General features: G+C 31.3%; 3 protein-coding genes across 4 annotated transcripts; 1 reads left to right on the top strand and 2 right to left on the bottom strand.

Annotated features, from left to right (window-relative positions):
- The first annotated feature begins 23,773 nt into the window (after positions 1–23,773).
- Positions 23,774–30,540, top strand: LOC139502978 (cardioacceleratory peptide receptor-like). Of its 2 annotated transcripts, XM_071292650.1 has the most exons (7): positions 23,774–24,103; positions 25,440–25,539; positions 27,152–27,281; positions 27,575–27,900; positions 28,518–28,653; positions 29,053–29,139; positions 30,044–30,540. In XM_071292650.1, the coding sequence occupies exons 2-7, from the start codon at positions 25,459–25,461 to the stop codon at positions 30,232–30,234; spliced, it is 951 nt and encodes a 316-aa protein (XP_071148751.1). In that variant the 5' UTR covers positions 23,774–24,103; positions 25,440–25,458; the 3' UTR covers positions 30,235–30,540. The 2 variants fall into 2 exon arrangements, with proteins under 2 accessions (XP_071148751.1, XP_071148750.1); XM_071292649.1 differs by lacking the exon at positions 23,774–24,103 and having other exon boundaries at positions 25,369–25,539.
- A 9,956-nt stretch (positions 30,541–40,496) lies between these two features.
- LOC139503014 (uncharacterized) lies at positions 40,497–50,026 on the bottom strand. Its single transcript, XM_071292681.1, has 7 exons — positions 49,728–50,026; positions 48,126–48,310; positions 47,514–47,580; positions 45,407–45,956; positions 44,685–44,855; positions 43,268–43,352; positions 40,497–41,938 (listed from the first exon to the last, which is right to left on the bottom strand). Exons 1-7 carry the CDS (start codon positions 49,906–49,908, stop codon positions 40,889–40,891), a joined length of 2,289 nt encoding a protein of 762 aa, XP_071148782.1. The 5' UTR covers positions 49,909–50,026; the 3' UTR covers positions 40,497–40,888.
- Positions 50,027–50,360: 334 nt separating this feature from the next.
- On the bottom strand, positions 50,361–63,587 carry LOC139503009 (mesotocin receptor-like). The gene is made up of 6 exons (XM_071292678.1): positions 63,261–63,587; positions 61,366–61,495; positions 60,501–60,826; positions 58,100–58,229; positions 51,746–51,832; positions 50,361–50,740 (listed from the first exon to the last, which is right to left on the bottom strand). The coding sequence occupies exons 1-6, from the start codon at positions 63,339–63,341 to the stop codon at positions 50,508–50,510; spliced, it is 987 nt and encodes a 328-aa protein (XP_071148779.1). The 5' UTR covers positions 63,342–63,587; the 3' UTR covers positions 50,361–50,507.
- Between the last annotated feature and the right edge of the window lie 8,502 nt (positions 63,588–72,089).

Raw genomic sequence — 72,089 nt, 5'->3', positions numbered from 1 at the left:
CACATTAGTCATAAAGACAGTATAAATAGCAAAAAAAATATTATACTGACTTTAAAATGTTAAGTTTTATCATTTTAACTCCAGAACTAGCATGAAATTAGGGAAGACACATTGCCATTATTATATAATAGTTCGTTTCTGTGTGTGTTACATTTTAAAGTTGTGTTTCATTTGTGTCGTTTGTTTCCACTTATATTTAAGTGTGAATTCACATTATTATAAAACGTGTCACGGTACTTTTCTATCCCAAATTCATGTAATATTTAGTTTTGATGTTATATTTGTTATATTTGATATTGTCATAAGATTCCGTCTAATGCTTAGTGTGTTTCTGTGTTTGTTACATTTTAATGTTGCATCGTTGTTCTCCTCTTATATTTAATGTGTTTCCCTCAGTTTAAGTTTCTAACCCGGATTTTTTTCCTTCGATTTATGAGTTTTGAACAGCGGTATACAACTGTTACCTTTTGAACAATAATGCCGAAGGTACAAGCATAAAAGTAAAACCATAAAAGAAAAAAGAAAAAAAGAAAAACTACACCCAATGTGAATGAACAAGCACAGGACAATATATGACGAACCTTTATATTACTAGCCAGCATCAGAGGTATAACACCTGGTGAATTTCAAAAATCAATGTCCTGGTCCCCTTCAATTAACATTTTTGCAAGTTTAAGTTTCCCGGTAGAAAGATTATACATCAGTGAATTTTCCATTTGTATAGCGAAAAACAAAATATATAGTTTCCAAATAAAACCTTAGATATCAAGTAGGAACTTCTGTTCAGAAACATGTTTATACAGGCTAAAGTGTGTCAATAGGTCATACGTATTTGGCACAACTTTTTGGAATTTTGGATTCTCAATGCTCTTCGACTTTGTAATTGTTTGGCTTTATAAATATTTTGATATGAGCGTCACTGATGAGTCTTATGTAGACGAAACGCGCGTTTAAATAAAAACTAAGGATTTTCTTATCCCAGGCATAGATTTCTTAACCGTATTTGGCACAACTTTTTAGAATTTTGGATCCTCAATGCTCTTCAACTTTGTAATTGTTTGGCTTTTTAAATATTTTGATATGAGTGTCACTGATGAGTCTTATGTAGACGAAACGCCCGTCTTGCGTACTAAATTATAATGCTGGTACCTTTGATAACTATTTCCTATCGTTGTTTTATACATTAATCGTGACGTTAGTGTCCTTGTTTTAATAGAACCCTTTCGACTAATGTCTTTTACGGGAAATGTTTGTCAAATTTGTGCGCCTTTGTGACCTGGGACTTAATTTAAATAACTAGATGAAAAAAAAATCGGATCTGTGCCAATGAGACAATCCACCAGCCATGTCCCAATTTTAAAATAACTTAATGTTGTTTTGTTCAACTTGTTGAAGTCATTACCTTGATATATTATAGTTCTTAACTATGTCATTTGCATGTCATTTGGTCTCTGAATCAGGGTACTTTGCTAGAATCTATAGCTACACCAAAATATCAATATTTTGAAAAGACAATGCAAGAAAAATTTAGGAAAACAAACTGTAATTTAAATTCTTTTCGAATCTTTTCCAACCTAATATTGAAATATGAAATATTAACGGACGGATCACAACGAAAGTTTGACAACGGGTCCAGTTGATCCAACCCTGGGATTTCGTCATGTGACTCATATTGGACAATTGCGAATCACCAATTGTTCGGTTTGGACTTCTATGAGGTTGAAAGCATTGACTCTATGATCTCCGCTCTGCAATGTCTGCTGCTGGAAAACTATCCATTGACTGTAATAAAGCATACTTTAGTAGAAAACGATATCAATCGTTAATGGATACATAACGTCCAATGTTAAACAAAGAGCAATGTATGCACACATCGGTTTGCTATAACCAGATAGATATATTGAGCACATCTTCTAGTATATCAGTCTGGATGTGTAAACAAAATACTTACTCTTAGTTGACTGGGTCGGGCTTTTGCGGACAATACTAGCAAATGAAAACATAACATTGGAATTTTCATGCATATGTAGCGCTAGCTATACTTGAGTTACCATGTTAACTTCTCTCATAAATACTTCTGAAAGCAATATATTTGATAGCCAATGTTTTATGTAAACCAAAATAGTTGAGGAGCTACATATAAAATCCCTATAAGAACATTCGAATATAAGTAGATCCGTGTGAATCGATTAACTATCTAGGCAAACAAACTACCATAAAACAACTAATATATGATAGGATTATGTTAAAATGCAGTTATCTCTCTTCCGATGTAGAAACATTGTTGTAGCTGAAAACATTTAAAGATTCAAATATTTAAAGATAAGCATGCGTTAATTACAGATACTAGAGACTTTTATAAGTAAACTGACCTTGTATGGTATCTAGGCGAGTATCTAACTAGCGGGTTGGGCTCAAGTGTAGAATTGATGTCCTGTCAGTAGCATTAAGCCACGATTTTTACATCAGTTGACATATGGAGCAGGATCTTCTTGCCCCTCCTTGGCACCGGAGATCATCCTATGTTTTTGTTGTGGGATGCGTGTTGCTTAGTCCTCAGCTTTTTTAATGTTTGGTGTAATTTGTTTGAATGTAACTCTGGTAACAATTGCCCTTCTTTTTCAAATTCACTAGAGCTCGAAAAAATTCATCAGAAATAAAAATGTGTTCAACCATCATTAAAAGATAAAGTTGTCGAAAAAGCTTAAGTTGTGTAACAAAAATAAACTTGTTTCTGAAAAGAAAAAAATCAAAATGGTGAATTTTACTTAATATATAAATAATGCAAATTTTAAAGAAAGTGTATAGTTTAAAAATAACAGTTTGTAAAGCAAAACAATATATATGTTGTCTAAAAAAAATGTTTGCGAAGTGATTTCAGTTCATAAAAGAGGGACCATAGATACCAGAGGGATAGTCAAAGTCATAGATAATAAACAAGAAAATGACAACGGCAAAGCTCACAATAAGTAGCGCTTATTGTCCTTACATTTATTACTAATATGCAGAACAATTATTGTGTGTTTTTTTCATGTTGCTTTGGACTCTAATGCAAAGTATCATGTGTCATTAATTAATCATGGCTAATAAAACAGATACAACTACAATATACAGATCAAGTTTGAATTTAATAATGTATGATTTAGAACTGATGAGTTATGCCTCGTTGAATTTTATGTTGAACTTTCTGTGTTTTTTGTTGTGCTCTAACTTAAGTTATTTTTTTTTTTTTTTTTTTTTTTTTTTTTGTAATGTGTTTATTGGCAAAGAACTACATGTATATTAACAATAGTAAATAAGTTCATAGTACATCAGCAAAATCGAGACAAGTACATAAAGTTGATATTTTGAATCCTTCTATAAACATATAATATTATTAATAATAATTTGAAAAAAAATAGAAAATCTTAATCTGAGGTAGCATGGATTGGGTAGATATTTTTATACGTGAAAGTTAACTTATAAAATCATTCTATTAGTTGGAGCCAGGGGTTCCAGCAGGTGTACGCTCTTTGCAGTGGTTTATTTTTATAGAATATTATTTTTTCAATAAACAAATTTTCTTTAAGATATTTTTTTAAGGCTATACTATTTAATTGTCCACATTGCATTTTTGTTTTGTATATATAGTATTTAGTTAATAGTATTATGAGATTTCTTATGTAGTTTTTTTCTGTTTTTTCTAATATCCCAAATAAGACAATATCTAAATTAAGTGGTAGTTCAATTTGGACTTTTGAATATATCCATTTATTAAGTTCTTCCCAAACATCAAAAACTTTTGGACATGTCCAGAATATGTGTTCAATAGTTTCTATTGAGTCCGAACAGAAAGTGCATTTATTGTTCTGTGAGACTTTAATTTTGTAGAGTAATTTATTAGTCCCCAAAATTCTGTGATTAATCCTGTATTGGAGCCACTGTAATTTTGAGTTTTTAGTAATGTAAAACGGAAGTCTGTATATTTTATTCCAAATAATATTATGTCTATTTAAGATTAATGACCACTTTTCCTGTGATGTGATATTTGTTATTTTTTCATTTAAAACATTGTACATGTCTTTTGATCCTTTTGTAGATTTCATAAAAATAGAAATAGTAGTTGGTATAATTGGCCCATAAGGCTTGATAAGCTGATTACTTTTAATATTAAGACTTTTCATATAGGAATGAACAGCTGACATTACTCCTTGAAATATAGAAAGTTGGTATCAATATCATATGTTTTTTTTAAATTCCTGCCAATTCATTAAATGTCCATCATTATCAATTAAATCATTTATTAGCCAGACGCCCTTTTCAGACCATTTTTTATACAGAGGGATTTAATTCCCAATTTTAATTTCTTTATTATTCCAAAGATTAGATGTGATAAAATCGTATTCATTCTTAATAGCTATTTTGGTTTGTAGTTCAGTCCAAGCATTAAAAACCTCCTGCCAAAAAGGATTTCTTACTTGTGTTCTTGGACCTACCAAGAATAATTCATTTAATTCAATTTTTTCAGTACAAGTTAGTAACTTACAATAATTATTAGTTTGTTTGATTAATCTTCTTATCCAAGTTAGTTTTAAGCCTTTGATGTATTGTTTTAGATTCAACATGTTTAGTCCACCCTGTTCATATATTTGAGCAATTGTTTCTCTTTTAATTTTGTCTGGTTTACCATCCCAAATAAAATCAAATAATTTTTTTTATGAATTGATTTAGTAATCCATTATTAAGATTTGGTAAAGTTAGAAATAGGTGATTGAGCTTTGAAATTATAAGACTTTTAATTATAGTAATTTTTCCAATTGGGGATAAGTATTTGTTAGACCAGCTTTTCATTGTTCTTTCTATCTCTTTAAATTTGGGTTCAAAATTTAGCGTTTCCATTTCTTGTAAGTCTACTGAATATTTAATACCCAAGAGCGTAAATCTGTTGGAACCCCACTCCAATTCCCACTCTAAATTCATCTTGAGACCAGACCATTCAGCATATAGTTCTAAAACACAAAGAGATGCATCTAAGGACTCTGGTGAACCATCTAAAATAAGTGTGGTGTCATCAGCATATTGCGATATCAAAAATTCTGAGTCTTCAATAGTAATACCTTTTATATTTTCGTTTTTTCTAAGTAATATTCCTAAAATTTCTGCACATAACAAGAAAATGTAAGGGGATAAAGGATCCCCTTGTCTGCAACCTCTTTCAATTGTAAAAAAATCTGATAGAAAATTATTCTGCGTTATTGCTGATTTGGTTTTTGTAAAAAAAGTTTTCACCCAATGTTTTATGGAATATCCAAAGTTGAAAAAATCAAGAACTTGTTCTATGAAAATCCAGGATATTGTATCAAAAGCTTTTTCAAAGTCAATGAGGAGGAGAATGCCTGGGATATCATTTTCTTCAGTGTAGTGTAGTAAATCGTATATTAGTCTGGTGTTTTCACCAATAAATCTACCAGGTATAAATCCTGTCTGGTCATTATTAATTAATATTGTTAAAACTGACTTTATCCTTTCTGCAATACAACTTGATGCTAATTTATAAATATTATTTAAAAGACTAATTGGCCGCCAATTCTTCATGTATTGTTTTGGTTTGTCACCTTTTGGTATGCAAGTTATAATACCTTGTTTTTGGGTAATAGACATTTCCCCTTGATTATAGCCATATTTAATTGATCTATGTATAAATTTACCTAGTATATCAATCCAAAAAAATTTTAGGAATTCATTTGTGTATCCATCCGATCCAGGGCTTTTCTCATTTTTCATTCTTTTAATTGCATCAGTCAATTCTATAAATGATATTTCCCCTTCTAACGACTCTTTCATATTTTCAGATAATTTTGGTATATCTTTATGGGGTAAAGCATTGCTCAGATTAATAGATTTTATTGTCTCATTTTTGGAATATAGATTTTTGTAATAATTTTTCGCTTCATTTAGAATTCGTTTTTGGTTTTCAATTATATTTCCTGATTTATCAATTAATTTAAGAATTGTTTTATTTACATAATTTTTTGTCTCTAAATTTATGAAATATTTTGAAGGTTTCTCTCCTTCTTCTACCCATTGTGGTTTTGACCTTATGTATTGACCCCTCATTTTATTTTGTCTGAGAATTCTCAGATCTGTTTTCTTTTTTTCTATCTGTTCCAAAATTTCATCTGTTTGGGTTATTTCTTCCAACTTATTTATATCTTCAGATAGCAAATGTTCTAATTTATTTGTTTCTTTCTTTTTAAATGAAGCATACGATATTGTTTTCCCCCTTATTTCAGTTAGCAATGTTTCTAAAAATAATTGATCACTAATTGTGAACTCAATTTCACTAGAGTCTATTAAGTTTAGGTTTTCTCGATTATATACAAGAGAAGCATATTGCTCTTTAGTTTTATTTATTACCTCTTTAACAATATGGACATAATTTGGATCATATAGAAGAGAGTTGTTAAATTTCCATAAACCCCTCCCAATTCTAAAGTTATTAAGTTTTATTTGTAAAATAATAGGTGAGTGATCTGATCTATAACTATTTTGTATCTTTAAGTCATGTACATTTGGATAAAAGCTCTGTGAAACTAAAAAAAAATCTAGTCTGGCCTGCTTTATAGGGTTTGGTTTCCTCCAGGTATATCTTTTACTTTCTGGATATAGTTCTCTAAAGGGATCAGTTAGGTTGTAAATTTTCTTTTATATCTAAAACTTTTTCCTTGGTTTTTGGATTATTTATATTTAAGTAATTAAAAGTATCAAGGTCTTGATTTTGCACTAAGTTATAATCTCCTGTCACAATGACGGTATGATTATCAAATTCTTCAATTATTTCACTAACTTTATCATAAAAATCAGGGCTGTCACTGTTTGGACCATATAATGTAATTAAAGTAATATTGTTATCTTCAATTTTAATATTCAATCCTAATAGATTACCATTTTGATCTTTTTTACTTTGTGAAATCTTATATTCAAAATTATTATTAAATAAAATGGCCACTCCTCTTTGATTTGAAGAAAAGGAACTAAAGACACATTCTCCACCCCATTGATTCTTAACAAATTGTTCATCTTTTTTCAGAAAAGTGTGTATCTTGAAGACAATACATGCTACAATCTTTTGCTCTTAGATAGTCTAAAACATCTCTTCGCTTTTCAATTGAATAAAGTCCTTGGCAGTTGTATGAGACAATCTGAATAAGATTATTTTTCATTTAGAGTATAAATGACACAAATAGTTTGAAACATAATTTATATATAAAATGACAGAAAAAGTCCCACACAACTGGCAATAAGTAAAGAAAAGTTAACACACTGTGTGTTTATGTAGTAATGGTCTGGTCTCTGATTCAAACATGATGTTAATAGTAATACTTCTGCTATGATTTCTATATCTTCATGTAAATTTGCCAATAAAATAATAAACAAAATAAAAAAACATTGTAAAGAAAAGAAATAAAAAAAAGTTGAGTAAAAAATAAAGGAAAATAATAAATAAGAGCAAGTTAAAAAATACAAGATATATACCTGCAAATGGTATAGTCACCCAGCTTACTGAAATTACAATTTATAGTCTTCTGTATGGAGGGGGGGGGGGGGGTATTTGTTATACTTTGATCAAAGGTTAACATTATGAAATGATCATTCATTGAGTTGAAAATATAACTTGATTTATGAATAAATCAGCTGTACTCATCACATCATTCTTTTGCAGTTTTAATTATTTAATATTTTTTAAATATACTGAGTAGAGCTCTTGTTTCAAACTAAAAAAAAAATCCAAATGCAATGAATATCTTTTGAGTTATTTCCCTTTGATTGTGAAAAGTAGATTTGTGTTAAATCTTGAAATTATTTTTGTCTTTATTTTTCCTAAATTGTCACCTAAGAATGTTTTAGCTAAAGTTTTTTTTTTTATTATTTTCAAGTTTCACTGTCAAGGTTTCATTGCATGTTTATGAACATCTTTGGTATAAATGTTATCCATTAAGAAGTCTATACTATAGTTCCTGAACTTTAGTCCTAAAAGTGGAATATGTAAATGCAAACAATATATGTAACAACAAATATAACCTACTACCTGTGTTTAAGGAACAATGTAATGAGATATTGCAATGTATACCAAAGCTTCCTATAAGTCATAGCTTATTGGACAATCATGACAATTGTAAACTTTATGCTAATTCTGATCTCATCTACATTTATCCATGTGTACAGAAAACGAAAGGCCTGCTTTAAATTTCAATATAAGTTATGAGGAAACTAGTTATCACTGTTAATTAAGAAGCAACTTAAATTATTAAGTCTAAGTTATATGATTATGATAACATTGTTTTGTAGTAACATTAAAAATTGTATATATTATTTCTGTTTTTACACATGTGTGTGTCTGAGTGTTTCCATATATTATGTACATGTATCATATTTTATTATATGTAGCCGTCATTTTGAACCAATTAATTTTCTTTACCAGGATACATGTAAGTAAGTCATGGTAATATAGCGAGAGTTCTTGTACATCATTAAATGTGTACATAAGTAAATCTATTATCTATGGAACCTATATATATCAGATAAATCAATATGAAATTAATTCGCCATCTCAGAATCTAACGCAATGTGAGTAAAACGTACACCAAATTATTTTGATTGGTTTATGAATAATATAATGTAACTTAATTGGCTTAAAGTTTTGTAATTACATGTACATCTAAATTTCAAGAATAATCATTTTCAATTGATAATTGGCCTTTAGCTTCTGAAACGGTGAATTGTCAAGTTTGATAACCACATGCTAAACATGCTAAAGGCATATATCTTGGTTTAAATACAAAGCAAAAGCAGGAAATTTGCAAATCAAAAAAAGCTAATACAATGCAACTATTTTCTAAAGCAAAACATAAATAAAAAAAAATCAAAGCAAAATCACAACATAAATAGCAAAAGATAAGCACAGAACATAAAAAAAAAGATAAGCACACAACAACAAAAAATAGAATAAGAAAATGCAAAAACATCAAACAAGCGCACTTTTTACTTACTGTTCTTTTTTTTTTTTAAACCTGAAATATATATAATTAAAAACCAATTGTTCAGAGAACAATTGAAGGTCTTTCCATCAAAACAATGTATTTTGATATGAAAAGGTGTGAAACTAAGTTTAAAATGTCATTTTAATTGTCAAATGATAGCTCCTAGTAAGCTGATTCCAAAAATATATTGTTTCCATACATTTTTTTTAAATAAGGGAGATAATTTGTTACTTCCGGTTTGAAAAATGTTACTTCCGATTATATTTGAATATTTACTTGACACCGATTCCAAAAATATCTGGTTCTATATACTTTTATATTAATAAAGTACAAAAAATAGCTACTTCCGGTTTACAAAAGGTCACTTCCGGTTGTTTTTTTCAAGGTTAAATGGTTTGATACCTTTTTCTTAAAGTTGTATATCTTTATCATGTATACATATAGTATAAAAGCAAAGGTCAAAATCTAGAACGTCAAATTAAGCTATGACCTTGAGATCAATTTCAAGGTCATAAACCAAGGACCTCAAATCAAAAGACCATAGGTCTTAATTATATTAAGTTAATGAGTTATATCACCAAACACGTATTTTTTGATACGTGAGGGGAGAAAACTCCCTTTTACATTCAACGTACGCTTGCAATCAAAATTTACATCTTACGACATGTCGCAACTAACAATTTAGTAAAAATAATTTGTTGATATCTTATACAGTCTTTGGATATAAGTGAAAATAAGCCAAATTCAAATATTAGAATATGACCTTGACCTTTGACCTTGACCTAATTTTCATTTTTTGGGACCAAGGACCTCAAATCAAAAAATCCGAGGTCTCTATCACTTATGGTTTATAAGATAGAAATTCATATCACTTATATCAGATGCATAAGGGGAAATAACTCTCATATGGAGCGGTCATATCGCTTCGGTCAAAATAGGACAAATCATGCGAAGGATATAACGAGCAATTTTGTAAAATAAATTTGTCATAATCTTTTACGGTTGCGAAGGAGATGCGCTAACAAGGAAAACAGTGTTTGGGGAGATAACTCCTACAAAGAAAAGTATTTGTTTACGCAGGGTAAATTTCAAAAGCGCATAAACTGTTCGATATCATATACAAAATATCTAAGCGACATATTGCGAAACAAATGTTTATCGCAAGAACAAAATTAGGCGGAAGAAAAAAAAAAAATAATCAGAAGAAAAACAATAGGTCTTTCCACAGAAAAGTGGAAAGACCTAATAAGTACATGGTTTAAGAAACATGGATATATATATACATGTATATATTCATTTATAGATCTAAATAGCTGGCGGGAAAAACATGAAACATTTAAATAAATAACAAGCATGCTTGTTAAGAGAAGAAATTATATACATTGTATGCGCTTGTTATTTAAATACATTTCAATGACCGTCAATATATTTTCAAAAGTAAATTAAGTGTATCATGGTGGCAAAATCAAAACAAACAATCCTCATTTATAAGGTAAGCAACAGAGAGCCTCCCTCCTAAGAAACCACTTATCTTTTGAGTTTGTACGTGTTTGTAGGATAATACGGGTTCCGACAACCTTGATTCTTGTTTGCAGATGTTCCTCATTCCTAATTTTGTAAGCCAGCTTTGCAAGCTCATGCCTAGATTCTTTCATGACTGGGGGTAAATCATAAACAATGCGCATGTGTTTGTTTGACAAGTTATAACCTTTAGATATGGCGTACTGCTTGTCTCCATGATGGATAAAGCGGACAATTATAGGGGCAGGCCGTCTAATCTGGTCTGATGTTTGCCTAGATGGAATACGATGCGCATTGGCAATAGGGAAGCTTTCGGCCTTTTCTTTATCTGTTTTTAGATCTTGAATGAAAAATGTATTCAGAACCGCATGTATATCTTCATTATCACTTTCTGGCACTCCATAAACAAGGGCGTTGTATTTTATCTCATGTTTTTCTAACAAAACCTGTTGTTCATGCAGAATAGAAATTTTTTTTTCTAGACTTGTTCTAAAAATATTCAACTTCTTATCTGCTACCCTGTTAATTTCTAGTTCAATGTGGCCTACACCTTTTTCTAGCTAACTTAAGTTTGCCGATTATTTGAAACACTAAAATTATTCTTAAGTTTTGGTACTACATTTGTTGCCGTTTAAGAGTTATACCCGTTTAGAACATGTAACTGTGCGTATCTGTGTCCAAGGTATCCTGTCTTCAATTCTACCATCTTGTGAATACACAGAATACAATGAAGACATTAACAAAGTATAAAATAATAAATATATAGAGAAAATAATACTCGGACGACATTTATTACAACATTTGAGCGCTATGTTAATCGTCGATATCACGTAAAATGCTAAACGATTTGTTTATTATTGTTAATGCTTCGTGTTATGATGATCTGTTTCAATTTAGTAATTATGTACGTTTGATCGTAATTCATATCGCCATGACATTAAAAGCAGTTTTTCTTTTTTTTCGTCTTTCATCTTTCAAAATTATTAATTATGATAATTGATATGAACAGCTGTTACTATTCAGATTTCATAAACTAATTGACTGAAAAGAGTCTAGAACAAGTAAACAGAGAAGTTATTAAATATTTACCCTCTACATAACATTCTAGTACGTGTGTTATATATTTCGATCAATAAATCAACTTCCCGAGTTTGTGTGCCTGAACAAAGTCAAGCAATATTGACAATGTCAAAGTGATAAGGAAAACAATTTTAATATGAAATTAGATAAACCGTAAATATGTTAACAGATAAGTACAATACTCTACTACCAACTAAAGGGAGTGTAGGGTGTTCATATGTTACAGAAGGACGGTCACAATTGAATTCATTTCAGACTAACTGTGGATAGCTCGACGAGTTTCCCAAAACATAATTTAAAAAGTATTCAAATATAACATGTATAAGTAGCTTGTTACTTTTAGAACAGTTGGGAAAGTTTTGATAATATAAAGCAATGCAAAAACATGTACATTTTCATTTGTATATTCTATAAAAAGTCTATCAGACAAAATTTATTTATGAACGATATCCCTGCACGCTAGGGTTCTATTTCTGGTTTTATTTCATTCTAATCTCTCACAAAATCGTCTATATTTACTACCGAGTGGTTTTCTTCATTAATAGTAAGCTTTTTCTGTAATGGATATATCAGCATGTTTCAGCTTAATTTTTTGTTTTGTTTCATGTCATTTTAAGTAAAATAACGTTGATTATCTTCTACCACGTCGAGTTTCTATCGCTAAAAGAACAAATAAAAACACAAATTTTATCTTTAAAAAGATATAATACACCAGTTTCACATTTAACTGCGCATGTCTAATCTAATTAGCAAAACTATGAAATCACGCGATAATTCTGGAGAGTTTATCAACTTGGGGCTAACGGTTGTAAGCAGTAACAATTAAGAACCCAATTGAGTGTTTGCGTTTACATTTCTAACAACATGAGCATCATTTGAATCAAAATATAAAATTTATATTGACCAGACAACTTTAATTATTAACAATTGACACATAAAAAGATTTTAAAACGGGACTACTAGTTGCTGTGTTGTTGATTGCAGTAATATACGATCTGATATGCCGCCTTGCTTTATATTAATTGTACCTTTAAATGTCACGAATTCACGCTGAGATTGTTCCCCTAACGGGAAGAATAAATCAGATAAATAAGCGGGGCTCACTTCATATACATAGTATTAGGTCATAAATTAAGAAGGCAATTAACACCTTGGCCCTGTGGAATCCTCGTTTCACCTTGTATAATCTCACCAGGTGAACATTGATAAAACGTACCTTTTTCTATATATAGTTACTGAAAAAGGGCGACCATTTGATATTTTTTTCAATTTTTGTACACAATTATTCCCTGTACTTTGTGTTGCAGATCATTTTTTTCCATCCTAACTAGGTCATAATTATTTTTTAGGAAATTAGTCTAAGAATATTATTTTTCTACCCCCCCCCCCTTTTCCTCCTGAAAATCAAATGGTCATCCCCTAATACAGATGTTGAAAATCTTAACCCTGTTACCTTGTTAACACTGAGATATCATGGCAAGTGTGGTTAATGCCACTGGGAATATTTTAATGATTTAGGAGGGGGTCATTCAGCATTTGATCCTAATGTAAGGCATACATCGCTCGTTGTAAATACAGGATATTAAATTACTTTTAATGGCACGAAAAATGTTCAAGTTGAAAAAGTTGAAAATTACTCGCACCACTGGCACTGCACCTCTGCTTAGACGAAATCGATCATGAGCATAGCTTAGAAATTAAAATCATATTGAATGCATTGTATTATAGTCTGATCTTTGAAAATTGAAAATGAACCTGTATTTCTGATACGTATTTTAAACTGCCTTATATCTCACTTCATTTATATCATGGCCGTCTAAAACATCATTGACACCGAAACATTTGTAACAAATGTACATACAAATAAGCAGATGTGGTATGAGTGCCAATAATTCAACTGTCGATCAGTCAATGTCACAATGTATCAAAAGTTTAACAACTATAGGTCAATGTACGGTCTTCAACACGGTGTTAGGGCCCTGTCAGGCTACTACGTGTCTACTACAATCAATAGGAAAGTGTTCTATTGATGTTCCATGCCATGTACGCTAAACAGGATAAAACGCGTGGTGACCCCATTTTTTCTATTGTTTTCTGAACGCATTTTATAAGAGCAATTTTCTCACATTTTATTCTGGAATTCTAACATTCGTTTAACCTTCAAATATTCATATAATGCTACTTTTACCTTAAAAATGCCTCTGTTTAATCCATACAAAATGCTTCATATTTTCACAGCGTATAGCTTGAAAACAAACTCGGTGACCTATCATTGTCTTTTTTATATTGTTAGCATATCACAATAATTATGTACTACATCTTTGACAAGAGTATGTAAGGAAAAATTCTATCAATTTTCGTTGAACATTATATATTATACTTCCCTACTACAATTATTTGAAATTTCGATTATTTAGTAGTGCCGGTATCTGGTCCTTGTACCCATAAAATTTCATGCAAACGTCACCATAACAGTAACCTGTATTTTTTTTAAAGGAAATTAAAAGTTCGAGTCTATGATACTAAACCTATATGTAGGCCGTAACCCTTTACATGCATGTGAAGAAGATGTAAAAAGTATTTAAGAAAAACTGAAACAGAACTGAAATTAAATGAATTTCTGATGTTTAGACTGTTTTCTCTTTATCAATTTTTTTTTCTCTTTTCACGAAAAATCCAACTAACATAAAGCAATGTACATAGCGCAGTAAATATCAGCAAAAGAAAGCAATTACAAGATTATACTGTGTTAAACCCATTTTACTAATAAACACAACTGTTATGAACTCTTTACAGCAACACGATGACTAATTTTCTCGTTTGAATTGTTTTGTGTCGGGACCATTTAGAGAATACTATTTGGTATAGAGTTTCTAATTGTCGAGGGCTGTATGGTAACATATGGTTGCTTTCATCTGTCATTTGCTTCTGGTGAATAGTTGTCTCGTTTGCAATCATACTCGATCTTTTTATTTTAAATTGATGTTATTCTCTGTATAGACGGTAAACCTATTTATTCTAAATATATAAAATAAACGATTATTAATATCTTAAAAATAAATAATCTCCTACATACATCACGAGAGACAGATATGTTGTTCAACAATCGGTTGATTTATTATTGTGTTACTAAATAACAGTAGCCCCCTGTCACATATGATATCGTTAATTATCGCAAAATTTAAACTCAAACGCGCATAAGATTTCGAAATCAGCGTTGATTAGCAGCTTATGTGAAACTGGTCTATTGCACGCTTAAATTATTTTTGTGTTATCTTTTAATCTTACTGTTTATCTTAACACCATCTGTCTTTTCAACCCTGAGTGATTTTCTACAATAATATCAAAAAGACAATAGCTTCATTCCAGTGCACATCTGATCATTTTTCTTTAAAAGATTTACTTGAATTACCATAAGACTTGCGGTTTTTATCTTTCACAGATTGCTTACCACGCTTTGGTTTGATATATATAGTTCACTTTAATGCTATTGAGAAAATGTGTTGTTAGCAAACAGTTTGTTTAATCATATAAATAAATGCAAACAAAACAAATGGTTCAGGAGGTGCATTTGATTTTAATAATATTCGTTCCAATAATACTGTGAATTACATCGACCAAAGAGAAATAAAACTTGCAACTTCACCCTGTAGGCTACGTCATATTTTTTGTAACTTTCATTTATTTGTGAGTTGTTTATTCATTTGTATTATCAAGTCGGTATTCTGTGTTGATAATGAATATAGATAGATTTATCATCTGTTGAATACAGTTTGTTTACACAAAAAAGAATACCATATAGCGTCATTAGAAAGAAACGGTGAATTATCTGTATAATTTAATTCTGTTTTTGATTTATCTGAATCTTAACACCATTATTTTTCTCGATCTACAGTGAATTTGTATGTGTTGGCTGAAACATCGTCACGTATTGGTTGATTTTCTGAAACCGAAATTATCCTGTTAATTGAACAGCACTTACGTATTTATTCTGTACAACCTGATAACTATAGACGACACCACCGCCTTTTGTATTTTGTAGTAGGGAGCTTGTTGTTTGTGGACTTTTTTTTACCGAAACTTACATATGAAAAGCGTTCTTTAATCTATATTGGTATACATTTATAATTTGTGACTTGGATATGATGTGGTTTCTTTCATTTGTCTTTGGCTCATATACCACATCTTCTTTTATCTAGATACATTTGTCTTAGATGCATAATTTGTTACATTTGTTGTAATTGGCTTTGCACTAGACGGCAGTAATCTTTGATCTGAAGATAGTGTCCTTTTGTTTTGGAGATGCACAATTACACAGTGACGTCCAAGATAGTTTGGTTAGATGTATTTCTTTGTATCCATCTAATGAATTACGAATGTTCAAATTGATGTTCATGGTTTGTTATACTGCTGTACTGTGACAACATTGACAAAGGTTACAGGTATGATATGAATTCTGCTTACATGTTCACCCTCGTCACATGCTATATGTGCCTGTCGGAAGTCAGGAGGTTGTCATTGCATGCTTTTTTTTTATTTACTGTTGCTGCTGGTCAAATGTGTTGTTTTGTTGCACAAGTGTCTTAAAATAAAGGAAGGGTTGGTTGGCGAATACATACTAAGCTCCTTTTCTCTTTCTATGAGTCACTTCAGTGTCGTCTGTTTGATTGTTAGATATTTTTTTTTCGATATTCTCTATATAGATATCTCGTTAGAATTGTTTCATGTGTAGATTCAGGGCCTGGGTAAATGTTATGAGCTTTGCTTTTTTTAAAGGCCGTACGGTGATATATAGTTGTTTTATGTATATGTCATTTTGTATCTTGTGAGGAGTTTCAACAAATTGTCGGCATTCCTATGAGAACGAACTGTGTGCCTCTCCTTGCCGACCTCTTTTTATTTTCATATGAATCGGAGTTCCTTCAGACACTTGTCAAAAACAAGAAGATCAAAGAAGCCAGGTTATTTAATTTCACTCTCAGATATATTGATGATGTTCTTTCCATTAACAATCCGAACTTTTCTGATTGGGTTCCATTAATATACCCACCAGAACTAGAAATTATAGAGACTACAGACACGGCTTCTTCCGCCTCATTTTTAGACTTATACCTCGAATTTGACATACACAGTTATCTCAGTACCAGAATCTATGACAAACGAGACGATTTTAATTTTGAAATTATCAATTTCCCCAACCTTAGTAGTAATATACCAACTTCACCTGCATATGGATTATACATTTCCCAACTTATCAGGTATTCAAGAGCTTGCAGCTCCTATTCAGACTTTATAAAACGTCACCAGTGTCTGAGCAGAAAGTTGATGAACCAGGGGTATGTCAAAGAACGTCTCGTCCTTTTTCTAAAAAAGTTCATCGGAAGATATCCAGAACTTGTTGATAAATATTCCGTATCAAATTCACAAAGAATACAAGATGTCTTGAAGTATAGATTTTGCGTATTGACGTTGGTTATCATCTTAATAACGTGTTATAGTTTTTTTTTATTTGTCCTTATTAATATTACTTGTACTGTTAAGTCAGTGTTTTTTAGATATTCTTTTCAAGTGACTCTGTGGTTATGTAAAACATCATACTTTGAACGACAAAATTATTTCTTTTATTAATATTACTTTTACTTATGTTATTAACAGGAACTTATTACCTGCAAAGCAATAAGGTTGCATTTAACCAAAACTCAATAGATCCAACGTGTCTTCTCTGCACTGAAAATTCAGAAACTGTTGAACATTTTATTCTAGACTGTCAACCTCTGAATAACACTCGTATACCATACTTGCATGAATTAGACTGCTTTTTTCGTAGCATTAAAAACTGTGATAAATGCTTTAACCTAACCAGCTTAGTAATAAATAAACAGCTTATTTTAGATCCAAGTAGATTATTATCCGCATGTGGCTGTAGATGCAAATGTATGGGCATCTGCTTCAAAGTAGAGTATATAAATATAAAACTGTGCTATGCTTTACATATCAAAAGAAATGAACTTTTGAAAGCTTTACCGTCAAACAAACGACAGGGCCATTGAATGTAGCCAACATTCACCCCCACGGGCGTAGATTTTTGCTTTTCTTGAATACCGAAGACCCCTGTAAATATAATCCTGTAAATATATATTGTGAACTATTAAACCGATTCTGAAAAGAAGTGCTCCTTTAAAGGAGGGAATTCCTTACACAGATACAGATACAGATATGGATCTTGACATACTACGAATGACAAAACTATTTTATTCAATAACTTTTTTTGTTAAGTCTGTTTTTTATGATATACATTTGACGTGAAACTGTTCTTATGTATCCCGTCATACTTTGAACCACACAATTATTTTATTTATTATTATTACTTCTACTGTAAAGTCTGTTTTTGTTATATCTACTTTACGTGACACTGCATTTATGTATGTCGTCAATCGAACGACAAAATTATTTTTATGTCTACCTGTGCGAATTTCAAACGCGCAATTTTACACCAGTACAGAAAATCTTCTATCCATTACGGGTAGACTTTACATAGATAAATTAAGTCGTATAAGAAACGCAATATTAGTATGTTACATTTGATGTATGCCTTTTTGTGCTTCTTCGTTACATTTGTTGTTTTTATAGTTATATTAAGATGATAACACAATACTGACTGCTGTACCCCTATTTTTGACATTTTTACACTTTGAGTATGTTTGTTTTGTTCATGCATCGTTGACAATGTAATGGAATTTGATGTGACTGTCATACAAGTGTGAGGTTTAGCTAGCTATAAATCCCGGTTCAATCCACCATTTTCTACATTAGAAAATGTCTGTACCAAGTCCGGAATATGACAGTTGTTATCCATTCGTTTGATGTGTTTGGACTTTTGATTTTGCCTTTTGATTTTGGATTTTCCTTTTTGAATTTTACTCGGAGTTCAGTATTTTTGTGTGTACTTTTTTCTCATTTGCATCCATTACGCATCTTGTTTTTTCTAAAAAAAAAAAGATTACATCAGTTTGTATTTAAGATCGCATCACTCTTCGATTGCTGTAGCGTATATCAGCATGTTTACTGTTAACGTTACAAAAGAAGGCTTTGAAGTACATGTCCATTCAAATTTTCAATGACGTGAATCGAATAAATTAACGACTTGCAATTCTTTTCTTTAAAATATTGTGTTTTACCTGTTGGTTCTGTTTGTTTTATGTATTTCACTTTAATATTTATATTAACACTCATTTCAGTTACCCGTGTTTAGTCAATAAAAGTAGCTTCCCTGAAGTAGATTTTCTTGAGGTGCATTTTATATTTCATTCATGTTTGGGGAAAAGATAAACGTGAATTACTTCGATCGAAGTCAAACAACTTGCAAGTTCATCCTGCAGGCTGCGTTTTTATTTTTTGCTATTTTTTGCTATTTTGATCTTAATTTAAGATGTCTTTTTTATCTCATTTTACAGTTATGTTTTTTCTGATATGAAATCTAAATAACATAATTTGTAATCATTTAGCGAGTACAAATGTGTGTTGGAAGTTATACAATTATATAACGCCGTTCACAAGAGTTCTGAATGCTGTGAATCTATTTTCGTTTTATCTCATTGTATCTTTGATAAACTCGACAACTTCGGTTTCTTCATTACACAGTGAGTTTCTATCATTAATACTGGATATCGATACCATTTTTATTTGCCAACTGTTTGGGATTTTTTAATGAAGATTGAAGACTATTCATGTTTAAACACATGATGATAATGATGTGATCAAATATATACCAAACGGTATCATGAATCAATGAAAGAAAAAGTCACGCATTATTTTGATTTATTTATCTGATAATTTGTATACGCAAAGTTTTGTGTAAAAACTGTATTCTACCTTTAGCTGTATTGTTGATCGTTTAAATATTGTTAAATCTATTCGAACTATAAGTACAACTGGTGTATGCTTCGCATGGCTGAAGGCAACATCTGACATCTTTCAGCAAATACAAATAAAAGTACATATAATAGTAAGCCGCAGTTGATCTTATAACATCTTATCTTTGTTTTTAACAAATGTAATACAGACACATTGGGTTTAAAGCTTAATAGCATTATAACATGATAGAATGATAAATGGTATTGTGACACAGTAGAAAAGGATCGGATGTATATATAAGTATAAAAACAAAATACATCAAGATAACACATCACCAAAGGTAAGTGTAAGAATATATAGGTTCATGCTAATTAATGTATTAAATTGCTAAGTATTGTAATACGCAGAAATTACTCAAGATCATGATAATTAATATAATAAGTTAAAATAACTTAAGTTCAAGCTAATCAATGTATCAAGTTGAAATTACCTAAGTTCATGATGATTGATGCAAAATATTGAAAACACTTATATATCATGTATATATTTAAGTTCATGATAATAAACTTCATAATTTGAAACTACTTTTGAATAAGATACTTTAAACTGATTATTGTTGATTATAGATTATGTTCAACCATATTTACTTTTACACGTCGTGTGTCTTTGAAATAAATTACTATTATAAAAAACAATAACACATTAACTTTTAATAAGGAAAACCATTTAACTGTTGTTTATGTAAGGATAGGAGCTGTAAAAAAACTTTTATTATTTGTCCTCAAACATAGTTTGAACGTTTGTATGACAAAGAACACTGACATTCATGATCACTGTGACACACTTGATTTATCTTGCTAATCCAGCTTCAATCCAATAGTTTCCATAGTAAATGTCTGTGCAATATCAAGAATCTGACACTTAGTTTCTCGTTCCGTTCGTTAAAAACGTTAGATTGTTTTTTCGTTTTTTTATGTACTTGTTTACAAATTAACCTCAGAGTTTTGTGTTTGATTTACCTTCCATCATTACCGAACTGAACAAAGAAATAACTCGACGGATGCCGTATACGGTGTAGGAAATGCTTACCCTTCCGGAGCACCTGATTTCACTCCCGGTTTTTAGTGGAGTTCGTGTTGTTTCTTATTATTATTCATAACTGTTTATGTAAATGTCCTTTGGTTTTGTGAGTCTTTGTTTACTCCTTGGTTTTGATTGTTATTGTCTTATACATTTTAACTACATTACGTAAACTAACGAATCTTGAAAATCGATTCAAATGAATGTATTATTTATGCTAGTGAATCTTTTGCTAACATAATCATGTTGTAAGACAGTTGATTCTACTTTCGTTCCAGCAAATCGAATTACCGGTCATAGTCGCAAACTTTGAAAATATGGGATTAGGGTAGTGCTGCGGTTGTTAAACCGAAATGTTTTGATACCAAGCTGATTTGGCCGTTCCCATTGTCAATTTTTATGTTCTGATATTATATTAATTATATTTTTTTCATACATCAAACCATAAACGTAATCAGTCGTTCTGGTATAGGAAAGTTTTCATCGCATTACATTTTGACCAATAAAGGGATCCGTCTGCTGCTATCATTTTGATATTATACTTAATAATACAATGTGATAATTATGATAATGATTCAAATGTTAAATTGAAAAATACCATTGGCTAGAGGTATAGGGGAGGGGGAAATTTCATGAACATGTTTAACCCCGCCGCTATTTTGCCCCTGTCCCAAGTCAGGAGCCTCTGGCCTTTGTTAGTCTTGTATGATTTTTAATTTTGATTTCTTGTGTATAATTTGGATTTTAGTATGACGTCCATTATCACTGTACTAGTATATATTTTATAAGAGGCCAGCTGAAGGACGCCTTCCGGGTGCGAGAGTTTCTCTCGCTACATTGAAGACCCATTGGTGGCCTTATGCTGTTGTCTGCTTTGTCACATTCCTCATTTCATTTTTCAATTGTATCGTTCCTATTAGACACAGAGGCATGATGACAAAATGATGTCTTCCCGTTTAATAGTATAGATGTTCAACGCTTGACGGATTGTTCTACGGTTATGCATTTGTAAACGTTACTGCTCTTTAAAAGTGACGTATCACATAAAAACATACACAGCTGTAAACAACTGTCGCTGATGTAATATTGATTGAAATGCCGTTAACTACAGATATACAAAGATAATTGCATTTCAGTAGAATTGTGATGATAACATTTGTTACCGGAGTTAAACTACCATCGATTTATACACTTCAATACCATAGTACAATACAAGCAAACTTTGTTTTTAAGACGTGTCAAAACACATGCACTTGTCATTGGCAGCATGTTCCTTCAAATCTACCCGTCAGTTGAAATAAACTCTTGTACATGTTGATAGCTTGTTGATTAGATTCATTATAAATTTATTGTATCCTTCTCTTATTATGTGTTGAAGATTTATGTCTCATTTTGATATAACATAAAAGCAACAACTGTTCCTCCTAAAATTTGCAGATTTATTTTTTCAATACATCAAACATGTCAAAGCATTTTAGAAACTTGTAAAGTCTATCTGTAGTGATTTAACAGCATACCATAGTTTACAAACGTACTGATGTTCATGAATATTCTAACGCAATAAGTTAATTACAACACCTAGAAGGAGTAAAACTGGTTATAATCAAAAGAGTCAATATTGTTATCATTAAGTATATTGAAAAAAACAATATTCTGTTATTTATTCCTCATCCATTTATTAATTGGAATTTTGAATTAACATTCTTCTAAAATTATGTTAGTTATAACACGAAAACATTCTGCTCATTGATGGTCATTTATCAACATAACATATTTTTAGTTCAATATTAGATATTGTCATAAAAGTACATGAAATATGCCAGCAGCTACATGTATTCATGACCAAACAAACAAATAATCACTTAATTCAAAATAACTTTTAAAGCAGACGAAATTTAACGGTAATTTTAACTCTGTTTTGAAAAAAAAACAAACATGGAATGTGATGTGCGATTTTCAAGAACATGCTGCAAAAGTCTTTCAATTTATTCACATAATACGTGGCTTACATGTAATTTTCAATGCATTTATAATTATTTGAGTCTGCATGGATAAATCAAAACATATGACAAATGCAGGCCATGAAACAAAATTTTGAAAATATTTTTGTGACTTGTTTCATAATTTAAATAAAATTTACCCTCGTTCTCCGCCGCCCCGCAAAAAAAAACACACTGGTATTACCTTATCTAGATATTTGTTTTGACAAGTTGTCAGTTTGATTGATTTCTTGTTTGGTCGAGGAGTATTTTTCTATGTTTCTATATGATTTACTTTTTTTTTACTACATCAATACATTTTCCTTTACTACTCATAAGGTTAAATAGGACCGACTTGTTTGTATTTACGGCATAAACACGTTTAGCAGACACACCGGAAATAAAATAAAAATATTTATAATTTACTTTTGGATATGAATTTGATGCCTGTAAGTCACATCACAAATCTGATTGATCCCGAATCGTGTCGAAATAAAATAAAATATGTTCAAATGAGCAAATTGTAGAAACGACAGCATTTGCATGAATGTGCCTCTACATTAAAACTGTTCAAACAATGCTACGAGGAATTTACAATCGTATCCCATCCGCATAGTCTTATTTTAAACGAATTATGCTTTACGGTTGACTGATAGAATACGTATGTGTTTCCACTCACCAGTAACACATTTAAGGATGTAGTAATAGAATAATGATAATTCATATCAGATGATCGGACTTTTTTCATACGATACAACATGTACAAGATAAAGTAGTTTGCCCAATAACACCCATTTTTACTCAATAAAGACTTTTGATCTTTTGTATGTTTTTTTTTAATTTTTAGAGATAACAGTTCCTGATTGCACAAACACATGACCTCATCATTTCCATTGCAATATTAATCAGAAATAGCGAAGCAGGATTTCAATTTATATGCATTATTTTATGTATAATCATCTTGGAAAAAATCTGAAAACAAGGAATATACGTAAATTTGAGAACAATTACCACGGAAAAATTATTCTTATGATGAATTATAGTGTGTTTAGTTATGCTTTCGCATAGCATGTAAATGTATATACTTATTTATGATAAATCCAATATTGACATTGTGATTGAAGCATTATTAACCTATTATGTGTAATTCAAGGTAATTGTTTTACATTAACCATCTGATTCACTGCTTTACTCATCCAATTTCTTTCAATTTGGACATGTAAAGCTGACGGATTTTTATTATGGAATATAACTACGTTAAACAAAACGTTAATACTTACATTACGTTAAAGGACCTCTGTTGTTGTGTAATCTAATATGAACATCGTGTTAACACTTAATATGATATAGGTGAAATTCAAGATAATTAACTCTCTGATTCACTAGATAACTCACCCAGTGTATTTCAATTTAGATATGTTTATCTGACAGATTTTATATATGGCGTGGAACTAAGTTAAACATAGCGTTACAGTTTACAATAAACTAAAACTAAGTTGAAGGGCCTTTGTTGCTGGATCTACATTCTATACTTATAACGGAATTTAATAGTGATCCCTACTAATAAAAGTAAGTATGTTGTATGGGTTCTTCTTGTCTAAAGGCTTTGATCAAATCCAATACACTTACACATATTTATTTTTTTTAATATCAATAATTGATATCTGATTGAAAATTATGCAGAGTGCTTCTAAAATGTGTAAGTAATCACATTTATTAAATACAATCTCTATAACTGAAATTTAACGATACAATAAATTATAAAACACCTAGGAAGATCCAGTTTCATTCTATAATTAAAGTATTCATGTTAAGAGGTCTTTAGGGTCTTTGTTAAACGTAACAATTATCGCATTTGACCTTAAAAAAAATCTAGAAACAGTCGTTCCACAAAATAGTCTAAACTGTATGAAACTATCGGTCATGTCTGTACGTTGTTCGTTATTCAATCAACTGTGAAGTGATCTGCAACGATAATAAACAGTTTTACAGTAGGTGTTAGTAAGATCTATGCTTTAATAGTGTTGTGTTGTCAAATGGATTCATGTGGCACGAGAACGTGTTGTTTTCACAACTTTTACAAATTAAATACTAAAAAGTTTATACTTTACGGGCTTCATTGTCTTCAACACAGTTTTACTTTTTAACTATAACATTTGACAATGGGGAATGCGCGTTTCGTCTACATAAGACTCACCAGTGACGCTAAGATCAAAATAGTTGTAAAGTCAAACAAGTACAACATATACAAAGTTGAAGAGAATTGAGGACCCAAAATTCAAAAACAAATTATCCAAATACAGAAAGGTTAATTTATGCCGTGGATAAAAAAATCCTTAGCATTCGAAAAAATCCTTAGTATTCGAAAAAAATCCTTAGTATTCGAAAAAAATCATAGTTGTGTAAAAAGAGAAATTTATAAAAATGACCATATAATTAACATTTATGTCAACACCGAAGAGCAGACTACTAGGTTAAAGGTACACTCGGTGACGAAACGTCCAACCGCAGTGGCATCGACAAAAACATGCAAATAATGATAATCGTACAAAAATAACTAGTTAAACTCTAATAATATACATGTATTAAAGAACCCGGGTTTCACGTATCTACTGGTTCAATCTGAATGAGGAAAGGTCAAGACGAAAATTCATAATTATTTTGCTTCGGCGTAAAATTTGAGATATTAGATACAGAATTAATTGTGTATTAGATGATTAAACCGACATAACATAATTTCTCAAATTGTTGTTGTTATCTGTTGTAAATTAATCGTAATGTATTCACCTGTTTCTGTTTTATCAATTACGATTTAGAATCATTTCATTGTATACTTCATATCCAATCTCCCCTAAATGTGTTTTAAAACATCAATATTATCATTTCGTTTATTCGTTTATGCAAGTACATGTAGGGCTTTCAGCATGGATATAGTTCATAATATGACAAGTGGAAATGTTACCTATAATCAGACCACAGAGGACGTACCAACAAACAGTGATTTGGTAAGTTACGTAACTTATTTACCTTACGTTTTAGTCAATGTAATATGTTATTAAACAAAATAACTAATATCTGCTATTTTTTTTATTTTAAGCTCACCTGGCCCGAAGGACCAAGTGAGATTTTCTCATCACTTTGCGTCCGGCGTCCGTCTTCGTCCGTCGTTAACCTTTACAAAAATCTTCTACTCTGAAACTACTGGGCCAAATTCAACCAAACTTGGCCACAATCATTATTGGGTATTGGGGTATCTATTTTTTAAAACCAACCAAGATGGCCGCCATGGCTAAACATAAAACATAGGGGTAAAATGCAGTTTTTGGCTAATAACTCAAAAACCAAAGCATTTAGAGCAAATCTGACTAGGGTTAATTTGTTTATCAGGTCAAGATCTATCTGCTCAGATTTTCAGATTGATCGGACAACCCGTTGTTAGGTTGCTGCCCCTGAATTGGTAATTTTAAGGAAATTTTGCCGTTTTTTGTTATTATCTTGAATATTATTATAGATACAGATAATTTGTAAACATCAATAATGTACAGCAAAGTAAGATCTAAAAATATGTCAACATGACTAAAATGGTCAATTGACTCTTTAAGGAGTTATTGTCCTTTATAGTCAATTTTTAACAATTTTCATAAAATTTGAAAATTTTTTCTAACATTTTCCTCTGAAACTACTGGGTTAAGTTCATTATAGATAGTGATAGTTGTAAGCAGCAAGAATGTTCAGTAAAGTAAGATGTACAAACACATCACCATTACCAAAACACAATTTTGTCATGAATCCATCTGTGTCCTTTGTTTAATATTCACATAGACCAAGGTGAGCGACAGAGGCTCTTCAAAGCCTTTAGTTTTTTCTTTTACGTGGTTATCTATACAAATCAATTGCTTCTAAACACAACCCGCGTGATCTTAACTGGTTCCATACGCTTTAACGTCTCTACATGGCTTTACACAAAAATCTGAATCTAATTTTTTGAAATAATCAAAATTATTAATAAAATACAAAAAAAAATACACATTGATAATGTCACACATTATTTGCTATTCGTAATTACAATGAACATCCATTGGTAAGATCACTGAAAGCAAAATACTTTAAATCAAATACATATACATGTAATCTGCTATACAGTAGTTGTCGTTTGTTTATGTAATTTATGCTGTTTTTCGTTTCTCGTTTTATATATAGACTAGACCGTTGGTTTTCCCGTTTGAAAGTTTTTTTTGGGGCCTTTTATAGCTTGTTGTTCGGTGTGAGCCAAGGCTCCGTACATTGACCTATTATGGTTAAATTTTATTAATTGTTATTTGGATCGAAAGTTGTCTCATTGACACTCACACCACATCTCCTTATATCTATGTAAGTCCGGAACACGTAAGGAGCTCTATGACAAACACACAAAACTGCTAAAGATAAAGAAGATCGTATTTTAATGTCGTATCCTCGATCATTTTAATCCTGCATTTCATACAAATATGAATGAAAGTCCTTTATCTTGATGTAACCGATATTTTGAGCCCTGTAAGCATGCTTCAAGACATTATTATTATCATTAATGCTTGTTTGTTATTAAACAAATAATAAATCGATATCAATGATTCACAGGTTTTGAAATGGACGTCATTCCTCATTTTTCTTGGAATTATATGTTCTAACATTGTTGTCATTGTGTTATTACATATTGGAGATAGAAAGTCAAGAATGGGATTTTTTGTTGCTAATTTAGCGATAGCAGGTAAATTTTATTATTCGTTTGTTTAACTTAAAAAAAATGAATGTGAATCATTTAATGTATCAATGAAGAGTTTGAATTATGCGATACAACTGTTAATATAACATTTCAAACATGGCAATAACAATGAATAAGTTGTCTTTTAGTCTGAAATTTAAATTGTGTTTCTTTGCATCAACGTCTACTACAAGTACTGAGAATTTCCTTAAAATGGTTTAAAGCGATTTTAAATAAAAAAGAAAAATTGTGAAAGAAATATTTGATTTTTCTTAACGATGATGTGTTTATTTTTCCAGATTTTTCTTTAGGTCTTTTGTATGTGTTACCAGATACTTTGTTCAATCGGTTCAATGTGCCATGGAATCATCATTTGTGCTATATTTCTTACGTATATATTTCACAAGTTCCTTTTTATGTGTCAACTTATGCAATTGTGGTTATATCAATAGACCGTGCATATGTTATTGTTAAACCATTGGCAGCTGCATCCACAGGAAAACACTACCGTTATGGGCTTGCACTGTCAGCATGGGTTATTGGCTGCATTATAGCGATACCTTATGGAGTCCAAGGTAGATTTATTGAAAAAACAGGAGAGTGCATACATGAGTTGCCAAGTTTAGTAAGTACATTTGTCATTGTGTCTCAAACTCATTTATACGCTTAACCAACATATTTGAAGTCATAGATGTCCGAAATCCTGTTTTACATACATACGGCTAAGAATGATTTAAACACATATTTTACAGGACATTGAACCTAGTTTTAATTAAGATTCGTAAGAGAGGGTAAAAGAATACCACAGAAACAATGAGAAAACACATACATGTACCTGTACATGATGTTGAAAATAAAGAATTTAGAACACAAACAGCACAAAAAACAATGCATCATGTTATGTCTAATGTAAAAGGAACACAGTTAATGCCATTACCATTGCTCTGACTGCAACTCTAGAGATTGATTGTAACTAAATGACAAGGTCTTTTATGAATTTCACATGGTATTCGTTGACGAAAAGTCAGATTCATACAAATAATGAAACGTTATGATTTAAATGTATATGGTCCTTTTCATCCAATCAAAGGTTTGTCTTATTAAAATGTAAAGCAAGTGGTATCTTGATGCTATTCAACGTACCTTTTTACAGTTATCATACACACGAAGTATTTTATAAAAAGTTATTCTCCTTATTCCAGCTTTTAAACTATTTTTGATAATATTTTTCTTTTAATATAGGGATTTGTATATTTCGATTTATGCACCATAATCGTTATACCAGTTATAGTAATAAGTATTTGTTACATACTTATAATCATCAAAATACGAAGAAGAGAGACATATGGATTAATCAAAGTAAAAAACAACCAACCAGGTATAAAACAATAGTCATATTTTTGGTATATGTCGCAAAATGAAATCATAATTACGGGTGGTATTAAAATTTTCGAAGTTGATTTGAATCAAAGATAACAAATATTATCAATATGCCACGAAAAAAACAATTTTTGTCTTCTGGTCTAGACACCATAAAGCCAAAAAAACTGCAAGAAACTATTTGCTTCCTAAGTAAAAAAAAAAAATTGAACTCACAAAAATATTTGAAACTGCAGTATTATCTTTTTTTTTTATTTTGAATAATTGTTTAGCAAGGCATTTAAACTACATATATATCTTAGTGGAGAGTTCTAAGTAGAATCAAGATCCGTCCATGAATGCGTTATATTGAAAATATATGTTGTTATAATTAATATGTCGGTTTATATTTGATTAGGAGTGGATGTTAACAGAAGTATTCAAATGACAGCTATTTCAAAGGCAAAGATCAAAACCATCAAATTACTGCTGGTAGTTGTTTTTGGTAAGATTTAGCCTTTCTTAACTTTTATTGTATGGATTTTGTTGTTTCGATCTATACCGTGTTTGACACTACGTCTGATAAATGTTTGGTTATTCATTTTGAGTTATTTTTTATATGTCGTTTTAACCTTTAATTCGAATGCACTAGTCCGATGATTGTTGTGTAGTCGACACAGTTGGCGAATGGCTGTGGTCCCGAATCCAATAATGACGTACACCAATTGTTAAGTACTGCAGTTGATTAGACAATTAAGATGTACTACAGCTGTTGAGATAATTGAGATGTGCCATAGTTACTAAGACAAATAAACCTAAATACCACGATTAAACTTTGTATTTACGCTAGACGCGCGTTTCGTCTACAAAAGCTCATCAGTGACGCTCGAATCTAAAAAAGTGAAATGACAAAATAAAAAAACGAAGTTCAAGAGCATTGAGGACCAAAATTCATAAAATTTTTGGAAAATACAGCTAAAGTAATATATTCCTGAGGTAAAAAGCCTTAGTATTTCAAAATTGAAAAAGTTTTGTAAACAGTTAATTTATAAAGATGACCATAACAATGATAATCCATGTCAGCACAAACGTATTGACTACTGGGCTGGTGATACTCTCGAGGAAATGCAATGTACCGCATTGTTGAATCAATCAAGATGTACAGAAGTGAAAATAATTGAGATTTATGGCAGAAATTAAGACACCTACCGCAGTTGTTAAAACAATTAAAATATACATCAGCTGTTTTGACAAGTACGACATACTGCAGTCGTTAAACATTGTTAAAGGGGAATTGTAAAGATATAAAGACATACTGTATTATTCCATTGTGTTTACTTGTTACAAAGTACTTAACCTAGATTGAACTTAAATAATTAATTATGTGCTATTGTTCTTTTTCTTTTCAGTATATATAATTTGTTGGGCACCAATAACAATTGATTCGTTTTTGCTCAATATTAAATGCATTGAAAGCGGAACGTGGAGTGTAGTACTCTATGTCCTCGCTCCAATAAACAGCCTTGCAAATCCGTTGGTATTTCTGATTTTTAATCAGAAGATGTTCAGAAGGAAGAATATATGTTCTGAAAGAAGATAACAGTAAGGGATATCATATGAAGTGACCAATATACATGAAATAAGATTCAGACATGATAAAGAATTACTACAAAAAGAAAATAAATGTAAATATCAAGTAGCACGTTAGGATGAGTCATTATAGAAAAATTTAAAAGAAGAATATATGGTATAGCACGATATGAGAAGAGATTATAGAAGAATGTAAACAAGACTATATGAATTGGCACGATACGGCCAGCAATAAAAATGATCATTTGAATATATACCTTCTTCATTGTATTGTGACTTGAATAGCGAGTTGTCTCATTGGCATTTATACCACATCTTCATATATCTACATGTATATGCAAAAAGAAAGTGTAACGAGAATTGAAAGCTGATTATACTTTGTCAAAAATAGATATTTTTGTTTTAAATTGTTTTTATTCCGCATTTGATTTGATTTTCAACCTCTTTAGATTAATGTATTATCATTATATGACGACCTGTTATCGCCAACCTGTATTATCACAATAAATCTACTTTTAACGCAAACACAGTAATACACGAAAATAGCTGTTCCGAACTACGACTAAATTAATTGACTAGATACTACCAGATATTCTCATTTTTTGACACCAAAACCCTCAGTTTAAGTAGGTCAAGATTCATATACACTATATTTATCTCTATTTTACAGGAAATTAACAAATCAGTCCATTTCAAATTATTTTTCATAGTAAACTTTCATAAAACGAAAATTCTACGAAATAATGTTATTGTTTTTGGCATTACAACGAGACAAGGTAACGTCAAAAGTATGTTTCCATAACGAAAATAGAAAATGTAAATACCGGGCGTAGATGGTATGGTATTGATAGATTGTGGAGCCATGGAAAAGCATATGTATACAACAATAATATATAGTTGGCTTTGATTTACTGATGGCAAAATTATTTATTATACAGTTTGTGGATGGTGTAAACGTCCCATTAACACCTTATACAATTCACCAGAACCATCACACCATACACTCTGTGCCGTTACACCTTACACGTTGCACCTTTGTGCCATTATCTTTGAACACGTTTTATCTACACCATCCGAAATTACAAATAATGCAATTATATTAAAAAAAAAGAATTCTGGACACAATATTGTAGATTACTGTAAACAAATTATAATCAGGTCTTTTCAATATTTTGCATAGTTTTAAACTTTGATAACCACACTTATATACACGTTACATAATCACATCATTCATCATACACCGTTACACAATCCTCTTACACCCTACACAAAATCACCATAATATTGCACCATATACCATACACTATTACATCAAATGCGTTTTTTAATGTTTACACTATCCACATGCTGTACCAGTCGAACCGTGTTAAACTGGTAACCTTCTTGAAAAACATTATTCCAATGATTGACACGTTAACAAGAATCATTTATTAATGACCGAGCACGATAAACACCATTTCCGTTAAAAAAATATGCTTTCCGTTTGAGATAGGTGCACAACCAAATCTGTATATACATGAAAGAATCTAATAAAGACTTCAAATAAGTTGTGGTAACGAAATCTCCGACTTATCCATTGCCGGCAGTACATATATTACGTTCATTAATAGTTATCAAAGGTACCAGGATTATAACTTAGTACGCCAGACGCGCGTTTCGTCTACATAAGACTCATCAGTGACGCTCATATCAAAAAATTCATCAAGCCAAACAAGTACAAAGTTGAAGAGCATTGAGGATCCAAAAGTCCAAAAAGTTGTGCCAAATACGGCTAAGGTAATCTATGCCTGGGATAAGAAAATCCTTAGTTTTTGGAAAATTCAAAGTTTTGTAACAGAAAATTTATTAAAATGACCACATTATTAACATTCAAAACGTCACAACAGACACAGGAATAACAGACGAATTGTATTGAAACAATAAGATCGTCCCTTTGACGTAAATGTTTGTTTGTAGTTGCCATTGTACAACTAAAAAGTGTTTGTTTTCGATTTCGCTTTCGTTTTTGATTTATTATTGATGACTGTTTTCCTTCAAATGTATTTTTATTTCAGTGTTTGTTTCATTTCAACATTCAAATTTCGTTTCATTAAGCATGTTAGGTTGTTTATTAAAAAAATCGATTTAGTTATTGTTTTTCATTGTAGTGTAACACATGCGTAAAAATGGCTGATATTTGGGTTTTTTTTTCCATTTAAGCATATAGACTGATTTATTGCTTTTACATGACATGTAGGTTTTTATTACAACGTTAAATTGATACTATGGTTTACATAATGCACATGACATGCATTTAAGTTGAACAGGATTGTTTGATTTGATTTTCTTCAGCCTGTACGAAAGACCATCTTGGTTGTTTCCAGAAGCGAGATTGTTCGATTCGCAACTGGATTATGCTTAAGACTAATATACTATTATGTACACACCATTTCGGAGTAAGTGCAAATACTATTAACCAGTACGCATCGAAAACGTTTGTTGAATTTTAATGAACACCTTTTTTTTCTTTTACTTGCATTTACCCCATATAACTGTTTGTAATTTAACAATGAACAATATACGATACATAAATTATAATTGTTGTTTAAAGGATAAGATATATCATTAGTATACATTTGTTTTATTAAATACCTTTTAGTAAGCGTAAAATTTAAAACCAACGATTATTTTAGTAATTCAGGCTGTGTTATTATCGCCTTTATACTTTAGTAGACAGCATTATATTCATTGGTGAGTGCATGTTATGGGTTTACATAAAAAGAATAATAAAAAAAGTGTGTAGAATAATTGACCAACAATGTGTAGAAAAAAAACTCGTGCAATTTTTTTTTGTCCCTTTAATGTCATATTATAGGTAAAACGTTAATCATTGTTTGTTCTTGTGTAAGAATGCTATTATTGAACTAATCAGTTCATCACATGATTTATCTGTGTTTCACTAACAATTTTGACATTCATTGTTTATAATAACTGAACACGTTCACCCGTGTGTAATCAATAACTAGATAAAAAGCCAGATTTAAGCACACATTAGTACAGACTCGACGTGGTTAACATATTCACTTGCAAGTTGAAAAAGGAGGAACGAAATATACCATAGGGAAAGTCAAACTCATAAATCGAAAATAAAATGACAACGCCATGGCTAAAATTTAGTATCAATGTTTGTGAGCTTTTTCGTGACTTAAATTATAGATATTTTTGTTAATATGACATAACTGTATCTAGATATACTACATATATTACATATAGTATAATTAAAACAAGGTATACAATGTGCACTTTAAACACAGCTTAGTTATTTTTGTCTAAACTTCTAAAGAATCGACGCAATAGAAAACTTAGTTTTTAAAGTGATTATATTTACAATGTTATTTTTTATGGTTTATTTTTATCGACATTAGCCTTTTTTTTTATAGATGTGTAGAAAATCTTTCACGATGTAATTACAACCAGTCTGTGTTAACAAAATTGATATGAAGCTTGGATCAGCATTCAAAATCTTAAAACCAGTATAACAATATTGATAGTGATTTTTTCCAAATTACATTTTAACTATCACAGTGTTGAGAAGTTCAATTCCTAATTGTAATCGTTTGTTTTTATAATCATTGTGTTTTTTCATATTTAATAATCTACATTACTACGTAATTTGGCATTACATCGATATTTTTGTTATTGTTTAATTATAATTTAAAATGTAACTACATATATCATGTAGTTTTGTGTTTGTCTTGAGTACATTTTGTGAAACTTATTTGTCAGTATTGCGCTATGCCATGTTTCATACTGTTATTGTTTTTTTTTTAAGTTATTCAAAACAGGGTCAAGTTGAAAAAGTGAAGGTAAACGAAATGCTGAAAACAATTAGATAACATGGATGCCTATTTTGAATGATGAATGTTGAAAATATTTCGGTAAATGAAGAAAAAACAAACAAGGAAAGGGTACTTGTAATCCGTAATACATAACGGTTTGTCATATAGCATGTGTTTAAATTTGCATTCACTTTAAATTCGGAATGGCAGCAAAAATTTGTCGTTACTTGTTTATCCATACGCTACTTATATTGGAAAACCAAAGAAGTCACACAAGATGAGATAAGTATCACTTTCATTTCAGTTGTATTACAATAACTTTGTTTTCTGAAAACAAAAAGCCTGTTGTAAAGTACAAGTTGACAAAACCAACTATACTTGTTTAGTCATGTGACTATATATATTGGTTTTAGAGCCACTTCAGGTTTCCTTAAGTTTCACTTTTATGTTTCTTGTTTTGGTTTTGTAAAAGCGTTCTACAAATGTACGAAGTGTTGTCTAATATAAATACACACCAACAGCAGCAAAACAAGCAAAACATTGCTGCAACACATACCCTGTAATTAATTAAGATGCGCAAAATTTTCATCTAACTTATACTTAAAGAACAAAATACTTGAAGACGGCTTTCACAGTAAAATAAATTTTAATGTGTTCCATTCAATAAAGAGTGTTACCCATTCAATCATAAATATATGATAAATATATGGTATTGGTCTAACTCTATCATACATCGAAAATACGCTGCCAACTTTGTGGCCAAAAATTAGAAGAATAAAATACAAACAACATTACACAAAACACCAAACTTAAAACAAAAGACTGAGCAACACGAACCACTCGAAAACACCTGGTGTATATCATCGATGTGTTAATAGTTTTGCTTCGCAAAGAATATACAATCTTTTTCTGGTAAATTTAATTGACACAATGTTGCTACTTTAATGCCTCCATATAAAGGACATACTAAAGTTGTTATTCTTGTTTGACACCCATTGTAGACAAAAGCATTTAAATCGAAATAATTATGTCAAAAATCTCACAAAAAAGGCGATCGAAAAGGTGAGGAAATTTTAAACAGATCACATTTTCATATGCATGTAAGGGATTTGTCCGATATACCTGAGTATGAGGTACAGTGGGTTTGCATACTTGATTATAAACACATGTTTTTATAAATCTTCATTTTAAGGTAAGGTTTGCATGATATGTGGATTTTTTTCTTAGTGGTATTATACCAATATGATACATCATTTTGTTCAGGTAGGAGTACCGGATAATTTAATGAAAAAAAATCAAATATCGCCCGTCCCGTTTTTTTGTAAGAAAAGCTCAAAAGTTCGTTTTTTTGGCGTTTTCAGGGGAACATTTATTTGCACTCTACTGATTCAATAATGTATGCAAGTGACGATAAGCAAATAAAACTGAATAAAACATGTTTAAACAATTGTTGTCCCTTTATTAATAACAAATTTCAAATCAAAAGTTCATAAAAAAGTACTAAAAATCAAAAACTTTTTTTTTTTGGTAAAATTTAAACCGTTGCCATGGCAACAAAAAGCAGAAAAAAATCATATTTCCCGTTCCACCGTTTTTGAAAAAAATTGAGGAGGTAGAGATTTTAGTATTTTCAGTTTGATGATCTAATAAAATTGATATGTCACCGAACTCGTTTTCTCAGAAATGGGCGTTATATCTTCATCATGTCATCTCGGTAAAATGCAAAAGTAGCTTTTTTGTGGATCTTCAAAGAAGATTTCACTGTCAAAGACTTTAAGTCTTGTTAGATAGCTTTCGAAGAGGCGGATTAAGAGGGGCACCTAGCCCCTCTCCCCTTTCTCGGGGAAAAAAGGGTTGAATGTATAGGGAATCAATAAAGCATGACCAGAGCGAGTTCCCTCTAAGGCAGTCAGTAGGCCCCAGCTTATGAAAATTTCTGGACGTGCCACTGCATTCTTTTAAGAATCATTCTGCCTTGTAACCAATGAGAGCAAACCGTGATTAACTTACCTTTTATGCTCACATCTATCTGCCAGTAGGGGAGTTATTTAACTTTGGTCAAACTTTGTTTTACATGTACAAGTATCTGATTTCGAAGGAAACAAAAACACTTTCCGTGCTTCTAATGTTATATTTTAATTCATAGAATAATATTATGATTGACATTGAGAGTAACAAGTACTTCTTTATTATCCAATGGGGGCCTCCAATGTTTGGTGAATTGTTTGTGTGCAGCAATTGGATTAAAAGACATAAGTTGTGAATATGAAAGTCATGTACAGCAGCAGTGTTTATTCCATTCATTTCAATCTAGACATAAACAAATATTATACAAATATTTATGAATAAGCAGAAAAAAGCCCTGCATGAAAAAAGATAGATTTCTGGTATGATTTGTCCAATAGTTACACTTATAATGTTCAGATTTGGAGTCTTTTTTGTATGACAAATATGTACAGTGCTGTAGTTGTCGTTTGTTTATGTAATTTATACATGTTTCTCGTTTTTTATATAGATTAGACCGTTGGTTTTTCCTGTTTGAATGGTTTCGTTTACACTTGTAATTTTTGGGCCCTTGATAACTTGTTGTTCGGTGTGAATAAAGGCTCCGTGTTGAAGGCCGTACATTGACCTATAATGGTTTATTTTTATAATTTGTTATTTGGATAGAGAGTTGTCCAGATCCAGACATCCTGGCATTTAAAATTTTCAGGGGGTGATGCCAACAGGAATCCTCTAGATTTTTCATCTATTTGAAGGTGATACTTGATTATTTATATTGCATGGCCAATTATTTTGTAACCAGAGGATAAAGTATGTTAAAAATAAAATTCTAATGCAACAACGTTTGTAACGTTCATTTTGATTGGATAACGTCACTTATTTACATGGCATCAATTGACAATTGATGCTATGGGACGTACGCGCAAGCGCAGACGGCAAATGGCAGATTTTAAATTCATGTTTTAACGTTGTTTTCTGTCAGTTTCATTAGAATGGAGATAACAATATTGTATTTTAAGCTCCGACGGCATCAATTGGGGATTTGATGGTCGCAAATTAAGTTTACTGGCGACGCGGAGCTTAAAATACAATACAGTTATCTCCTAAATGGAGATATTATATAGTCTTTAACAATTATATTTAAAGAGTAAAATTATTATATTAAACAGGTATCGATAGATATCAATTGTATTGATTTGCATTGAAGTCTGGAAAATCCAGAGGATTCTCATTGGCATCACCTCTCAACATTGCTAACGTAACACACATGTTAATCATTGATTGGTCAGTTACATGGTGTGATGTCACTGCAAATCTGAAAATTGGCACTCACGCCACATCTTTCTATATCTATATTCTTGTTTATATACATGAAGATAGACGAAACAGAAGATTGACAGACAACACAAAGCAGCTGTATATGTATTGTTCTTATATAAAATAACTAATGTGGTTATGTAGACCTGTAATATGAAAATCTTACTTTTAATTTAATAAATTAAAATTAGTTCAATAAAGACCACTTCTGGATATCTGTTTTGTATACCCCATTATGTGATTTGTGGTGTGTTTGTGTGATTGGCATGAACATTTTATATATGTCTTTTTTCACATCTGCTCCCTGGTATAGTATGTTGGTTATTGTGTTGTTCAGTGATTACAGTATTTATGCAAGTTTAGATGAAATTTTATAAAGTGAAAAATTGTCCAACTTTCTGAAGTATAAAAGTGTTTTGGGGATCTTGTCACTTTTTTCAAACGTAGCACTATGACCTTCACCTTCAGTTGAGTGATCAATACAACACTTATATTCTCAAAGAAGAACAATGAAACTGAAGTATAATTATTTCTTTATCTTTTGAAAATAAATGTTCTTAACATGAACAATGTAAATTAAGAAAAATAACAATAGGATATATATATATATAAGCTGGTCCAAAACTACCAACATCTTCAATTACACCCAATCCATTACATAGCCAAAAATACAAATGGTCCTTTATCTGTCACCCTGTCATATCTGTTCTACTAAAGTACCTATAACTGTTCCAAACCCAAACTGACTATCACACCCTCAAAACATCATACTGAAGTTCCCATAACTGTCACACCCTCAAAACATCTTCCTGACGTTCGGATAACTGTCAGATCCTCAAAACATCATACGGCAGATTCCATGCAAGAAATGAAAATGTCTGTCAAAATGAATAAATAAATAAAAATAATAATTGCTGTTATTTTAAAGATAATCTGTGAATGTCTTGATGAATAATGATGTTAGAAGAAATTATAAAAATAATTTTTGGATATGATTGTTTCTGTTTAAAGTAGAAATGATTAAAACAAGTTGAGAAAATGCGAAAAATTTGACAGAATTAACTCCCATTTTTTTACACAATGTTTATGTGTTGCAATGCTTTATGTTGACACTTGTATACTGGTATTTACTAGTGTAGTCTGGTTGTTCAAACATCCCTGTTCCCAAATCCGTTACTTTTTTTAGTCAAAACATCTGTGATATATATTTTTTTTTACTTTCAAATATCTTGCTTTATAGAACAGTGTCTGTCAATAAATCTTATGCGAGGAACATCGCTGTAAAAACTTTCAAAATCATTTTTGGTTCCAATATATGCCACTTAAAACTGTAAATCATGCTGTGCATAAGAAAAAACACATGTTGATTCTTTCATTTGACTTTAATCAAGCAATAGTTTTAACTTATATGTTTCCTACATAAGATCTGTCAAATTTGTTTTCTTATGTCTGAAAAATTTGAATGTGCTAATAGTTAAATTTCTTTGATCTGAGGTGAAAACTTGTTGGATGTTAGGCTGCAGTATTTTCAAGGAGATTTAAAAATTACTTTCAACTAGGATTTGATTTCCAAAAAAAAACAAATATATATTGTCTGTCAAAAAATCTTATGTATGAAAAATCTTATGTCAGAATCATGTCTGTCAAAATCTTATGTCAGAAACTCAATTTGTCTATCAAATCTTATGTCAGACAAAATAAAGTCTGTCAAATCTTATGTATGAAAAATTAAAGTCTGTCAAATCTTATGTATGAAAAAATAAAGTCTGTCAAATCTTATGTCAGAAATAATAAAGTCTGTCAAATCTTATGTCAGAAAAAATAAAGTCTGTCAAATCTTATGTTAGAAATAATAAAGTCTGTCAAATCTTATGTCAGAAAAAGTAAAGTCTGTCAAATCTTATGTCAGAAACATAACATTTAAGGCTTCGTTTATTTAAAAAGGATGATGCTCATAATTTTTTTTGGGGTCAAATTGTCTTTATTTTTAATAGTAAAGCATGTATTCAAAAACAGAAGTTCACTGCTTAAGATTTTTGCCTAACATGCTTATGGGAGTTGTTTCACTTTCTTATATGGAATCTGCCATACTGAATTTCCAATACCTGTCAAACATTGGCAATACCATACCAAATTTCCTACGACTGTCACATCATCATGACATCATATACTCAGGTTTTTATAACTGCCACACCCTCATAAACATCATACCAATGTTCTGATAGCTGTCACAAATTGGTAACATCAAACCAAATTTCCTATGACTGTCACATCCTCATAAACATTAAACCCAGTTATGATTTTCACACCCTCAAAACATCACACCAAAGTTTCTATAACTGTCACACCCTGAAAGCATCATACTGAAAACCCGATAACTGTCGAACCCTCATAAACATCATACCCATGCTCTGATAGATGTCAAACATTGGTAACATCATACCAAAGTTTCTATAACTGTCACCCCCTCATAACATCACACCAAAATTTCTATAACTGTCACACCCTCATAACATCACACCAAATTTTCTATAACGGTACCACCCTCATAACATCACACCAAAATTTCTATAACTGTCACACCCTCATAACATCATATTCAAGTTTCTATAAATGTTACACCAACATAAACATTAAACCCAGTTTCTATAACTGTCACACCCTCATAAACATTAAACCAAGTTTATATGACTGTCACACCCTCACAACATCACACCAAAGTTTCTATAACCGTCACACCCTCATAATATCATACCCAAGTTTCTATAACTGTCACACCCTCATTATATCATTATACCCAAGTAGTGGAAGGGGCATTAAGATTTACCATTGTAGGTACACATAGGCTATTTGGAATTTATTGAATATTTACAGATGGACTGGACGTACATGCATCCTATAATTGGTTTCCATTCTCTAACTTTAGTATGCTTTTATGAAACTTATACACAATGCTTATTACCAAAAAGCACAGATCAAGTTTGAATGGTGTAGCATCGCAGTTACCATACTAAAATTATGCCTTTTTACAAACAGAAAAATTACTGAATTTTCGTTTCCATTGTTTTCCTCAAATAAATGTTATGAAACTTATACACAGTGCTAATTACCACAAAAGCTAATCAAGTTGAAATTGGTGTAGTATCACTTCTACCATTTTTGAGTTATGCCCCTTTACAAATTGAAAAATTGCCTTAACCAAATATTTTGAAACTTATACACAATGCTTATTACCACAAAACAAAGATATAATATGATTTTTGGTGGCCTTACTTTTACTGTTCTTTAGAAACACTCCTTTTCAAATTGAAAAAAATGCTGATCTCTTTGTTTTTGTTTTCTTCCTTCAAGTTTGCCTCAAATAAATGCAATGAAACTGATATGCAATGATTATTAATACAAATAAAATTGAGAAAGGAAATGGGGAATATGGCACAATAGTTTCAGAGAAGAATTTTGTAAAAAATAGAGTGAAGACAATATTAAGACAACTACGGACGCCAAGTGATGCTAACAGTATGAAATTCACTCTTCTTTCTCCAGGAAACTAATCACAGATGTTAAGTTCTTGTTTGTTAATCTTATATGCAGATCAGTTAATAATAACTTTAAACCAGAGTTTCTGTTATGCGCTAATCTAAGATGAAGTGGAGAGACACCATTTCTGGCCAACTTGGTCACTGCTGCTAATGACATAAATTTCTGTTGTAAAATTTCATCATATCTTTTCTTCACATCATGAAAGGATATGTGGAAAAGGTCTTCATCAAGCACTTCCTTCTCTATTTTTTCTGTGAATAAAGTAGTCAATACTCTCACATCTTCTTTTGCATCATGTGCTTGATAAGTGCAGTTTGTAAGTTTACTGACGAGATTTTCCTGCTTGTAGTTGCCAACATCACACTTTTGGAAGATTCTTTTTGAAATTTTCAGAGTGTCAACAAAACCAAAAACATGAGAAGAAAATTCTGAAAATAATTTAAATTCAGACATTCTATTACAAACAATAGGAATGTCAAAATTACAAGCATTGTGTCCAACAAGTATGGGTTGAGGAACTTTCTTTAGATATTCTATAAAATCCAAAAGAGCTTCCTGTATTGGTTTTGATAAGACTGGAATACCTCTATGGAACATAGTATTTGTTCCCCTATCGTATCTTAGCATATTCACAGCAGATGCCTGTTCAGAAATTTCACAACGTGGCTGAGCATACACATTAAAATCATCACCAGCTGCTATTTGCAAAATGTCACTATTTCTCCCTCTGCCAGTTGTTTCTGTATCAAATACAACATATGTAAAGGCATTTTCAGGTAGTGTTAATCTATTGGGAATTTCTGTTGTTTGGGTTAGTTCTTCATCTTGATGTAATTCAGCAGCTTGGTAGTAGGTAACACCTTCATGAATTTCCTTAGTTGCTTCTTTCCGACTTTTCAATATTTTTTTCAACAGACGTTTCCTCTTTGCTTGTAAACTAATCTGCTTCGCTTTTTGAAGCTTTCTCTTAGCAGCAATTTTTAAGGCCATTCTGAAGGTAAATTCTCCTGGTGATAATCCTACAGCCTTGTTAACCTATAAAAAAGAGACAAAACTTTATATTGCCACTAGCTTTATAAATCAAATATAAAGATATAGATTGTAGAACATTTGATGAAAAAGTGACTAAAGTCAATTCTTTTCCCTTATGGTCATTAAGGTAAATAAAAGGTCAAATTTCCTCAGATAGATTTTTTTTATACTTTGCCAAAATAAATTTTTGTCTATGCTTTTTAACGAAAAACTAATAAAAAGTCAGGGCTATTTATCAAGATACAGGTCATACAAATTGTTCAAATGTGCCCAGATTGTTCATGAAAAAAACACATTTTTTGGCATTATTAAAGAAATCTATGAGAATTTTGAGATAAAATAGAAGAAGATAACTTTTTTATATGCTTAAAGAAAGTTGAAAGAAAAAATGTTGTCACCAAACTTGTTGTATTGCTACAAGTAAGATACTAAATTACTCTTCCAGTCCAGTATAAAAAAAAATAGTAAAAGATTTATCTCCCCTTAAATGGCCAAGCTGAAAAAAATAATCTAAAAACACAAATATTTTGTATTTATTTGAACATTTTGAATAATGCAATATATATCCCCAGGTTTTCTTTCTATAAATCAACAGTCTAACATATAAATTCCCAATCTGTCTCCAAATTAGCAGATTTATACCATGAATCTACATAAAAAATTTCAATTAAGGGGAGGTAAAAGATCTGCAAAACCTATAATACATCCATATCCAGGACAGTATGATGATAGTGGACTTATGATGAAAATATTCATGATGTAAGTGTCATACTAACATATAAAGTACACAAGAAGACAGACTACTCAGGCGGATTAACAGCAAATACAAGTTTTAAAGCCTTTTGTTAGACTCAGCCAGGAATCTAATCCCAAACCTTCATTATGGGCAAGGCATTGACTTAGACAAGATTTCTACTTGATGTTGTTGAAAAGTAACAGTTTGTATCAAGTTTATTAAATAATGTACACAAATGTAGCTCAACAATGTGAACCAAGTTTTGTGTGAAATTTTAATATCCATATATCTTTGTCTCTGTGTCATTAACTACATGACTTGGCATATTGTTTCCTTTATTTTTCTTAGGTCAGGTGAAGCCTGCAAGACTGTACAGAGTATAATAATTCTATACTCAAAATGTAGTTGAATTAATGCTTTTAACATGTGAAATACAGACCAAATTACAAAAACTTAACAATAACCAAAGAATCATGAAAATGAAACCATGGTCAGATGAAACAAAGCCAGACAGACATGTAAACCTTACAATCATTCCACATACCAGGTTTAATCTGCCTGCCTGTCTATCACTTATAGTTCTATCTAACACAAACCTTTTCTAAATACTTGTGACCCTCGTTCTTCTGCAGAACAGATGCTGAAATTCTCCCTGTCAGAGATTTGCTTGATCCAAATGACCTGTAAATATTAAGGTTGAAGGTCCCATTTATAATGCAGTTGAAATAGTATTTTTTGTATGAAAAATTAAATGCAAAACAACATGTTTACAATGAACAATGAGGCAAGTGTTGACAGAATAAACAAGTGAAACTGCGAGCTACTGCTCACTGATGATACCCCCGCCGCAAGTGGATAATATTAATAGTGTAAAAATATGCAAGTGTTTGGTAAACAGGAAATTGTCGAGTGATAAATCTGAAAACGCATCACACGGTATAGCTGACTTATATAAATCCTGAAACCAAATTTCAGAAATCCTTGTATTGTAGTTTCCTTAGAAAATGTGACGAAAATTTTCAACTTGGCTATCATGTGTAAAATCATACAAGTGTTCGGTAAACAGGAAGTTGTCAAGTGACCAATCTGAAAACGCATCACACGGTATAGCTGACTTATATAAATCCTGAAACCAAATTTCAGAAATCCTTGTATTAGTTCCTGAGAAAAATGTGACGAAAAATATTCATTGGACGGACGGACGGACTGATGGACTGACGGAAGGTCAGACAGTGGTAAAACAGTATACCCCCCTTTTTTTAAAGCGGGGGTATAATGATTGGTTTGATGTATAAATTATTAAGTGGCTAATTAAATGCATATTAAAGGATAAAAATATTCCAAAAATTTGGTTGCTTATATAGGGAATCAATGAAGCGTGACTGGAGCAGGCCCCTTTAAGGCAGCCTTTGGCAGTGATATTGTTGGCTTTTTTCAAAACTACATCTACCCTTTTTATAAGGAAAATATGCGTCATTTTCATGGAATTGGGAAATCTGAAATAAACCATAAATTTGACTGAAACTCCAATTCACAGACCACTTTTCAAGAGTCAAACCCTGCTTTAAAATAAGACCCCATTTTGTCAGTAAATTAATGATACATAAATATACCCTCAAATGTGCACATAATCCTAATACTGAAATTTTAGGCAAGAAAATTGATCAAATGATTGTTTTTCAGTTTGTATTTATGCACAATTTCTACTGAGACTGCACTGTTTGGGGAAAAGGTTGTCTTTTTGGGAAAAATTTAAAGTCATTTTTTTTTCAAATTTGGATTATTCTCCAGGGGGAAAAGCCTTTATATAATTATTCTCCACTTATTTAAGGCAAACAAATATCACTGATTGGGCCCCCACTTATAAAAATTTCTTGATCCGCCAGTGATAGTTGTTGATTTGTGTGTTATTTTGATCTCGTGTGGAGAGTTGTTTTATTGGCAATCATACCCCATCTTCTTTTTTATATCATTTAAATTCTTATTCATTATGAATATGAACAGATATCTTACTTGTTTTTTGGAGCTTTTGTTGAAACTATGAAATTAAAATTCTCATTTGCTTGGGTTGATCCTAAGTTGGTCAAGCAGGCAGCTCTATCTTTTTGGCTGTTTACAATGGCTTTAAGATCTGTCTGAAGACTTGGACATGTGAGAGGCTTACCCTGCGGTAGACTGCGGTACCTATAAAATTGATTGTTTAAATGTTAAGGATAAAAATCACAACCCAAAACAACTTTTTAGACACAAAAAAAAAATCAAATAATCAGTTGTACAATACATGTCAGTAAATCTGACTTCTGTGTTTATTGGCTAAGAATCTCAACATATATTTTTTTTATTCTTGTTTTATATTTACCTATATATATACATTATATATTAACATAGTGGTATCAACTAATAACTTTTTTTCCTTGAATATTTTGCACAATTGGACACCTTATTGTTATTGAACTTGTTATATGTAATCTGTATAAGAAAATAACAGACTTTAAGCAGATTTTTTAAAAGAACTTTATCCTGGCATCTCATCTAATTTCCCCCTGTTCTTTGGGGGGTTAACGCTGCAAAGACTTTACAAGGCATCATTGTTAAGAAGTTAAAGCTGCAAACCAATTTTAAAGATATCCAGTTCAGAAGTAGATTAAATGCTAAATATTTACAATAGTATTAGTAGCATTAAACTAATTGAAATAAATATTTTTTTCTTTTTCTTAAAGTACTTTGTACTATACCTGAATTGAGAAGGATTCTTCTGATAACTGCACCAGGTAGCATCTTCACTGGCACAAAGAGAGTGGTCACCATATAAATGTGGAACTATAATATCCAGTGATTTTCTAAGACTCTCTGGCTCTTTTGTCTGGCATTCTTTTATGGCGTACATGAAGCATCTCCCAATGTAAGATATTACATTTGGTTGTTTTAGAACTTTATATTTGTGGCTAAGCTTATATAGTTTTGATGTGATGCCTTTTTTAGTGTGGTTACTGTCATCTTTCTTCTCAATGGAAGGGAAAACAGCTTTCAGTCGAGAAGTTGTGGTCGAGTCATTATCACCATGGATGACATCTATTGCACATCCAGTTTCCTCTAACTCTCTGGCCATTGATATTGCCATGTCAGGCTCCATTGCCTTACTAGAACCATCCCAGTTTTTTGAACATTCATGTACAGGTATAGTGTGGTTTTTGCTCTGATGTAGGGCACATATCTGGCAAGATTTACTTCTAAGAGAGAACTGCAGTACCTTTCCTGTTTCTTTCCCAATTAATGATGCATGGCCTGAAATTATGGACGTTGTTTTTACATAAAATGATTCCAAACAGGTAAATTACCGTGAAGGCAGATGTAAAAGTATTTCCCATCTGTCATGGTATTTGCTAGCAAATACCCCAGCACATGGAATTCCCTAATGGCAAATACCCCGGCAGAGAAAAGAAAATCTCAATATATAGAAATTGGTGAAAAATACCATGGTTTTCATCCAATCAAAATACAGCATTATTACATAAGGTGGAATTACATGTAAAATTACATGTGTACAAGTTTTACCAGATTTTTATGACATTTATATCATTTGTTTTTTATCAGCAATGTTTAGGACAAATTAGAAAATCAGTGTAGATCAATTATTTTTAAAAGAGTTATGTCCCTTGAAAATATCAATTATATTGAAAAATGTATTGTAAGCATTCAAAATGATTCCAAATGCTTACATTTCTATAAGATAATAATACATGCAATATGAAAAGTTTAAAATAACTAAAAATTTAATTTATTTTTTGATTATTGATCTTGGAGTAAGTTTAAGTTGGACAGATAAAAAATGTGCTATAGGATTAAACACATTTTTTCTAGAGGTTATTGATGTGTAAACCGGGGCGATTAACTCACAAACTGAATAAAAGTCCGAAGGACTTTTATGTTGAGTTTGTGAGTAAGAGCCCCGGTTTACACATCAATAACCTCTAGACAAAATGTGTTTAATCCTTATAATTCTTCAGCGAAACATTTTTTTGTTGATGGCTACTATATATATTTACCATCAAAAGCACAATGGCAAGTCGTAACTAAGGAGTACGCCGCCATCTTGACTTTCTAAAAACCATAAATGTCCGATAAATACAACGGAATCTTAAACCTACCTCAAAAACTTCATTTTAATTAAATTTTATCCGAATTTGAAGCGTACACGTAACGAAATAATCTTTCCCTTGAAAATTTCCATTCGTATGACGTCGTGTTTTGCCATGACATAAATTCGCCAAATCCTTCATGAAATTTCGCGGAATTTTATTAAATTTAATTTTTGTACATTTTCGAAGCTTTAGTGCAATAAATTTATTTCTTTTTTTGTTATTTATGCACTAGAATAGTCACAACTCTTATGCAATTGTTTTTTAATCTCAATTTGCTGAAAATCCCGGGATCACTGCAAGCTTGTGTATCGCGCATGAATAGATTACAAAAGTAGTTTCGGAAACATGGTTTATCGAAGTGTAAACTTAGAGAAAAATTCTAATTGACCAATCCAATTCAAGTATTTATAGATATGCAAATCATATAAGAATTATAACATAATGAACACTGACATTGGTTATGTAATTAAATCCTGGCCATTAGTTTTCTCGTTTAAATTGTTTGCCATTTGTCATTTCACTGCCCTTTAGAGCTAGCTTTGCAATATTGGTTTTGCTCATTGTTCAAGACCACATGGTGGGACATATAGTTGTTAATATCTAAATGTTTTGGTTTATAGGGAATAAATGTCTAAATTTAGCAATCATACCACATCTTTCTTATTTTCATACAAGTAAAAATAAACAGAAAAATTCTCACCTGTATTACTATTATAATTCCATCCTGTACCCCTTTTCTGCCACCCACCGTCAAAGCTTACTTCCATCTTTAAAAAAAATAGATACATACATCTTAAATACATGTACTGAAGAATTCATGTTAGGCAAGAAATAAAATTTGAACTGTTTGATGTTGCCTAACCAACCATCTATCAAGCAGTCTACCTGTATTCTAAAAAGCTGTTTTTACAGAAGCAGATTTTGGCAACAGATTATAAAATATTTTCTCTTTCAATGATGAAAATGATGAAATACATAGTTACTTTCCAAAATATTGTTCCTGATCAATATCAAGCCAGTCCTGAATCAGCCCCTTATTTAGAAATTTTTAGTGTTTATATATGCAATTGTAGTGAGTTTAAGTGTGCACTTTTCCAATAATCCCTATTTTCAAGTAAGTAACCGGTCCATGAGTTTTATTTGCTACAAAACAGGAGAAAAGCTCAGTAATTAGCCTTCCTTTTCGTCTGACATGTTTTTAAAGCTCATAAAAAATAATTTTTGTATTTTCCAACAATGTACATATATATTGTATATATTTATTCATGATAATTAATATAAAAATAATCATTTGGAATTTTAAGTTTATTACCTTTCCATTTCCCTTTTCAATTTCTTCCTTTTGGGCCTCAAGACAAGATTTTTTGGCTACAGTCTCCAGAGTTGTATCGATCTTTTGTTCCCTTCTCTTAAGAGTGGACGGCACAACTGGTGGTAAATTTAAAGCTGCAAGCAAGTTGTTAATCTGTACTGGGCCCATTCCTGTGTGTACCATGGCTACAATATTTTGCATACATATTAGTTTTAAAGAACAATTGCTTCCAAGAAAAGTCGCATTTTTATCAGATTAAATGCACCAACACTGAACAGAAATATCAATTCATTATTAAATCATGATTGTCAAATTGACATATTTATTCCGTATTAATTTTTCATGCAAGCTGATCATGAAGGAAAAGTTGAAAATGTATACATAGTATTGGATGAACGAAATTTTAGTCATTGAGCTTTATAATAAGTCACTTAAACTTTAATCCCTTTTTTTTATTACATAAGGAAGAAATCAAATTAGGGACTGCCTGATCCAACACCACTTTTTTTCCAATAATGATAAATCTCATCTTAGGGCGAAATTTGATGGGCATAAAATTTACATCAGTCATCATGGTAATATACTTTTCTTTTGCCTAATATAAATCATTATAATGTAGACAGGAAATGAGAAAATAATAAATTATAAAGCAGCAAAATTTAATCTTTAACCTAAGTATAGTATTGGATTCAAACTTTAACTGGTCATGATAAATCTATACCAAATATCAAATATCAAATTAATATCTATGTAGATCTTCCCACTGCATCAGCTTGTCTTGCAAAACATGCATTGGACTTAGACAATCGCTGAAATGCAGTTGTAAGGGGAAAAGAGGGGGGTGGGATTATTCTTTTAAATGGTTTAAAAATAACAAAACAGTGTAAGATAATTGATTTCTTCCTATTGAAATCAAAGTGATTTTAATACCCCCACCCAGGGTTTGAAATTAGCAGGAGCCCACACGCCAATAGCCCCTAAAATTTGATGTGGACTACTTAAATTTCAGTTTTCTTGGGTATTGGGTCCGTTCGCCCTAATAACATGTTCTCCCTGAGATAATTCTTCCATAGCGTCCATTTGCCCTACTAAAATAAATATAATATTCAGGGCATTGAAGTTAAATAAACTTATTCAGCAGTGGCGGATCCAGGGGGGGGGGGGTTCCGGGGGTGCGCACCCCCCTTTATTTTTGCCGATCAATGCATTTGTATCGGGACATATGTTTTGCACCCCCCCCTTTGCCCTGGGTTAGCACCCCCCTTTCGAAAATTCCTGCATCCGCCCCTGTTCAGACAGATTCAGTCTATTGCTTGTTTAGGATCAGAAAATAATAAGACAGGGCGAATGTATCCTGAGCAAACAGGTATCAGGGCGAACAGGTACTAGGGCGAACGTAAATCAGTGAGAATGGACCCAGATTCCTTTTCTTATATAGGAATATATATTTAGCATACACAATTTAAGCTGTGGGCTACAGCTGCCAGTCTTCAGTTCAATCCCTGCCCACCCCATCCGTTACAATTGTAGATTACATAGTTGTTCCCTTTCATTTTTTTTTCTATAATATTTAAATGTATGTACACAAAACATTGTAATTACCTAGTGCTAATTTTGAATTGATGTCAAATGTTCCGTTGTTTCTCTTTCCTGTTTTAACGTCGTTTAATGAACTACACACACTGTTCTGACACCGTATAAAAAGTATGCTGCCTAAACCATATCGTCTCTCGCTCTCGATGTCGGCCAGGTGTAGTCGAGCATCACACGAGGTGCAAAACATCTGTTGGGCTAAGGCTTGAAGCTCGACTATCCGTCTACCTGTTTTCCAGTCATTATTAAGAGATGGGTCAATGGTACAGCTTGCACCAAGTTCAATATCTGAGTCTGAGAAAACTGGATAGGTGTTGCATGCGAATACCTTGGCATGCACGTAGTTGTGATCTTCTGTAATGGGCTCATCAACAGGATGACTTACTAATATATTTCTTCTGGACTCTTGAGCTTTGAATTGCTTCACAAATGACTTTTTCGATTGAAATTTTCCTGTTTTACTTCGCAACATTTTGCAGACGATAAGTAGAATGTTTGCAAATTAAGTTTGCATTGACAAGGTAAATTTCGCTGATTTCAAACGCTCGAGTGAATCAGCGTTATTCCACGATTTGAATACGAGTTGTCTCCCTGTGAACGCAAACCTTACCTTAATAGTCATTATACAAATAGTTTCATAAGTAGAAATGTTATTTTAATTGTTTAATGCTCGTAACTAACATATTTACAATACAAAAGCTATAAATAACTGTGAAACCACAATTTCCCTATAAACTGCAACAAATCTAGCATGCACACATCATGCCTCTGATCATAATCAGTGTACATCTAGCTGCACAATGTTACTCTCTGAGTTTCTGCATCAAACGTAGTTCTGCTAAAACCCTTTTTCTTTTTATGCCGAAACATTTTCTGGTTGAAAATCAGAAACACCAGTGGATTTACCAGGCTGTTTAACGGAGCAAGCAAATAAAGTACAACAAACCACAATCCATAGTGTGCGAGATTATGATGAAGCATAATGGCTGCAATTGTAATTGGGGACCAACAAATAATATATGCTGAAAAATGAAAGAAAACTTGTCATGGAATTCATTTTTTATATTGGATGTTTGGTTGCATACCATCTATCATAGATAACAGAGTTCTGACACTGGTAATATGCATCTCTTTTACTAACTGAGTAATATCTTATCTATATTGTCTCATAGATCATGCATGTTGATTGAGTATATGTTTACTAATATCTGTTTTAATTACACTTTATATAAGAATGCCGGATTTTGATTGGGTGAAAGCAAGTTTTTTTTTTGCATATTCAAAATTTTTACCTCATCTGAAATGAAATGTCTTTTTTGCCACTGCTGGTAGATATACCTCCAATTACCCTGTATGTCGTGATATTTGGTTTTTATTAAACCGTAGCGAGCCACATCCCGCCAAAAATATTCGAAAAAGACAGCACTAATGTGTTAAAGTACGTGCAAGATTCCATCGGACTATGATAGTCTTATCAGTTTGTAAAATTCCACAGTTCTTTAACTGTTTCTTTTCTCGCAAATATCTCTTCAAAACATGATATATCTGTTTAGAAAAATATATTTTATTGAGTCAAGCCATTTCAATTGATGTCTTACAGTGTGTCATTTTATGTCGTAATGTCACAATACTGTCTCAGATTAATTTGATGTTTGGCGCCTGATGAAAAGATGAAACCGGCGGTATTTTTCAGGACCTCTCCCTAGTCAGGTGCCTGTTGCTCAGTGGTTGTCGTTTGATTGTGTGGTTTATAAGTGGTTTTCGTTTCTCGTCGTTTTTCCGTAGATAAGACTGTTGGTTTTGCTGTTTGGATTGTTTTACACTTGCAATATGTGTTGGTCCTTTATAGCTTGTATTTCGGTTTGAGCCAAGGCTCTGTGTTGAAGGCTGTATTTGGATCTAAAACTGTTAACGTGTTTTGCATTGTGAGTTGAATGGGAAACTGTATTATTAGTATTCACACACATTTTAGTATGTCCAGCAAACAAATAAATAAGAAGAAAACTGCAAGTTAGAAACATTCTTACCGAAAAAGACAACACATACTAGTTTGATAGTTCTGATCTTTGCCTTTGTTGTAGCTGGATGTTTAACATCTATATCACAATCATCATCTGTAATAAGGAGAGAAATATACACAACAGAAAGCATGAAATAACAGTACTAACAGTACTATTGTATATCCGTATCAATTAAACAAAATCAAACACTCTTTAAGAGTTAAATAATGTAAGTATGAACAGTTAGGAGATATTGTTATAAACTGATCAAGTTTTATCGAAGTTATACATCTTTCATATGTTATCATTTTGTATGTAAGTTTTTTGTGGGTAAATAAAGCATGCATAAATTTTTGGGGGTTCGTATAATACACAACACTCATGCACACAGCTTTTAGGTTTAAATTGTCAATCAACTTTTTGCTGACAAATTAATAAATTACTACAAGAGTATGGTTCCAAATTCCACTGCGATGTGATCATTTTTATGCTGTTTTTCTTTATTTAGCCCATAATGTATTTACTCATCTATGTTTTTCACGATTAAAATGATAAGAATTGAACAACTTATTACGAAGAGTTACACAACTCGTTTCAAAGAATACATATAGACTCGATGTCGTGGATAGGGATTTCATGATACACGAACTTTCTTTTTAAAGTTGACAATCTTTCATAATTTTACGAAGCTTTCATTTTAATCCTTGTCGTTTGATTCTCATTCATATATCTGTTTCGTCTTATGCCACAATTCTTATTCATATTTCGCCTTCGGTCTCAAGTAATAAATTAGCTTAACTTCTCTATGAGGGGTGAAGCTTACATGTGATATCTCTGTTTAACGAAATAAACTATAACCACCAGACCATAGCTGGCCAGTGACCTTGACCCTAGTATATAAGCACCTGTTCCATAATAACTTGTCATTATTTTTCTAGAGGGTGTGAAGTGAACACTTCACTTGAATACTTTTTAGTTATTTTATTTTTATCTAAGATTTAGGGAAAAGTTACTAAAGTTACATTTAACTTGTCTACGATGTACGACAAGTTCTAATGTTATTTTGTTAATTAGAAATAATAATTCCTCAATTGTCTACGATGTATGACAAGTGTTGATGGAAATGAATTTAAAAATTTCTTGTCTACGATGTATGACAAGTGTCGATGGAAATTAATTAAAATTTTTATTGTCTACGATGTATGACAATTTTATATATTCATTAAGTATTTGCCTTGGCTGAGTGCCTTAGTACGATGTACAGCACATTTGTTACTTAATTCATACTCCTGTTTGTTAAACAGGTAGATATTTAAAAGTATTTCTATTCACCTGAAGGTCGTGAGTACTCTTCAGAATTTACACGTGTTTTACCTGCACAGGTACACATTATTTTATCCAATGGCTGAATTTGATTATGCAAATGTATTGCTTTTGCAAGATGTTTAGAATTATGTTTACACTTACAAGGGTGATGGCTATGATTTTCATCACCTCTGAGTTGTTTTAGAAATTAAAGATGATAAATTTAATAGGAAAACAAGAGGTATTTTGAATAAATCCTCTTCTTAAACAGTTATAAAACCTAGTAGTTTTATAAAAGATCATAATGGCATTGCAATTGGAAATAATTGACAAAGCAACAGAACGAGTCAAAAGTAAGTTTTTAAAATCTAGTGCTACTTGTATAGCTTCAAAATCTCCTTCATTTGTGATTTTTTCTCAAGATAGTGCTGTTGAGATTTAAGATAGGCATGTACAATACATATTGATGCATTGACTCATTATTATTAATGTAGTAAAGAACATGTATGAATCATGAGGTTTGAGACAGTTTCTCTGCCTTCAACTCAAGCAGAGTTTGTAGAGACACCTGCTGCTTTATTCGAATTTTGCCATTAGAGGCTTACTTTAATAAAGATTTAGTTCTAATTTTGATCTGAACTACTGTAATGATACTGTTCATGTACCTCCTTTTGGAGTTTGTGCCATGGCTGATGATAGTCCAGCCGGAACTGAATTTTGATACGTCTTTTGATCCTGCATTAAAGTTTTCAGAAGCCTTTAAGGCTTCTCTTAGTGAGATTAATGGTCCATTATATTATCCTGTTTGTTGGACAGTTTAATCATGATTTTGCTTGGAAAATCCCAAAATTGTTTAAAAAGGCAGAACACTGTGTCTAAGTTTTCTTCTGGACTTTCTGTGACTGTTAATAATACTACCATGTCAGTAAATATCAAATCAGGAAAATATCAAGTTCATAGAGGAGTAATACTATCACCATGAGAACTATGAGAATCCTAGTGTGTCTAGGATAAATAACAAGATTGAAATGGCACTGCCTAGACAGGCCCACTATGTGGTTTCAAAGATGCAGGAAATCCAGAGATACTTTATTAAGGGGTTGATGATCACCCCTATTGTTGAGAATTTTATTGTAAAATTTTATTTGTTTGTTAGACCATGGGTTTCTATTTAAACGCATAGGAGATGCTCAGAAATATCTAGATGATAAAACTTATTTGTAATTCTGATGTGATAGTTGATTTATTACGTTTTTAGTTATGATTGCATGAAGCAAACTTGGTGATTATACAAAGATTCTAAAGCAAAGTCTAGATTCCTTGGAAGAGGTTCCAGGTCTAGCATTTTTTTTACTCCCAGCTGTTATGGGAAAGGCAATATCAGTCTTTTAACTGCGGAGGCTCTGTTGGTCAACAGGGCGTATACTAGTAGGCAATTCCCTTCATTGAGAGGGAGAGGTTTCCAAAAAGGGAACAGAGAATCTCAAAGAGGTCACATTTCTCAACCAGTTGCTATATACAGTAGATAACTTAAATATTATGATTTGGAAAATGTTACTAATGATCTATTGATATTAGATTTAATAAGAAATGGTTATAAAATTATTTTTAGTGATGTACCACATATTTGAATAAAATACATTTCACCTTTCATAAGGATGAAATAATTTCAGAAGTCCAAAAAATTGATAGCTAAGGGAGCTATTTAAGAGGTTGATCGATCATTGGAAAATCAGTTTATTTCCTATATTTTCTTAGTTTCTAAGAAAGATGGGTCTTCAAGGCCTGTTACCTATTTGAAAAATTCAAACAAACTTAGCATTCGGAGCAGGACCATTTATCTTTTGTTTAGATGTAATTCTTAGGGATGGTTATCTATATATATATATATAGAGAGAGAGCTAACATATATAGATCTCACAGATGCATATTTAAGTATCATTTATGATTATATCACATTTTCCTGATTCATGTGGAAAGGACATTGATATGATATTTATGTTCTTTGTTTTGGATTGGCTTCTGCATCAAGAATTTTTACTAAGGTTTTAAAACCTGTCTATGTATTTTTATGAAATAATGTCACTTGAAGTATATACATGCTATAGTTTATACATTGATGATTCTTTTATTATGGATCAGAATTTAGATGGTTGTATTGTGAATACAGAAGAAGTGGTGCAAATGCTTGATAAGCTGTGCTTCGGAATAAATTTTGAGAAGTTGGTACTCATTCCTTGGAAGCATATTGTTTTCCTTTGTCTCATTATTGATACTGAGCTATTTAAGTTTTTTTATGACAGATGAGAAATGGTAAAATTATCTCCCTTGGGAAATTCTTCTTAAATAGAATTGTGTAACTGTATTATAGATGATTTGCATCATATATTGGTCTTGTGGCACATGCTTTTAATGCAGTATCTGTGGGAATGTTGTAGAAACATGGCGAGAAATAATGTTGAGACACTGTATAGTTGTTACAGTGTTTATTATCATCAATCTATAGGTGAAATTTTTAACAATTTAAATCAGAAATTAAGAATTGATTTTTAGACCCATCCAAATAAGTTTTTGGATTGGATCAGATGCCTCATTAGAAGGATTTGGGATCCAAATTTTAAGAAAATTTTTCTGTTGGTAGATGGAGCTTCTTTAAGAACATGCGCTCATTTCATATAGATTTCTTAGAATTGTTGGCTATATTTTTCTTTTGGAGAGAAATTTTTAGTCACAGAGAGTTATACAATCAGAAAATACAATTTCAGTAGCATTTATTATGCAATAGGAGGTATAACCTCTTTGTCACTTTTAAAACATGCTTACTACAAATATTTCATTATTTGGGCTTGGTGTTCAAGAAAGAACATTTTTATCACAGCTCTTTATATTCCTGGTAAGAAAATTTTGATGCTATTCATATGTCTAAAAAATTTACAGATTCAACAGGAGGGCAATTGAAAGAAGATATATTTGTTTTGTTGTTATCACGTTTTCATTTTCAAATCTGTAGATAATTGATTCGTTGTCTTTTGACCAACAAGCTCCTTTCACAGATGTTTGTACTTTTCATGGTCAGATTTAAGACCTTATATTTTCCAATCCTTTTCATTGTTGGGGATAATTATAAAGAAAATTATTAGTGATAAAGTTCAGAAGGCTCTTTTGATTATTCCTTTTGGTCTGCTCAGAGTTGGTTTTCTTTGCTAAGACCAATTTTAATTTATTTGACAGTTAAAAGTTCTGTTAAACATAAAAGTTAGTAACAATGTTACATACTAAAGAATGCCTTTCCGTTAGGAAGAGATTTGATTTAACTGTGTATTGTAAAAAATATAAGTGAACCAACCATGAAGGGTTGATTGTGCGGTAGGGTAAAAACGTGTGTATTATATTCAGAAATCACTTTAATATAAACAGGAGATTTCAAAATCATTTGTAAAATATATTTACACTTCATCTTGGAGATCATGCATCTATGATCAAGCATTATCAATATTTTTTGAGAAATTTCATTATTTGGTGTGTTCAAAGAGAACCAATTCCTTATCACCATCTAAAAAGGATGTTATTGATTATTGCATTTTTTTGTAAAACACAAGCTTTTCATATTCAGCATGTTTAATGTGAATTTTACTTGTTTTATGTTGAAACAGACTTGATCCTTTAAGAAGTAGATGTTACTCAATTTGTTTGTTTACTACATGCATATGTGAAAGGTTACTTAAGCCTGAATCTGCAATTGAAGAGTTAGATACTCTTTCACTGTGGAGATGAATTTAGTGCTATCTTTTTAAGTTCTTTATATTCATTAGAGGATTTTACATTGAAGACTGTCTTTTATACTAGTGTCTTTATTTGCCTTGACTACAACTGCCAAAGTACAATCTTTATCAGCTGTAGATTTACATTCTATGTTTTTCATTCAGAGACATGGCACTTTATTTGTTCATATACATGAGTTTTTGAAAAATACTAGATCTGTTAGTTAATGTACCTAATGAGGTGATCAAGGGTTTTGAGAAACCAAAACTGTGTGTTGTTAAGACAATGATTTATCATGTTTTGTGTACAAAATATGTGAGAGAATTCATCTAAATCTTTTCATAAAGTTTAGATAGTTAGAGAGAGTTCTAATTTTAGCCGAGGTTTTAAGGTTTACTCATTTAGAGGAACCTCTTCATCAGTGCATTTAGCTTCAGGATGTTCTATTAAAGACATTATGGCAACAGCTTAGTCTGGACATATGATAAAACTTTTTATAAGTTCTATAAAAGGGAAAGTGAATAATATCTGTACTAAAACACTTTTCTTCAGTTGTAGTTACTGGATGATCTTGTGATTTCTATGCTTTATTAAATGTTGGCATTTATAAAAATTGTTTTTAGTTTGTGTCTACACTTTAAACAAGCTAATTTATTACTTGAGGCCGAAGGCGAAATATGAATAAGAATGTTCCCACTCTAGGGATTATCAGTCAGACCCACCCTTTTTCCAATGGGTTTTATATTTGGTCGACACAAACTTGCTTTAAATTATGACAAGTTATTATGGAACAGGTGCTTATATACTAGGGTCAAGGTCACTGGCCAGCTATGGTCTGGTGGTTATAGTTTATTTCTTTAAACTGAGATATTACATGTAAGCTTCACCCCTCATAGAGAAGTTAAGCTAATTTATTACTTTCGAGCCTCAGGCTCATATTCTAAGAATGACCTTCATCCTGCACATCCAAGATATGCTTGGATGAAGGAACATTTCATACGTTAGTTATACATTAGGATATAATTAACCCTAGTTTGAGATTAGTAAATATTTCTTAGGTTCCGACTCATTTACCAAAAAATAGGGTATTAAAGATATATAAGAAACACTGATTAAATAAATTTGAGTAGATAAACAGTGTAAAGAATAAGGATATGGGGTATGCCTGATTATGAGAAAACTATGTACAACAGTTTTAAGTTAGTGGATGTAAACAATTGTAGGCAGCCGTTCGACCTTTAAGATGAGAAAAAAAAAGAAAAAAAAGAAAATCGATTGTAGAATTTCCATTGTGGTTTTGTGACTTATATTTACCTGAATCTTTATTTAGAATAATTTCACATCTTTTTCGTTCACAAAGTTTGATGATGATAATTATGTAGCACACACTTATTATCAACAGTGGAATTATGATTATAGTACACAGATCCAAGTATAACATCACCTACAATTAATAAAAACAGCATTGTATAAAGTAACAAATGTTTGACATTCAATCTTTAGTAACACATCAATAAGGTAGCAACCATTTAACTTACAAAAGGTGGGGTTACTTATTTTTTCTAAATCAGTTGGTTTTTTTTCGAGCATAGCGCGAACGTTTTAGTTTTCGTCGCTTTCTATCAAATTATTTTTTTTCTTCAAAATTTAACACTATAAGGTTTGGGGAAAATCTGGATTCAATATACATTTTTTGTCATTTGTTTGACCACTGTTTTTTTTTTATCGAATGGAAGATCGGAATATTGAAATATTGAATATTGATTGGCGCTCCTTGAATAATACGAATTCACACAATTTATTTTTTTGTGGCACGTGTTATTGATATTCTTTATCAGATTTATGCATGCATATGATTATAGTACACAGATCCAAGTATAACATCACCTACAATTAATAAAAACAGCATTGTATAAAGTAACAAATGTTTGACATTCAATCTTTAGTAACACATCGATAAGGTAGCAACCATTTAACTTACAAAAGATGGGGTTACTTTTTTTTCTAAATCAGTTGGTTTTTTTTCGAGCATAGCGCGAACGTTTTAGTTTTCGTCGCTTTCTATCAAATTATTTTTTTTCTTCAAAATTTAACACTATAAGGTTTGGGGAAAATCTGGATTCAATATACATTTTTTGTCATTTGTTTGACCACTGTATTTTTTTTTTATCGAATGGAAGATCGGAATATTGAAATATTGAATATTGATTGGCGCTCCTTGAATAATACGAATTCACACAATTTTTTTTTGTGGCACGTGTTATTGATATTCTTTATCAGATTTATGCATGCATATGATTATAGTACACAGATCCAAGTATAACATCACCTACAATTAATAAAAACAGCATTGTATAAAGTAACAAATGTTTGACATTCAATCTTTAGTAACACATCGATAAGGTAGCAACCATTTAACTTACAAAAGGTGGGGTTACTTTTTTTTTCTAAATCAGTTTTTTTTTCGAGCATAGCGCGAACGTTTTAGTTTTCGTCGCTTTCTATCAAATTATTTTTTTTTTCAAAATTTAACACTAAAAGGTTTGGGGAAAATCTGGATTCAATATACATTTTTTGTCATTTGTTTGACCACTGTATTTTTTTTTATCGAATGGAAGATCGGAATATTGAAATATTGAATATTGATTGGCGCTCCTTGAATAATACGAATTCACAAAATTATATTTTTTTTTGCACGTGTTATTGATATTCTTTATCAGATTTATGCATGCATAGTGAACTTAGAAAGTTTACAGTGAAAATGTAAAATGATGCAGTGTCTAGAAATCAAATTGAATATTGAAAATCGATGTAGAATAATTTCATAGGAAATCACGTTCTCGTTTACAGCAGATTCAATGTATTCATGACATAAGTCTTTACTACCAACATTGAACTAGTTATAACGTACATGTAACTGATTAATTACAGACACATGGCATACTTGCTAATCCTTACAAAATTTGATCTTCAAATGGAAATTTGAGAACATAATTTACAATGTACAGGTTAAATATCTAAGAAAAGTTGAAATACTTATAGCCATAGTTCGAAAGGCATCTGGTAACATTAATCAACGATAAACAAGGGTTATACACACACAACTATAAGACGAATAGCCTTTGTGTTGTCAAATACGATTCAATTATTTGATAGTCCCACAATGGCAAGTATCAATATACTTTTCAAATAAAAAACGACTCCTACTTTTATTTTCTATCTGCAAATGTACGGATTGATTTTGATAATTTTATGTTTAAATTTGGCATTCGTGTTTTTCTATCAATATGGTTTATTGCGCAAATCAAATATTTTTGTAGCGAATAAAATGTCAATGGCCTCAAAACCAAAAACACTAGCAATATCATTAAATACATTTCATCACATATACTTTGAATGCAATTTATAGATTGTCATTTTTTTTTAAGTAGCACTATATCAAACATTGCATACAACAGTATCCTGTTTTAATACCCGGAGATGCTATTTTACATATTTCTGTTTATCTCTCTACTTATTATATCTATGGTATCTGAGATGATTAATTGAATATAATGATTTTTTTTCTTTTATTTTCTCAATCAACCCGCACATGTGTAACATTGGTTCAACTGATGTTCAACAAACACTAACGTTTGTCAATGATGTTGTATTTGTTTTGGCTTGTGTTTTTTATCAATTGCTATCATCTTCTTTTTAAAAAAAATCCACTTACTAAGCTTGGAGTCTCATGTGAGCAGTAAACTTCCTCTTCGCTATATGTACCAAAGACCCCGTAAGGAATTGCAAGGATACATCCAATCATCCATGAGGACATTGCCATTCCATATCGGTATATTTTCCTTTTAGATGCAGACGCAAAGGGTTTTAAAATAACATATGCACGGTCAATTGATAAAACTACGATTGCATAGGTTGACACATAAAATGGAACCATTGAGAAATACACGTAGAGAATATAACACGCGTATGGATTCCATGAGACATCAAACCAATTGAACAGAGTTTCAGGCAGTACAAATAACATTCCCACGCAAAGATCTGAAAATAGAACCATTGACATAAGGTAATGCCAAATATATTTTCATGACAAATCGGCAAACTTTTCTTGTGTGAAGGAATAAGTTATTGATAAACCCACCAAGGTTAGCAGGATCATAATTATGTACGCAAAACAGGTGTCTCGTCTACAAAGGTTTCATAAATGACGCTCGAACAAACATGCTTTTTGTAGCATGCTAAATAATAGTAGTATGGTTTAGAAGGTGACGTACCAGGATTAGCGAGTTTCGTATTTGCAAAAATGTAGATCAATATCTGACAAATGAAAAGAGATGTTTTGTTTGTATTTGTGGTGACACTTTAAATAGATTATATATATATGTTTGTAATATTCTTTCGCATTTTGGTCATGTAGAAAGGTTTGCATCAAAAAGCAATTCATATTACTGATTGAGATTTGCCAGACTCAAATGGACTGATCAATGTGAACAAAAGTATAACAAATTACGTTGGCGTATTGATTGTTCCTTTCTTTATTTGATTCCATTTATATATATGCATTTCCTTAATATCGTTACCTGCAATTGCCAAGTTGGCAACAAAAAATCTCATTCTTGATTTTGGTTTTCTGGATACTAAAAGCACTACCACCAAGATATTTAGAAATATTATTCCAAGGAGAATAAGTAAGGATACCCATTTCAGACCCTGTAATACATAATAAGTAATGCTTTACATGTCAAAACATTTATATTATATAAAAGGCACAGCAATAGAAAATCCATAGACTCATCTTTCATATCTAGATAATTTTAAAAGTGCTGTTACTGAGTCACTAAATAGATAATATGTATTTTTTTCACTGTGGTACATCCTTAAAGTGGAAACGGAAACGTACAAAAACAATTTACAAATAATATTTCAAAGGTCCAAAGTCAAAAAGTCACTATGCATTTTGAATGATAGATTTAAAACAATATTTATTAAGTAAATAAGCCAATCATTGATACTAAAAGTCAAATTTTATTTTTTTCGGCAAACGCGCATTTCGTCCATAAAGGACTAATCGTTTAAGATTGCAAATCTAGGATCCCAAAAAAAAAATGTTTAAGTCAATGTAAGGAGTAACGATTGTAACAAGTAAAAAAACGCAAACAGTATATAAAGCTGCAGGTGTTCCCGTTTCTATGAAAAATTCCCCCCCCCAAAAAAAAACCGAAACAAAACGAAACACACAAAAAAAAACCAATTCTGAAAAAAGTCTAACTGTATTGGTTGAAGTGTTATAAACATAACATATTAATAAAAAGCAAGTTGTTCCTTCATTTCCGTCTACCATGTAAAAGGTATACTGCGTAACTGTAACTGTATGTTTGGGCGTGAGTAAATAAATTCAAGAGACATTTAACGTGTTTGTTGTTTGATGTGCAAATGATTTCAACCTACATGAAGTTAAGAAGAAAATGATAGTTTTAGATTTTCCTTCAATTAAATTGAACTCCTATAAATAGAAAGGAATAAACCGTATCAAATATATGCTTGACTAATTGTAAACAGGTTATAACTTTTGCATAAATTCTACACTTCTCAATCTATGTGAAATAGAGACGTACATCATTAATATAAATGAAATGACAATTAAAAGAACATACACTTAGCTTTTATTTGTATAAGATGTGTTATTTTTCTACATCCCAACAAATTTATGGAATTCATTTTCTGATTAATATCCAAGAACTGTTTTAACCGTACTTAATGTAATATTTAACACACTTATACACCAATTCGCTGTATAATAATATTAATGCAAATAAAATATGTAAATAGTGTAGCATAGCAATTACAGTGAATTAGGGCGTTCGTTAATCAAGTAGTATCTATAGCTATCGCATCGGACGTGTTCCATTATTTTTTCAATACATATGTCATAAACACTACAAAATGTGTGTTGTTTTTTTATGTTGTTGATAATAACATGAATATTTTGAAGCTTGTTAAAAGCATGGCTTGTCACAATAATTCCAAACTTCACGACAAAAAAACTCAGTTGTAAACTGACAAGACAACATATTTAAAATTACACAAGACAAATATACAATTTAATCTGGAGTTTTTTTCGGATTGAGTGCGTTTCAAAATCAACTAATTGCGAATTCGCATGGTGGTCAATACCTACATGCATCGCAGGAGACCCGTATCCCATCCTTGCATCATGCCTTGCTCATTTTCTATTCCAACATGCACTCCAAGTGTTTGTTTATTACCTAGATATGCTATCTTAATACATGTGCATGCTCAATTTGAACATCGACAAACTACTATGACCGTCGCCTATACTTTGAACTATTTTATTATTTGCTAAAACATATCTAATCTCACCTTGGGTTAAACTATTTCATTATTTGCAAAAATATAAATAATTTTACCTAGTGATAAAATATTTTATTATTTCCTAGAACATTTATAATCTCACCTTTTGATCTATTATTTCTATGCTGCTCTCAGTAGCTTTATTCAATATTATACTCCAGTTAATTGTTATGTTGTTTGTCATGGTTAATCCAAATATATCTATCAAGTATTATACTCAACACAATCGTATATAAATCCGTGATATATGTATCAAACAGTACATGTTATTAAAAATTCTTTTTGATTTGAAGTTCGTCAGACAAATCGTTCTCTTAAATTATCCAAACTACGTGAGATTTTGAAGGACTTGTAATATAACCTGATGATTTGAAACAATCAATTACGCGCTATTATATAAACTCATTATACAGTATAAACATAAAGCTGTAAGTTGGCAACTTCCGGTAAACTGTTAGATAATTGAATTGTATGATTAACATAGTATCATATATCTAAAGGAAAATTGCTTTGATGTAATCAAACATAAAACATATAAAGTAATCATAGTATAAATGTCGATTTAAAGAGGTTAATAATGTATTTTCTATTAGACTATTCTTTTTAACTCAACAGTATATAAGTGAGAACGTTAAAATATAAGAAGCATAAGTCGACATTAATTTGAGACATCACTGTGTATTTATAATAACATTGTATTGTATTATAATTAATTTAACAAAGAAGTAGACACAATATGTAAAAAAAATCGTCTTTGAAAAGTTGAATCCATTTATGATCAAAATTAAATGAATAACTGTGTATTAACATAGAGTGTTTTAAAAAAATCATTATTGTTACCTTTTTGAAGGGTATTGTAGTGATATAATTATATATGCATAAACACATTCCGTACTGTATCGGATGTAAAAATGAAATGATTCACTCATTATAAATACGCTGCCTTTCTGTTATATTTACAGAGTTTAATATTCTTTGTTCACTCTTGGGGTTTTATTAGCGCAGATAATTGCTTGTTGTAGGCAATCTCGTCTTTATATACTATAAATATCTAATAAAATACGGATTATTAAAGTAAAATCTTTACAATAATAAGTACAGACAGATCAAGATAGGCGTAAAGAATATTAAAGTAAGAGGAATGGTGCGATTCCGTCAATTCTATGTAATTTGACAAATCTTCGAAATGTCAATACCAACAGGGAATATAAACTCATCTCAACGATAAGAATGTTCGTAAGCAACATTATCATCATGACGGCTTTAATTTTATACTTTTATTCTTCGTAACTTAAACTTGTTGCAGGACACTTTTGCATTTAAACAACGAAACCCTCGTACATCAGGGTAAGGTACCTTCTTTGCAAGGATAAGAACAGTATCCTCTCAGATTTTATTTTATTTTTATCAATATAATCTATCTTACTAGCAAACATAAATACTTTTAAACAGACATATTCCATTTGAATGGTTTTACACAAGTAATTTTGGGGCCCTTTATAGCTTGTTGTTTGGTGTAAGCCAAGGCTCCGTGTTGAAGGCCTCACAATGACCTATAATGGTTTACTTTTATAAATTATTATTTGGATGGAGAGTTGTCTCATTGGCACTCATACCACATCTTCTTATATCTAAATCATTTAAATATAGATAACTGCTTTCATTGAATATGTTGAATCAAATTTTGCTGATAAATGTTATATTGCATGCTATGCTTGCAATTCTCATCGTTTATTACTGATATTGTTCATCATTTGTTCATGTGGGACTATTCATGTTTTATGAAATTGTTGTTATATCAAAGCAAAACCTACTTAGAGCTGGTGTTGTAAATTTTATGAGTTTATGTTTTAATATGAGTTTTAATTGATATATCCATTACAAAAAGTGTTTAATGATACTATATAATTGTCTAAATTGCTTTTGTTTGTTCAATTATTATTAATAATACACATGTACCAAATAGTAATTGATAAAACGGAAACAGGTTATTACATCACGATCAATTGATAACGGTTATCAACACACATTGGATACATTAATTCATGTTGGTTAATCATATGCATAATTAATCACGACTCTAATATCTAGATGATTAACCAAAGAAAAAGCAACATACCTATGAACTATCGTATGCATATTTCATCTTTTTGTATTGATCACAGACAACTACCACCGACATATTCCATGAAATACGAAATGGTAAAGACACGAAATGGTCAGGGTACGAAATGGTAAGGGTATGAAATGACTATAATTCCTTATAGTGGGAGATATTATTGGAATAATTGTGCAAATCATGATACAAGCATGAAATTTGATATATGGGTGGATCAAATGATATCAGAAAAAAATCAGCTGCTGGGCATAAAAAAAAATCTATTTTTCAAGATGGCCACCGTTCATTTTAAAAATGGCGTCATATTCAATTGGTCACATTTTGTAAATCTTTTGAAAGCTGTGTAATAGGTATAATTCAATGTCAATTTTGATAAAACTTAAATTAAAGTTCCTTAAGTACGAAAAAACAATACCTGCATGAAAAAAGGTGACTTCCGGTCCCAAAATGGCGGTAAAACGTTGAAAATGTCAATTTATCATTTATATCAACTTAACAAGAGATATCTCTGACTTTGTTATGTTCAAATGCATATATAATTTGTTTAGAAAGAAAAGTTACTTATCTTATAATTATCTGACAGTTACCAATATACCAACGTGTACACGGAAGACCAGAATGGTAGCATTTACAGTTACCAACACAGCTGAATTTCTTGTATCCGCATTTAAAAAATTCATGACACAAGAATCAACTTTAACCAAACAGAGTCCATGTTGGTTCCAATTGTCATTGTTTTTTTAGCCAACTCCTGTGTTCATGACTTAGTATATGAGCCGGTTGAAGTCATAAATGTGGACAAGCCCAAACATGTCCACCTTGATATGCTTTTCTTTTGATGTGCCCCAGAAGATTAAAATTGATTGCAAGGAAGCAGCGGCCTTATGATGCTTCTCCGCCTACCACAGCTAATGATAATGTTTTTGTGGAAGGCGGAATATATAATAAGGGCGCTGTTTCTTTGCAAACGATTTTATCGTGCCTTCTTAACAGCAAACGGTGATGTTTCCGTCTATGGTGCAATCAAATACCCCTATGATGTCCATGTCTGAGTCTTCATACAAAATCGCAAAAACGTCCTTTACATCTGAGAATACTTCCAATGTCTGCCAAGCTGACCTATTCACTTTTCGATAAATTGCCGACACAGTGTCCAACCCTAAATGCATGGAAGAAGGAGAAGCTACTACACGAGGACAAAACGCATTGGTTATAACATGTATAGGAAGCCATCGAAAGTCTTTATTCATTCAAAAACATATCCACAATTTGCCCACACCTAATCTTGCGAGTACTGCAATTCCTAATACTACTACATCTATATCAGTTATACTTACAATTACTTTTTACGACTATTTTCAGCAGCATGCTTATCATGGTCAATCATTCGTGTATCTGCTTGTTTATGGTTACAAGGGGATAGCTGGGAAGTATCTGTATTGACATTGCAAAGAATATTTTCACCTTGAGTAGCATACGCATTTCTATTAGTCTATAAATTCTGTCGGCAAGAAACTTGAACAATTCCGTTTTGTTGTCATTTTCACAATGACAACTACTCCAAACCCTTGGCGATCTACCAGAACCAACAACTTTCCGTCTAGCACCATTACTTTGCTTATTTGTTTCGTCCAAGCCTCTAAATAAATAATTTAGTAAACATCAAATCGATGTCGACTATTGGATACTTATCGAAGGAAGATGTTATGTAAGGCAGAATGATATTTTTTGCATAATCATCAAATATGTTTGCCCCAAGAGGTGGCAATAAATTAACCATTGTTGCCTCACCAACGATAAATGCGTCAGAATGGTGATCAGTTGATGGCAAATCGCAGAATTTTTCAAGTAAACCCATTTGCTGCGATTTAATACCTCATCTTGACACAAAGACGGATGGCAGTTTGTTTTTCATGGCTAAAGAATAAATAAAAAGTCTAGAAAAGAGATCCCGTTCAGTGTTGAGGTTCTCTAGCTTTGTTTTTTGACAAAGTAGTTTCCATTTTCATTTAACGGTTTTTATATGGAAATGTTCTTTTTCATCTGGTTAAACAAGCAGATTCTCTTCGTTTCATATTTGCTTCAAAAGATCGTAATGTTTTGACCCAGTATCTTTAGTTTATATACATATCTTACCTACTTCTGAATCAACAATTTCTTCAAAGGAGTAAATTTTGCACAAATCTGACGACTCTTCTAGAAATGGATTTCCAAACTCGTTCATCACTTTAAAAAGCCTTTACAGTTTTTCGAAGAAATTCATTTGTGTTTTCGTAGAGTCTTCATGCCGCCGTTCATCTATTGTAGAATCTGATTCAAACCACTGAATCTTTCAGATGCGTTTACCAGTCTATTGACTTCTGCTAAAGCCACCATGCATCGTCTCGAAAAGATCTTTGATTAAACATATGTTACCAACATCGCCATTCATGACTCAAAATCATAGTCTGTGTTTGTGCCTGATCATTTGTTATAAAAGAAATCAACTTGCTAGCTGGTCTTACGTATTGTAAAAATTACCATTTACATATTTCATTTCAAACTGTGGACGATGTTTGTGAAGGGAAGCCATATCTTGCATACTTTACACGGTCAAGACCAAGATTGGGATCATGCTTGATATGGACTGTTTGTAAAGTACGATATCTGACTCGTTATATGAGCGTACTACTGAAGGCACATGAAGGTCGTAATTGAAATCAAACTGTGGTCGATATGACTCTCTTTCCTTATATCCGTTGATCACATACTTGAATGTCATAGAGCCATGAACTATATTTTCTGTGTTTACGCTTTCATAACGACTAGAATTATCAATTCAATCAGACTACATGTAGTTATCTGACATAAAAAGCATCAGCCATTCTAGGTGTTGCAATATCGGCTTCAGTGAGGGCACATGTCCATTCACTATCAATAATCACTCAGAATTAAACCAGGCCATGTACAATCCACCAAACATGACGAAAAACTTATGTTCTCCGTACAGATATGGGCATTCCAACTGAAATTACTTAGCCAATACCAAAGGGTCTATCTGCAGTTATAATTGATGTTTGCCCGATATTTAGCAACTTAACCACCCTTTTCAACTGATCCATCGAATGCTTGATCATTGCAACTGAAAGTGCGTGTTTTCAAATAGTGGCGTCAAAGAAGTTACAAATTTATATTAACACAGAAGAGCCTAGATGCTTAGAATAATGAATGACGACCAAGATATGTATAAGAAATTCAAATCCTCGTCTGTTGAAAGAACTATGGTTTCCATGATTGTGCCCCTGTAGTGCGTGTAATTCGTTCTTTATTTATAAATAGTTTGCGCATGCTCGAAATTTTTAAACGCCTGTGTATCATAACCTTAAAAAACGTCATCAAACAAATTCATAACATCATTAAAAACTCAAAAGCCCTAAGCATGTAATAAATAGTTCAAATGTTTATGTGTGAATTTTGTAACATTTCACGGATGCGTAAAACCAAGAACTTGTCAAATATTCATTTTAAGTATATTTTTCACATGTAAAGAAGGTATCGATCAAACCTGATAATATTTTGTACTTAAAGAAGGTCAAAGAAAACGTGTTCCAGAAATATAAGTATTTCAATCTATAAAAGAATAAAATTTTCTTCTGGCCAGCAGTTTTTTCTTAAAATGTATATAATAATGATGCTTCGTGATAATGTTCATGCTTGTATCATCATTTGCAGAATTCCCTTGATTTTGCTTGATAATATCTTCCACTATTAAGCTAATCGTCAAATGAAAATTCATATTCTATTTCTATTGGAAGTTTCGTTTCAATATAAGAAATTTAATGCAATTGAATGAAATATGCTATAACTTGTCACGTATTTTTTTCATTTTTCTTTGTATACATAGTGCAAGCACCAGAATCGTTTTGAATATGACTACTCATTTTTCTGTAACTCCAAATCAAATGTTGTTTTCCTCAGTGTATTTGATTTGATAACAGATTCCAGTCAAACAATTTTATAATTAATACATACTGGTGTTAATCGGAAAACCGTTTTACTACGTCATAAATACTGAATGTCGAAACAGCACGGAAGTCCTCTAACGTTTAACTTATCATAAATTTTAACACTATGCATTTGATGAGACTGTCAACAAAGTGATAGGTTAAGCGCTATAAAACCAGGTTTAATCCATTATTTTTTTACATTTGAAAATGCCTGTACCAAGTCAGGAATATGACAGATCTTGTTCATTCGTTTTTTATGTGTTCGTCGTTTTATTTTGCTATTTGATTATGGACTTTCCGATTGGATTTTCCTCTGAGTTCAGTATTTTTTTGTGAATTGACTTTTTACATAGGCACACGCCGTACATTAACTTTAAATGTCAAATTGGTCAGCTATACATGTCTAAATTGTAATAAATATGGCGTTTTGTATCCAGTGAATTACTGAGCTAATGTTGCTTAATTTTCTCAAAATTCACTTTATTCATATTAGGTCAATACTGCATTATTCACAATTTTCATAATTGATGTATTATGAAATAGTATACACATGGACATAATTAAACCTTCTATTCTGAATCGTTAATGGCATTCACTACAAGCTGCTTAGAAAAATTGAAAGTTTTATAACAGGATATTCATAAAAATGACCATATAATTTATACTCATGTTAATACCGAAATGCTGATTACTGGGCTGGTGATACCCTCGGGGACGAAACTTTCACAAGAAGTGACATCGACCCAGTGGTGTAAATAGTTATCAACGGTATAAGCTGAAGGACTGAAGGACACCTCCGGGTGCGGGAGAGCTGCTCGCTGCATTAAATACCCATTGGTGGCATTCGGCCTTTGTCTGCTCTATGGTAAGATTGTTGCCTCTTTGACACATTACTTATTACCATTCTGAATTGTATATAAATTTAAATCATGTTTCGCTATTTATGACTTATATCGCATTTATCATTGTAAAATGCAATGTCGTGATCCCGATTGAAGAATAAACGAAACATTCAATCATTAACACGGAAGTATAAAATCACTGTGTGTTAACAAAACACTCTGTATTTACAGAAACATAAGTAATGGAAACAGCATTTCACCGATGTTTTCATAGATTAAGAGTGCACATCATTGTAACACATATTAACCATAAATAGTGCATAACTATTTCAAAAAGCAGCCAAGCGTATTCTTTTTTCATGTAATACCTAATATGACAGTGAACTTTCATGTAAATGTTACAATATGGAATAAGATATTTCTATCAAATTACACATAAGACAACTATTCTGTTATCTTAGATCTAAAAAGCGAACTAATGTCACTTGTGATTTGAAAATAAAGACAGTTCGTATCTGTCAACCGTAAAACATACGTCAATAAAAGTAAAAAGGTATGCAACAAATGCTCGATTTCAATGTTTCTTTCTTATATCTCTGTTGGAGCAGTTCTGATGTAAAAGCACATCCATGTACAAACCATTGGTTGAACAGCATGTACATGTACAGTTTATCATATACGAGGGGTTACTATCAATTGATTAATGACATACGAGTGTGCGCCATTTTATAATACTTCGACATGTGACTTTTGGGCTTGTCAAGTTGAAAAGGTGCATGTGTGTCATAAGTAGTCCTTCTATCATTGTTAATAACAATAAAATATCGAGAAACAGACGAAGATATACATATGCAGCGGCTATGTTTATTTTAACTTTCTAAACTCTAAGTTAAATTATATATACATTGTTGGTGACAGGAAAAATAAACATTTCTGACAAATTAGATTAAATTATTTCAAAAGAGTTTTTTTTTACTACAGATGTGTTTTTAAAAGTATTTTGCAAGCATTCTGCTTCGTTTGAAACAAAATATAGTATGTTGTTAGTGACGCAGACTTAATACAGCTTTGAATACAAACTATCTGCTATAATACCAAAGCGTTAATAACTAGAAATATGTTATCATGAAAAAGGTCATGATTTTCATGGAAATAGATATATGATTTAGCTATATGCATCGATAATTGAGATAAGTCATACAAGTGGAGGCTATGTAATTAAATCAAATTAATCTGTGTCATCTGGTCTCTTGTTCTTTTTCAAACCGTGAAACAATTTGATACATTGTATTTCCTAAACGAAAAATGCTGCAATCGTTATCTGCTTAATAAACAATTGCATGATCGATTTAATATACATGTTTGGAAATTACGTACAAGTTAAACTTTCGCTTCATTTTATCTACCTTGTATCAGAATAGTTCGAGTTTGTAACGGCTTTTAATATTAGAAAGGAATATATTCAAATAAAGGCAAGAGTAGTATACCGCTGATTAAACACTTTAGTTTGATACTTGGAGTTATATAAACCATAGTTCTTGCATTTTATTAACGGATAAAATAGAAATAATGTGCACTTCGTGATCCAACTTGATTGGAACAAGTTACAAAAGAAGGTTACAAGGTGAAACATCTAGTGGTCAGCATATTGTCTATGATGTAATGCAGTGCACCTTTACAAAAAATAACTTGATTTCAAATTATAGTCAAGGGTGATTTTCAAATGCAGTTATAATTATCCTTTAATAACCACTGGTTTATACATTTAATTTCTAATGAATTTATTATTTCTTTGATTGATCTTTAATAGCTAGTAGCTTTAATGTCATGGTTATATAAGACACAATATATATCATTTTGTTAAACGGCTCTAAATATGCCATGTTATGACTTTTGCTCAATATATAATGTTAGAGGATTGTTAAATTTAAATTCAATTTCTTAAACAATCTGAGAATGAATAACAAAGCATCTGGTGTATTTGG

This window comes from Mytilus edulis, chromosome 14 (assembly GCF_963676685.1).
Source record: "Mytilus edulis chromosome 14, xbMytEdul2.2, whole genome shotgun sequence".
Classification (NCBI taxonomy): domain Eukaryota; kingdom Metazoa; phylum Mollusca; class Bivalvia; order Mytilida; family Mytilidae; genus Mytilus; species Mytilus edulis.
Note: the sequence above shows the minus strand (reverse complement) of the source record. Positions and strands in the feature narration are given on the sequence as shown.

What these genes read in the sequence shown, in the direction of transcription:
- LOC139503009 (XM_071292678.1), bottom strand. Translation starts at nt 63,341, where the DNA reads ATGACAAACAACATAACAATTAACTGGAGTATAATATTGAATAAAGCT. An exon ending in TGCCAACTTGGCAATTGCAG is followed by an intron (nt 60,827 to 61,365) that starts GTAACGATATTA and finishes TTCTATTTTCAG; the next exon opens with ATCTTTGCGTGGGAATGTTA. An exon ending in CACATGAGACTCCAAGCTTA is followed by an intron (nt 58,230 to 60,500) that starts GTAAGTGGATTT and finishes TATTAATTGTAG; the next exon opens with GTGATGTTATACTTGGATCT.
- LOC139502978 (XM_071292649.1), top strand. Translation starts at nt 25,390, where the DNA reads ATGTGTTTTAAAACATCAATATTATCATTTCGTTTATTCGTTTATGCA. An exon ending in TACCAACAAACAGTGATTTG is followed by an intron (nt 25,540 to 27,151) that starts GTAAGTTACGTA and finishes AATGATTCACAG; the next exon opens with GTTTTGAAATGGACGTCATT. An exon ending in AGTAAAAAACAACCAACCAG is followed by an intron (nt 28,654 to 29,052) that starts GTATAAAACAAT and finishes ATATTTGATTAG; the next exon opens with GAGTGGATGTTAACAGAAGT.
- LOC139503014 (XM_071292681.1), bottom strand. Translation starts at nt 49,908, where the DNA reads ATGTTTTGCACCTCGTGTGATGCTCGACTACACCTGGCCGACATCGAG. An exon ending in GAATTATAATAGTAATACAG is followed by an intron (nt 45,957 to 47,513) that starts GTGAGAATTTTT and finishes CCATAATTTCAG; the next exon opens with GCCATGCATCATTAATTGGG. An exon ending in GTCACAAGTATTTAGAAAAG is followed by an intron (nt 41,939 to 43,267) that starts GTTTGTGTTAGA and finishes TCTTTTTTATAG; the next exon opens with GTTAACAAGGCTGTAGGATT.